The following is a 70,533-nucleotide window of genomic DNA, read 5'->3' as shown; positions in this document are numbered from 1 at the left end:
TCCAGACAAACTAATTTGGGCTTTGAGTATAGCCTTTTTACCTTCATTTATCTTCCTGCTGGTTTCTTCGTTTATGAGCCTTTCTATAGAGGGAGCTCGGCTTTTCGCTCGGCCTTTATACTTCGAGCGTTAGGGTACAGGAATATCCGAACTGGGGGCTCGGCCTTTTCTTCTTACCCAGGCTTTAAGTATTAGCAGTCATTTCGAGGTCGGCGTTTTTTAGCTGTTATGCCCCGAACCTCTTTAGGAGGTCAGAACCTCTTCGGGAGGTCGGAATCTGATTTTTCCTTGATAGCCTTGAGCCCTTTTTTGTGAGGTTGGAACAGTATTTTTGTAAGTTGTCCCTGCATATGATATGAGAAATTTTCACTTCGGGAGGTTTTTGGGACCTTCACCGACCGTGCTTGTTTTGTTTTTCCGGGAGTGCTTAGGGGGTCCTGGCCTTGTTTGGTTACCCGGGAGTTCTCAGGGGATCCCGGTCTTCATGCTCCGGGAGGTCCTTTAAGGTCCTCACCGGCAATTTTTGTTCCGGGGTGACCTCGGGGCCCCGCCGGCTGCTTTTTGCTTCAGGAGATCTTACGGGATCCTGGTCGTTTTTGTTCCGGGGTGACCTCAGGGCCCCGCTGGCTGCTTTTTGCTTCAGGAGATCTTACGGGATCCTGGTCGTTTTTGTTCCGGGGTGACCTCGGGGCCCCGCCGGCTGCTTTTTGCTTCAGGAGATCTTACGGGATCCTGGTCGTTTTTGTTCCGGGGTGACCTCGGGGCCCCGTCGGCTGCTTTTTGCTTCAGGAGATCTTACGGGATCCTGGTCTTTTTTGTTCTGGGGTGACCTCGGGGCCCCGCCGGCTGCTTTTTGCTTCAGGAGATCTTACGGGATCCTGGTCGTTTTTGTTCCGGGGTGACCTCGGGGCCCCGCCGGCTGCTTTTTGCTTCAGGAGATCTTACGGGATCCTGGTCGTTTTTGTTCCGGGATGACCTCGGGGCCCCACCGGCTGCTTTTTGCTTCAGGAGATCTTACGGGATCCTGGTCGTTTTTGTACCTCCTTGAGGTTTTGCACAATATTCAGGCACATGGGCCTTACTGTCGCTTCGTCATCTCAGCTGGTTTTGTGTCTAACTGAGGTCTTGTTTTTCAAGGGGCCTCTCTGAGCCCTGTTCGTTCTTTTTCACGGAGGAGTATTATTCACAAAGATAATCACATTGTATAAACAATTTTATTCACTCATGTGTGTCAGAATACAATGTTTTTCTTTACAAATATATATTAAGGGAAATACCTCTTTAAGTGCTGGATGTTCCAAGCGTGGGGTTCAGGGTTTCCTTGCATATCTTCGATCCGGTATACCCCTGGCTTGACCACTTTTGTCACCCTGAATGGACCCTCCCAGGTCAGTGCTAACTTGCCCGCGGCCGCTCTTTTCCCTGTAGCTTCTAGGTTTCTTAAGGTCAGGTCTCCCACTTTCAAGCTTCTCTCTCTGACCTTTTGGTTGTAATATCGTGCTGCCCGTTGTTGATAAGCAGCAGTTCGGATTTGGGCTTCTTCCCTAACTTCTTCAAGAGCATCTAGGTTGCTTCTTAACTTGTCCCCATTAGTGTTCTCACAAATGAATTGGACTCGGTGAGTGGGAATCTGCAACTCAACTGGGACCACGGCCTCTGTGCCATAAGCAAGTGCAAAGGGTGTTTCTTTAGTGGGTGCTCTGGGAGTGGTTCGGAGTGCCCACAGGATACTGTTGAGTTCTTCAGCCCAATTCTCCTTTGCGCCATCTAGCCGTTTCTTTAATCCTTGGAGGATAGCTCTGTTAGTGACTTCTGTTTGGCCATTAGTTTGAGGATGGGCCACAGAGGAGAATTTGTGCCATATGCCCATGTTCGTCGTGAAGGCTCTGAAGGTACTGCAGTCAAATTGTCTGCCATTGTCTGAGATAAGCACTCTAGGTATGCCGAATCTACAGATGATATGCCCCCACACGAAATCTATCATCTTGCGAGCTGTGATTGTGGCTATTGCTTCTGCCTCTGGCCATTTTGAAAAGTATTCTACAGCCATCACTACGAATTTCCTTTGCCCCGTAGTCTTGGAGAACGGTCCCAGGATATCAATTCCCCATTGTGAGAAAGGCCATGGACTGGATATGCTTGCCTGAGGAGTGGCAGGGGTTCTGATGGCATTAGCAAATCTCTGACATACGTCGCAATTCCAGACAAACTCTTCTGCTTCTTTTTTAACAGTGGGCCAATAGTATCCTTGCCTGAATACTTTGTTGGCTAATGTTCCTGCTCCCTCGTGGGCTCCACATAGGCCTCTATGTATCTCTTCCATTACCTTTGTAGCCTCTTCCGGGCTCACACATCGGAGCCATGGACTGGATTTTCCTTTTCTGTATAAGGTCCCCCTTATTGCTTGGTAGTTGGCAGCACGAGCTGCTATCTTTCTGGCTTCATCTTTATCTTCGGGGAGCTCGCCCTTTTCCAAGTATCTCAGGTATGGGGTCATCCAAGTTGGGTTTTTTTCTACCTGCAGTATCGTGTTAGTTTTATTAAAAGCAGGTGTATGGACCTGTTGTATGTACACTTCATCGGGAAGCTGTTCCAGTTCTTCTTTGGATAATCGGCTGAGCAGATCTGCTTCCTCATTTTCCTCTCGGGGTATTCTTTGAAACCTGATGGTTACTCCTCGACTTGTGAGCTCGGCTTCTAAGGTTTTTACTTTGGCCAGGTAACTTTGCATAAGGGGATCTCTAGCCTGATACATCCCTGTTACTTGGTTGATCACCAGCTGAGAGTCGCTGTTTATCTCGAGATCGGTTACTCCCATTTCCAGTGCCACTAACATCCCATTTATCAGGGCTTCATATTCTGCCACATTATTCGAGGATTTGAACTCTAGACGTAGGGCGTAACACACCTTAAAATCCTCTGGCCCCTTAAGCATTATTCCGGCACCATTGCCCTCAGTGCTTGATGCTCCGTCTACATACAGCTTCCAGTTAAATTCTGGATGAGACTCCCCCTCACATTGCTGTCTTGCTATCCCTGAGGATGATCCTCCCCACTCCTCGTTGAATGAGCATTCTGCTATGAAGTCAGCCAAAGCTTGAGATTTTATAGCTGTCCTGGGTCGATATTCGAGACAGTAAGGGCTGATCTCTATGGACCACGCCAACATCCGACCTGAAGTTTCCGGCCTGCGTAGAATCTTCTTTAAGGGTTGGTCTGTCATCACAACTCCTTGGTGGCCCTCCAAGTAAACTTTGAATTTCCGAACTGCTAGCAATAGGGCGTAAGCCATTTTTTCAATGTTCGAGTATCTGACCTCGGTATCTCTGAGTACCTTGCTGACGTAAAAGACGGGTTTCTGCTCCCCCTCTTCCACCCTTACTAACACTGCGCTGACTGCTTGTTCTGAGGCCGCCAAGTATATCAGAAGTTCCTCTCCTTTTACAGGGCTGCTGAGTACATGGGGCGAGCTAAGATATTTCTTAAGCTCTGTGAAGGCTTTTTTGCAGTCTTCCGTCCATTCAAAGTTCGGTACCTTCCTCAACTTTTTGAAGAATGGCAAGCACTTTTCTGCCGATCTTGACATGAATCGGTTGAGCGCCACTACTCTCCCAGTTAGTCTCTGGACGTCCCTTACACAGGTCGGCTCTGGCATATTCAATATGGCTTCCACCTTCTCCGGATTAGGCTCGATGCCTTTTCCGCTCACCATAAATCCCAAGAATTTTCCTCCTCGAATAAAGAAAGCACACTTTGCTGGGTTCAACTTCATTCTGTACTGGTTTAATACCCCGAATACTTCTCTCAAGTCTGCTATGTGTTGCTGGAAGTTTGGGCTTTTGACCACCATATCATCTACATAAACCTCTACATTCCTGCCAATCTGGTTTTTGAAGATTTTATTCATCAGTCTTTGGTACGTTGCCCCGGCATTCCTCAATCTGAATGGCATAGCTCTATAGCAATAAGTCCCATCTTCAGTTATAAACGAGGTCTTTTCCTCATCCGACCTTTCCATTGGGATTTGATGATAACCAGACATAGCATCCAAAGAAGACATATAATCAAAACCGGCCGTAGAGTCGACCATTTTATTAATATCAGGCAGTGGATAACAATCTTTAGGGCATGCCTTGTTTAGGTCAGTAAAATATATGCACATCCTATATTTGCCATTGGCTTTTTTGACTAATACATGATTTGCTAACCACTGTGGGTACATAACTTCCCTAATAAAGCCTGCCTCCTCAAGTTTCTGCACCTCTTCCCTGGTGGCCTGCTGCTTCTCTCTTCCTACTACTCTCTTCTTCTGTTTTACTGGCTTGGCTTCGGGGAGTACATTCAGCTTGTGTGTCATTACCGTGGGGTCAATTCCAGGCATGTCGGAGGGCTTCCAGGCAAAACTAGACGCATGACCTCGGATCAGGGCCATGACTTCAGCTTTTTGTTCTTTAGTGAGGCCGGCATTGAGACTGAACACTTTTTCTGCCTCTGCTTCCGATAAAGGGAATATCTCTAGCTCCCCCACCGGTTCTGTCCTGGCTTCTGTTTTCTCATCCCGAACCTCTAGAACTTCCGAGTCAAGAGCTTCTCCAGTGGAGCTCGGTTCTGCTACTGTGGCCAAGTATACTGCTTTTGCCTCTTCCTGGCTGCCCCGGACTATTCCCACTCCTTCTTCTGTTGGAAATTTAAGCGCCAAATACCTGATACTGGTGACAGCTTCGAAATTGAACAGCGCAGGCCTCCCCAGGATCACATTATAGCTTAACGGAAGTTTGACCACTAAGAATACCTCGTGGTGAGTGCGAGTCCTGGGTGCTTCACCTAAGGTGAGAGCCAGCTTCACCTTCCCTTCCACGAGCACCGGTACTCCTCCGATCCCCTTGATTGGTGCTTGGTCTCGGACCAACTGTTCTTCCGGAATTCCCATCTGCTGAAAAACCCGGTATGGTAGCAAGTTGACTTTGCTCTCATCATCCACTAAGACCTTCTTTACCCGATAATTGTGAATGACGGCTTCAATGACGAGCGCGTCATCATGGGGCATCTGAATACCCTAAGCATCTTCTGAAGAGAAGGTGATTGTCATGGGAGAGTGGTCAACGATCTGCATGACCTCGGTGCTGCTGGTCTCTCCCTCCCGATTTCTCTTCTTCCCTCGGCGGCCCATCCGTCCTCCCGTTCCTCCTACAATCATGTTGATGGTCCCACTGGATCCATCGTTCACTGGTCCCGCTCCTGTTCTCCTCGGCGCCTGAACCGTCGGGCTGGATTGAGGCCTTTGTCCCTCTGATTTCTTTACAAAATTCTTTAGGTGCCCCCTCTTTATCAACCTCTCGATCTCTGCTATCAACTGGAAGCAGTTGTTGGTATCGTGGTCATGCGTCCGATGATATTGACAGTATTTGTCAGGATTCCGATGATCTGCTTCCGACTTCATAGGTTTGGGCCATTGGAGAAAATCCTTATCCTGGACAGCCATGAGCACCTTGGCTCTGGACGCATTTAATGGAGTCGGCTTTTCAGGGACCCAAGGGGGAGGCAACCTTGGCTCAAGGGTCCGTGGAGGGGGAGGCCTTTGATCCCTTCGCTCCCAGGCCTGCTTGTACGGCTCGGGCCTCTTGCCGTGTTTCCTTTCATGTTTCTCCGGCCTCCTTTCTTCTGGGGCCTTTTCTTTTCCTGCCATCCTTTTGGCAAATCGGCTTGTTACTAGGGCGTCATCCTGCCTTATATACTTCTTCGCTCTCTGCATTAGCTCGGCCAGGGAGGTCGGAGGCTTCCTGCTTAAGGAACCGAAGAATTCAGCAGAGGTCGTTCCCTTTTGCATTGCCTCTACCGCCCTTCCTTCATCAAGATCGGGAATCTGCAGGGCCTCCGTATTGAAACGAGCGACATACTCTCTGAGTGATTCACCCTCTCTCTGCCTTACTGTCTCTAAGTAGCTCGTCTTCCTCTCCGCTGGCACCCCGGCTATGAATCGACTGATGAAGCGAATGGCTAGGTCTCCGAAACTCCTGATACTTCCGGCCTCAAGGCTGTTGAACCACGCCCGCGCTGGTCCCGAGAGCATCGTTGGGAATACTTTACACATTAAGGCATCAGATAGAGTTTGTAACTCCATGAAGGTCTTATAGTTCATGACGTGCTCCCTCGGGTTACCAGTTCCATCATAAGCCGCCATTGATGGTATCATAAACTTCTTAGGGACAGTCTCTTGCTGCACCCACTTTGAGAAAGGGGAAGAAGTAGGCAAAGAGGTTTGGCTTTGGTCTTTCTTACCTAGCTCGGCGAGGAGCTGTTCTCTCAGTTTCTTCAACTTTTGGTCCACCTTCTCGTCTTCTGGGCTGAGTTTTTTCTCCAGGTGGTACTCCTCCTCCTCTGCTTCAGTTCCCGTCCACCCGGTTATTTCGGCAGAATAGTTATCCACCTCCTCATTTTCTATCATCTCCCTCGCCCTCCTCCCATGGATTCGGGCCTCCGGTCCTTCCTCTTCGCCGGCTCTTCTTCCTCTTTCTTCAGTATCGCGGCTGCTGGTTTGAAGACGGTCAGGTGCAGGTCGGGGGTCATTGGTCTGAGGTTCTTCTACAACCGGGAGTGTATTTGCTGGGGTGTTGAGGCCTCTCTGTTGCATTATCTGCCCCAACCAGTGGGCTGTATTCTGTAACTGGAAAGCCATGTTTTGAAGATCTTGGTTAGACAAGGTGACAGCGGGAGTGTTCCCTGCCAAACTTGGCGAGGGATTAAGAGGAACAGGTGTTTGGTTGTTTAATGCCGTAGGACTAGAAAAGGAGAATTGTTGCCCCTCTTGGGCAGAGCTTAGGTCATTTGGGACATTAAGGTTACTTTCTTGGTGATTAGCCATCGTGGATCTTAGTGGGTTTCTTTAAGAGTGAAAACTCCGGTGATGAAAAGATCTTCGTCGTTTCCCACAGACGGCGCCAATTGATGATCTGAGATCCAATAGAATAGGGTTTTACAAGGGTTTTGGTATTGAATAATAAAGCTTAAACTTTCTGAGGAGGGGACTCCCCTTTTATCCATTTCATCTTGCTTGCTGGGGACGTGTAAAGGCCTCTCCAGGATTGGGCCACGCGTCTCTGCCATACAGATTCGGGCGTACGAGGGTATCAGGCGCCTGCCCCCATGCGTAACGGCCTCTGATTCTCCTTGTGCGTACGTTTGAGCGGATCTGCCAAGCTGTCTGGTGAGTATCATTCTGGATCCTGGGTTGGGCCGAGAGTTGGGCCAGAGAGGAAAGGGCCTGCGATCGCGGACTAGGTCGATCTAAGTGAGGAAGCTTGGTCGAGCCCGGCCTTGAAGGTTGGATGAGCCGGGCCTGCTTTGAGTACCAAGTAGGTGGGCCTTTACTTTGTGGGCTTTAGGTTGTGGCCGAGGCCCTGGACCGGGGTGAAAAAATCCAGCGGTCATCAATTATTATTATTATTATTATTATTAGATTGGAAAGTCATTTTTTTTAAAAAAATAATAAAAAGAGTTATATATTAATAATAGTAATAATAAGATGGGAAAAAATAGATAAATTAAAATTAATAGAAAGTTAAATGATGTAGTATTGATACTTATTCGATTCGGTTTGGTCGAGTCGAAAATTTTTTATTTAAAATTAAATTTAACTGAAATCACTGATTTTTTATAAATTTAAAACTAAACTTAATAAAAAATAAAATCGACTAAATTTTTAAAATTAATTGATTTGGTTGATTATTTCGATTTAAAGCGAATACTACTCGGTCATACATGCATATAGAATATAAATTTGAAATACATATTTAAACACTAAAATTGCATTTCGTTATGAGATCAAGTTTAGTTTTGCCTTATTTATGGGCAATTTTCATAGTATACCTCTTCTATTTGATGGCTAATTTTATTATATAAACATCATATGTATAATTATTAAATATCAACCATTAATAAAATTTATAAAAAACATAATCAACGATTATAATAAAACTGTTTTCTATACGATGATTATCTGTAATAATTTTCTCGATTATAGGCTAGAAACCTACTAAGTCTTTGTTTGTTTTTTTGGATGGAAGAGGTTCAAGTCTTTGTTGCTAATTTTCATGGAGCAGTTCATTGTGTAGAAGTCTCATTCCCACCATACAAAAAGCTAGAAAATTCAGTAACTAGCTTTAAGATGGTGTGACAATTAGGTAGTTTATAGCGTGTACGCTCACAAGTATTATTTCCATAAGCAAATGGCTGAAATCATTTCGAGTAGTTGAGCACTTTGGAAAGACGACAAGCTTTGTTTCAAATCAATGCATTTTTGAAATAAACGGTTTCAAAATTTCTTTTTTCCTACAAGAAAAAAAACCTCTGCTTTAGTTTTTAATATATTTTTTAAAATTAAAAAAATAATTAATAAATTTTTTATATAGTCATATCACAAATGATTCAAAAAATTGAAGGCAATTTTAACATGAATCTGTTTGAGAATTAATTTAAAGTTTATCTTAAAAAAATAAGTTAAAATGAACCAATCCGCAATTTAAAAATGATTAAATTGACATGCATCTGGAAATTTGACAAAATATAAATATTCACGTTTGAAAAATTCAAATGTGAGTTTCATTTAAAGCTTTTACCACTTTCATTGGCTTAAAAACATTATTTTCAAATTTAGCGTCCATTTGAAAATAATTTGTATTTATTGTTTTTTTAAAATACTTTCTTTAAAAAATATTTTTTAATAAAATCACTTACTTTTTATTTTTTAATTTTAATTTAAAAAATAAAATATATTAATAAATTTATATATAGAGATCGTAATATAATTTTCAAAGTGTAGAAATTAATTTTTTTTTAAAAATAATTTAATGTTTTCATTAATTAAAAAAATATTTTTTATTGATTAATTTTTTTCAACGTACTAAAAATTAGAAAATATAAAAAGTATTTTTTAAATTTAGTTGAGAGAAATTATTTTTAAAAGAATTTTATATTTTTTTAATGTTTAAAATATTTTAAAAATTAATCAATAAAAACTATTTTCTTACTTAAAGGAATTTTTTATTATTTTTAAGAAAAATATATTTTTTAAATATTTTTTAGATTTTAAAATTATTATTATTATTATTATTTTATATAAATCTGTTAATCTTGTTAACTTTTAACATTATAATTAATACTTAAAGTAAATTATTTATTTTTTATAAAAAATATTGTTTCAAAATAAAAATTATTTTTAATAAAAAACGAAAAATTTAAGTTTAAAGCCAAAAAAAAAAAAAGAATATCGCTACATACGTTAAAAAAAAGCCAAAATATTCAATTTTCCTTTAAAAGTCATACCTCCATTTGGAATTGTATTTTCTTATAGAAATAATTCCAGCTAAATTCCTGTAATTTTATTCTAAATTCAATGTAATTTTTGAATAACTAAATTTCTGTATTTTTATTAAAAATTAAATAAATTTTGATATAGTATAATATTATTTTTTAATGATAAATATTTTTTTATTATTTAAAATATTAAAAATTTAATATTTTAATTAACACAAAAATTAAAATAATACATAGAAATATTAAATTATTTTTAAAATTATAAAAATAAAAGTTTTATTATATAAAAATATTTTTATTATTAAAATATAATAGTTTATTGTTAAGAAAGAATATTATATTATGTGAGATTTATTTAGTCATTGAGTGAAGACAGAGAAGTATAATTTGTTAAATTAAATTAAATTAATTTAATTTTTAATAAAATAACAGAAATTTAATTGAATTTATATATTTTTTTATTATTCAGATTTTTTACAGAGACAATTAAATAAAAATTCTTTCCAAAGAGTTTGATTTTTCTTTTTTAAACTATGCAAAGAGTTCGATTCAAGCAAGCCAATGGAACACAAAACCAACTTCCACTGTCCAACATGTGGTCCAGACTACACGTGGCCCCTGAAGCTCTTCCAATCTTCCGTTGAGAGGTCATTAAGAGTTTCCTCTTCCGCCTATGGGCCCAGCTTTCGCTCCAATCCCAGAGGAGATTCCTTCGAATCTTCTCCACCTTCGTTCCCTCAATATCTCATTTCTTTACTTTTCTCTTCGCATTTCGCCCACTATAATCGAAGCTTCAAACCAGGAAACCCACGGCAACTTCCCAACAGTTGGGGCAGCAGATCCCGGCAAATCGTCCGTTCGTCCTTTGTTCCTGCTCTTCTTTTGCTTATAACGTAGAAAAAACAGAAGAAAAGGCTAATTTAGAATTATGAGTTCGCGTTTTCTTCTCATTGATTTACAGAATTCATGTTATTCGGCTCATCAAGTTCCACTCTCTACCTTCACTTATCTCTCCACTATCTCTTCGTCATTTCGTCGAACGCGTAGTGTGCACAGGAGGATTTCCTCGTCGAAATCCTCAACACCTTCTGTTATTCGGACCCCGGAAGTCCGGAGACCGTCTGATCGTTACAAATCACGAAATGGGTCGATGTCAGAATCAGTGAATTCTGTTTTGACTTCAACTCCTTCGACATCTTCATGCTCAGTTTCGAATTCTGAATTGGATTCGTTTCTTGAATTGTTGCCTTTGAGGATGAAGAGAGAGTTGTGCAAGCATTCAGAGATGGATGAATTGATTGAAGTGGTATTGGACCTGGGCAGGAAACCTCTAGCGAGGTTTCCATCTGGGGACTGGATTATTTCGGAGCAGCCTGTGAAGCATGAGGATTTAAAGCATGCCATATCAAAGGTGATAAAATGGAAATAATGGTTAGTTTGATTACATTAATTTTTGTCAATAGTGAGCTTTTTTTATATAATTGTAATTGTATGTGCTTGAAAATAGTTCTGTTTCTGAAAAAAAAAAAAGTATAAATTACTTTATTTTTTTTATTGGGGAAAGTAATATTATATGCAGGAGATGGATGTTAAAAATAATTGAATCATTATGATATGGAAAGTGATCTAATAATATGAGTGTGATATGGAAGACTTACCTGTCCAATTTATAGTTGATAAGTCACTTAAATTTGTCATGGATCCTACTAAAAGATGCCGTAAGTGTAAAATCACGAATAGTTGATTTTTCTTTTGTTGGATGCATATACATTTATCTGTAGGTAAGAATTTCTCCTGTGTGATCTGATTGAAAATTTTCTTCAGAGACTGAGGTTTTGTTTTCAAAAAATTCTTCTTTACGGCAAAGGCATTACACTAACTCAATCTGTAAATGCCAAGCATTGCTAAATAATTAAGGTATATGATACTCAATCATTGGCTTAGATTAACATATTCAAACACGGATCCATTAATTTGCTATAATGCTAGTAGCATAGGAAATTATTATTTGTTTATTTTCTTTAACAACCCGTTTGATTAGGATATCTTAAGAGCTATATTTGTGTTAATGTATGCAACTGGTTGTTTTTAGACCCGTCTGAGTTACTAAGTGGCATGTGCTAGAAATTGATATAGATATCTTTTATTCTAGTAAATCTGAAATTAGATCAACTTGTGTAGAATAGAAGTGATTTTCTGCAGTAAGTGTGAGGTGGAGAGGATGTTTAGTTACTATCTTCTCTGAAAGTACTTGCTGCTTATGCTTAGGTCGGCGATTTTTCTGATGACAACCGATCAGGTATTGATAGTTCATTGCATCGTATAAGTGCCATTCGGAACCGTAAATTGCAAATTATTGGGCTCACCTGTCGGGTGGGTCGAGCTATGTCTGGAAGTGCTGAAATTATCCGTGACTTGGTTGAGGAGGGAGGTTCAATCTTGGTCATAGGCCCTCCAGGAGTTGGTAAAACAACCTTAATCAGGTACTCACATCTTCTTGTATGTAAAACAAGCAACTGAGTCAAAGTTCATTTGGCAACTTCTTTTCGGATTTTTTTGCATGCTCGCACGTGCCTATGGGTATAAATGTTTCTCTGTATGCGTGCTTTTGCATGTGAGTGTGTGCTTTTAGTCTATGTACCATACATTCTGTGGTTAAAGTTTTTACACATGATATTTGTAGAGTTCCTTTATCCTTTTGAACTATGAGCATTGATGGTAAGTGTGATTCAGTTTTATAAAAAGACTGTCCAGTTCCACTTTTCAATTTAGTTCTGTCCTGGAAATTGTTTGATCAGCTGTCATGGTGAATTCTTATATAGTCTGTTAACGTTTTGGAATCAGAAGACTGCAAAACAGACAATGAATGGAGATAGTTTACTAATTCAAGTTTATTCATACCTCATACGGTAACTTAATTAGTTTAATCCTGCTAATTCTTTCAATGCAGCATTGAGATTTTGAATGTTCTCACAGTACAATATGTTAATATATGATCTCTCTCTTTTGTGTGTGCATGTGCAGAGAAATAGCCAGAATGCTTGCAGATGACCAGGGAAAACGTGTCATCATAGTAGATACATCAAATGAGATTGGGGGTGATGGAGATGTTCCTCATGCAGGCATAGGTCATGCAAGAAGGATGCAAGTTCCAAATGTTAATATGCAACATAATGTGAGTCAATTTGATTCTGCAGTATTGCTATTGATGTGTATAATACTAGTTATTCACTTGTTTTACATTTCTCTTTATGACCTTTCGCCCAGGTTATGATTGAAGCAGTCGAAAATCATATGCCACAGGCCATCATAATTGATGAGATTGGAACAGAGCTTGAAGCCTTAGCTGCCAGCACTATTGCTCAGCGTGGAGTTCAGCTAGTTGGAACAGCCCATGGAATGACCATAGACAACATAATAAAAAATCCTTCTTTACAGATTCTTGTTGGTGGCATAGAGGTGCAAAGACACATCGTTTTCATTTACCTGAACTCATACAAATGTGGATGTACTCCAATCAGGCTTATGCATGGTTCCAAAACAGGAATTTTGGATATATACATGCATACATTATATATATATATATATCAATCACCCAAAGCATCTATGTTTAAGGAACTTATTTATTAATCCAAACTAGTTCATTCATTTGAAAACAGAGTGTAACACTTGGTGATGAGGAAGCAAGGAAAAGGAAAGTGCAGAAGACAATTCTTGAGAGGAAAGGGCCTCCAACATTTACATGTGCTGTTGAGATGATATCTAGGACAGAATGTCGTGTTCATCACAGATTAGATGCTACCGTAGATGCTATACTGGCAGGTGTATCTTTGAAATATCCTTTTTATTTGATCTTTAAAAAGTTTTACAAAATCAAATCTCATCACAATCTTTTCTGGGTGACAGGAAAAACTCCTTTATTTGAAATCCGCCAAATGGATACTAGATCTGATGATTCTTTGAAGACCGCTCAGATACATGGAAATGAACTTGTAGAAGAATATGAGGCAAAGTCCATTGGTACAGGCAATGGTGATGAAGTAGAATCTGATGAAGAAAATGAAAATTATGCTCTAGACCATTTCGAAAAGCCGAAAACAGGTGGATATGTGAGGAGGAGTTCTCCTGTATGTGTTTACACTTATAAGGTGAACTGGCTAAATCTTCTCTCTGGTACTATTAATTCGTTGTCCATCTTATGCTCAAGGTTTACAGAGATTTGTAATCTTTCATTTGTAATCTGAAATACATACATACATATATATATATACTTTTATCAGAAGTTGAAGAATCTTTTTATGTTTAGAGTTTAGACAAGTTACCCTGATCTCTAAGTTGGAAAGGTGTTCTGATGATTTTTGTTGAATTTGTCCTGTTTTAGATCCTTGAAGCTGATCTATTACAAGTGGCCCAAGTGATGGGGCTGGAAGATAATATAGATGTGACTGATGATATTGAAACAGCAGATGCAATTCTGGCATCTAGTTCAGAAATGAAGCATAACCCATGGATTCGTGGTGTGGCTAAATTCCACCATTTGCCTGTATTTGTTATCAAGGTGTCCCTTTTCTCTTTTCTTTTATTTGTATCATTGTTTGGATTGTTTTGTATTACCATAGATGATATTTGAACAACTCTCGTGATTTACTTGGGAAAAGACAATCACCAAGTGTGATCTCTCTCTCTAATCCCTTGCATGACAACTGTTTATTGGGGCTATTGATGTGCAAGATTGATAAAAGAGCCAGTAGAGTAAGTTTGAAAAGGATTTTCTTGACAGCTATAAGATGTATAACTGTTGTGATCTTGTTCTGGTTTTGCAGTCAAATACCATGGCACAAATGGTCAAGGCAGTTCGAACAATTCTTGGATTTGAATCATTTGGTTCCACTTTGAAAAGGCCAACCAAAAGTTCCTTGGACATAGAAATTGAAGATGATGCACCAAAAAGGAAGCCGACTCTGGAAGAGATTGATGCTTTGGAGGTTTACCCCTTTCCTTCCCTTATTTTTATTTTTTTAAATTTGGCTTCTCTTTTCATATTTGTTGATAAAAATATTCAAAATTTTTTCTTCTATTGGGCAATAATCGGGTCTGTCACCATTCCCATTTTTAGAGAAGCATATGCATCAGCATCATTGATCTTTGCACATTGGAATAGCAGATCATTATTTAGAAATATTAGCTTGTGGAAAATCAACAAATTAAGGTGAATGGTCTAGATGTTGAGGCGTTTATTTTTTTCTTTTCTTATGTTGCTTGATAATTTTCCTGTAATGATGATGATCTTCCCAAAATGAGATTGAATTGTCACAAATGTTATTGTTTATTTATTTCTCTCTATTCTTGTGACAGGAGGTTCGACTTGCAATCGAGTACATTGTTATCCCCGGAGGAGAGCCGGTGGAGCTTCTGCCCAGATGCTCCGAAATAATTGCTCGGCAACTAGAACTTGTGGAAAGCTATCAATTAACTGCAGAAAATTCAGGTACAGAACTTAACCCCAGATTGCAAATTCTTCCCCTGAGAACAAACAAGAAGACTTCCCTTAAATCCTCCAAGTCTTGTTCAACCTTACAAAAGGAGACAAGCACAAAGCCATTAACAGGCAGCAGTGGAGGTACTAGTGTTTCTAGGCTGCCACTTCTGCCCCAATAATAAGCTCAATCATCAAATGGCAAAGATTTCAATCTTTGGTTGAATTGATGTAATTTATGTACATTTATTGTAAATTATGCAAGTATTCATATAATGTAATTATTTAACCTTATCAATTGTGGAAATCCCATTTATTGTCATTATTATTATTTTTTTTTGCAATTATATTATATGTTACAAAAATTATCAATTAAACCCAGAATAAACTTTACCAATTTTACTCTGTTTTACAAAAAAGGTCCTCATTGATAGAGATGCAAACAATTTTATATTAGCTCTAATCAACCTTTGATGTAATTGTCTAAATTTGTATTCCATAAATAATCTCTAAATCACTTTTGTAAAATGCAATGACGTTGTTTGGAGTTTCTAATTTTAAAAGAATTCAAAAGAAATGAATTATTTTTCTAAATTTTTGTATTTGATAAAATTAATAGTGTAAAATTTTAATTCTATGAGAATTGATTTTGAATCAAAAATAAATTTTACCAAAATTATTAGAATTTTGTAAGAAATGATTTCTTGAGACTATTTACATTAAAATTATTTAATTAGCTATTTGAAACCCTTTTTATTTTCTTTCTTCTATATATTTTATTTATCTGTTTGTTTTAATTTTATTTTTTTTATTTTTTAATTAATAATTACTCTTTACAAAATTTCTTTTAATTTAATATTGACTATTAATATTCAATACATTTATAATTAATATTAAAAAATTTATTATATTATTGGAATATCGTAGGTGCCAAAGTGTACAATGAGTTAAGCAGGTTTCAAGGGAAGGGAAAATGGAAAAGAGTTTAATGACACATTAATTACTCTTATTTCAAAAGTGCCCAACCCCATTAAAATTTCTTATTTTCATCCTATCTCCGCATATGGTGTTGTTTATAAAATTATTACGAAGGTAATTACTAATCGAATTAAAAAGTTCCTTTCCTATGTGATTGATCATAATCAAACTAGTTTTATCCCCGATAGATATATCATGGACTATAGTATAATCACTCGGGAGGTCATCCATTGCATGCGAACGAACAAGGATAAGAAGGGTTATCTTGCAACGAAGGTTGACTTGGAGAAAGCTTACGATCATGTTCATTGGGATTTTCTTTAGGACACGCTTAAATATACAAGTCTTCCTTCCAGCCTTATTGACATAACTATGCACTTCTTTCTTCTTCTATATAGGTAGGTTGGAATGACGACCTTATGAATTCCTTCGCACCTACAAGAGGGTTCAGGCAAGGAGATTCTCTTTCTCCTTACCTATTTGTTCTATGCATGAAAAGATTGGCTCATTGGATTAAGGAAGCAGTGGGGGGCAAAATGTGAAAACTTATTTTTCTGAATAAAAGGAGTTCCCCCACTTTCTCATCTCTTTTTTACTGATGATTTAATTATGTTGACAGAAGCCTCGGGTAATCAGAGGAAGTTATTAATGAGGTTCCTGAAGCATTCTAAGAGAGTTTGGGCCAGAGAGTCAACAAAACTAAAACTAAGATTTTCTTTTTAAAAAATGCGAACACCCAAGCAAAGAAGAATGTTAGTGATCTTCTGGGTGTAAGCACTACTGTAGACTTGGGAAAGTATCTTAGGTCATTCTTCTGCATTCTAGGGTGACTAGGAAGACCTACTAATATATTATAGATAAGATTAAATGGAAGGTCATTCTTCTGCATTCTAGGGTGACTAGGAAGACCTACTAATATATTATAGATAAGATTAAATGGAAGCTGGCCTCCTTGGAGAATGCTAAGCTCTCTCTTGCAGGGAAAGTTACTCTGGCACAGTTCGTTTTGTCCACCATCCCTATCCATGCGATGCAAACTTTGTATCTCCCAAATGCCATTTTTGAGGAGATTGATAAAATTTGTAGGATGAGAATGTATAGACCAATTCAGCATCAATGATCTTGAATTCAAGCACATCTAATGCTCCATTCACTCAAGAACAAATTCAACAGTTATTAGCCTTGATTTAGCCTTCAAGTCTAGCAGCTTCATCTATTTCTAATCAAATGAGTACTAGTAATGCTTCAATCTCTCTTCCTAAAGATAATTAAGTGTCATTGTCTTGTTTCTCTAAATCTCATCTTTGGATCCTGGATTTTGGTGCAACAGATCACATCTTTTTTTCCTTGTCACTTTTTTCTTCTCATCAAAAGATTAGCCCTGTCCATGTAAGATTACCAAATGGTGAACAAGTTATAACAACTATTTCAGGGATAGTTACCCTCAATAACAACCTGTACCTTACAAATGTCCTTTACATGCTCTTCTTTACATTGAATCTTATCTCAGTCATTAAACTCACTACTACTCTAGACTGTTGCTTAATATTTTGCAACAATTACTACTTCATTCAAGCAATGAAGTCCTGGAAGAAGATTGGTTCAGTTGAAGCAAAAGAAGGCCTATATGTACTGCAACAATAGAAGAATCTCAATTAAGTTGATATAGTTGGTAGTTCCACTTCTACTCACTTCAGTTTCTTGCATTACAGGTTTGGCCACCCATCTAAAACTAGACTTGCAACCCTACATTCTAAGTGCCCCTCTATCCTTGTGGATCTTAATGCAAATTCCTGTGAAATTTGTCCTTTGGCAAAACATAAGAAATTACTTTTTCCTGTTAGTCAGTCTCAGTGATAGTGCATGTAGATATTTGGGGGCTTTTTTCCACTATTTTTATAAATGGAGATAAGTACTTTCTTACATTGGTTGATGATTATAGCAAATATACATGGGTTTATCTAATGCATAGCAAATCAAAAGCTAGAAAGTTTTGCAGAATTTCATAGAAATGGTAGAAGTACAATTTCAAGCAAAATTAAAGAAAATAAGGAGTGACAATGGACTAGAGTTTCTCAAGCCAAATTTTTACCATAAGAAAGGAATTCTACACCAAACCACTTACGTAGAAACCCTCCAACAGAATGCTATAGTAGAAAAAAAACACTAGCACATATTCATTGTCCCAAGAGCCTTATTATTTCAATCCCATTTACCAAAGTGCTTTTGGTCCTATTCCATCATCCATTCAGTCTTCCTCATTAATAGAATACCAACCCCTATTCTTCAAGATAATTCTCCTTTTGAAACCTTGTTCTTGAAACCTCTAGATTATCTCAAGTTAAAGGTTTTTTGCTCTCTTTGCTATGCAATCCATTCTCACTGCATGAAGAACAAAACTTGATCTAAGAGCAAAGAAATATGTGTTTCTTGGATACTAAGGGATTTATTCTCATGGATTTACAAAGTAGACGAGTGTTTCTATCCAGAAATGTTACTTTTCAGGAACATATCTTTCCTTACTCACAAACACATGAAATTGAACCTATTCATCAACACCAACATCTTATTGTGGACTATTCTAATTTTCTTCAACCTTTTGGTTTTGTTGATAATTCTGCACAATCCTTTTCTACTCCTGAGTCTCAGTTTGTCCTTGAGTCTCCTTGTGAGTTTTCTCTTCCTCCTGCTAGACTGTCTCAAAGAATAAAGAAACCTCCTTTTCCTTGTAAGACTATCACTGCCATTTGGCTTCTTCAAGTTCTTCTCTATCTCACTCTCCTAGCATATTATATCCTTTATCTTGTGTCCTCTCATACAACTCCTTGTCACCATCACACTTGCACTTTACTCTAAGCATTTCTAGTATTATGGAACCAAAAACTTATAAAGAAGCTGTCAAATTTGAAGTTTGGAGAAAAGCTATGGCTACTGAGATTTCAGTATTAGAGCAAAACCACACACAGATACAAGTGGATCTTCCTATAGGAAAAAGTCCCATTAGTTGCAAATGGGTATACAAGATTAAACATAGAGCAGATGGGAATATTGAAAGGTATAAGGCTAAATAAGTAGCCAAAGGATATACACAAACTGATGGTATTAATTACTAAGATACATTCAGTCCAGTTGATAAAATAACTGCAATAAGAACTCTTTTGGCCTTGGCTTCTGTTAATCATTAGCATTTGCAAAAATTAGATATAAATAATGTATTCTTGCATGGAGATCTTCCTGAAGAGGTATTCATGGACTTGCCTCTTGGTTCACTACTGCTGGCTCTCATAAAGTTTGCAAATTACAAAAATCTATGTATAGATTTAAACAGGTGAGTAGACAATGGTTTTCAAAGTTATCATAGGCTCTCTTTGCTTATGGATACATTCAGTCTAAGGCTGATAACCCCTTGTTTGTTAAATCTCATTCTAGTTCCTTTACAACTGTTCTTGTTCTTGTTTAATTATGTAGATGATTTATTTTAGCTGACAGTAACTTGGATGAGATTAATTCTATGAAGGCATTTTAGATTCTAACTTTAAGTGGGAGAGCTTAAATTTTTCCTAGGCCTTGAGATTGCTAGAACTAATGTTGGCATTTCTCTATGTTAAAGGGAATATGCTTTAGATTTGCTGTAAGAGACTGATTATTTTGCTTGTAAACCTACCAAAACCCCTATGGATCCAGCTCTGAAACTCTCCAAGTATCAGGGCACTCTATTAACAGAGATTAATTCTCATCGAATACTTGTTAGTAAGTTAATTTACTTGACTACCATACGACCAGATCTCTGCTATACCACTCATCAATTAAGTCAATACCTTTCTTCTCCAACTACTCTCCATTAACAGGCACTCCATAGGGTGCTAAGATATATTAAGTCTTCTCCTAGGCAGGGACTATTTTTCCCTTCTAACTCTAAATTGAAGTTCACAGCTTTTAGTGATTTAGACTGGAGAGGTTGTGGGGACACCAGGGGATCCATCACAGGCTATAATGTATTAGTTGGCAAATCTTTAATAAGTTGGAAGTCCAAAAGGCAAAATATTATTTCCAGGTCATCTTCTGAAGGTGAATACAGAGCTCTGGCTGCCACCACTTGTGAGCTTCATTGGATCATTTACTTGTTACAAGATCTTCAAGTCTCTCTTTGCCAACCAGTTATGATTTACTATAACAACCAGTCTGCTCTTCATATTGCAGCTAACCCTACATTCCATAAACACACGAAACACATCAAAATGGATTGTCATGTTGTGCTAGATAAAGTTCAACAAGGTCTTCTTAAACTTTTACCTATCCTTTCTTCAGCTCAACTTGCTGATCTCCATATGAAAGCTTTAAGTGTTGCTCCTTTCCACGACCTATTATCCAAGCTAGGACTGAAAAATATTCACTCTCTAGCTTGCAGGGGTGATACAACAAAAAGAAGTTTCAGTTAGTTAGTTTAAACTGCAAAGACACGTGTATTTATTCTACTGGTTAGTATAGGTTAAGTAGTTGAGGTATTTGAGACTCTTTTCCTTTCTTTTTCGCCAGTGTACAATGAGCTGGAAATCTCCTATATATAAACGCACATTTAGCAATGAGAAATGCAAGTCATTCTTCTCTCTACTAAAGTATTTTGTGTTAGTTATCCTTCATGACATGGCAACCAGTCCTATTAGGATGAGGTTTGATTCACAAATGGCTAGAGATTTTGTTAAAGATGATGATAGTGGATTGGTCTCGCTTTAATAGTTGTCAACCTGCTTCTACAATCCTTGATAGCCTCCTTACCTCCACCTAGTGATGATAAAGGTCCAGATAAATTACTTTGAAAACTGTAAAGCTTAAGTATATTCTCTATTAAGTCTACTTATCTTAGTTTATCTAATGTAGATATTTTTGCTAGGGACAGCTCATAGAACTTGACATGGAAATGGTCAAGACCAAAACGTGTTCATACATTTCTCTAGTTTTTTTTTTATAAATATATTTATTTTATTTATAACCAGGAGAAACTTAGTACGATATATCCATGCTAACCCCAATCAACAGATCAACCCAAAACACCTAATCTAAAATGTGACATGCCAAGTGAAAAAATCTGGAAAGAGATAAAAACATTTGTTTCATTATTTCTTTAGGAACATTTGTCTTGGACTTGTTGCTTGTTTTCTTTTACAATGTACCATACGTTCCTCTAGTTAACTCTACATATCAAACTCCTCACCAATGAAGAGCGTATTTACAAACATCTTGGTGATCAGCTTATTGTGATATTTGCAATAATTCCTTTTAACCCACACTTCATGTTCTTCGCAGTTGTGTGGAGGCAAGAGTAGCCTAAACGTTATTATGCTCCATCATCTGGACGAGAAGTTTTTGTTCATGAACTCTAACCATAAGGAATGGTTTCATAGTAATTTACATGAAAAAAATATTCATAATCATGGGATACAATGGAACTTTATTTTTAGCATAACAATGTGCTTAATTAGGAAAAAAAAAAATTCTTCTTCAATTGTATCTCAGAGAGTCATGAGTCTGTTATAAGGCTACTCGACAAGTCAAATAAGTGCTTAATGTATGGACAAAGCTCAATCTACAAGACATTAATGTAAACTCTTATAAGCGACAACGATAGGCTGGTGCAAACTTGATCATAGTTATATAAAGCTGAATGTGGATGGTGCAAAAGACATCAGAAGAGATCTTATGAAGAAGGGCTTTTCCATGACAACAATGGACTCTTGATCAAAGGTTTCCTTGTTTCTTTTAGTAACATCCCAATTCTAGAAGCGAAGCTGAAAGCCATCTACACTGATCATAAACGTGGCAGCACACACGAACATAAAGAAGCTTGTGGTTGAAAGTGACTATAAAGAAGCAATAGACTTGGTAAATAGGAGGAAAGTTTGTCCTCCCAATTACAAGGAACTTGTGTCTCTCTTTCAATGCCTATTGGCTACTCATCTTGCCCCCTGCTTACATCCTACCCATTCTAATTAGCAATGATGTGGATAATAGTTTGAGTTTGACAAATTAGTGTAGCTTCTAGATTTTCCTTTTCTTTCACTTAAAAAAAATGTAAACGTAAATAAATAGGTAATAAAACAGAAATTTGATTAAAATGAAAATTTCCAACTGCCAAAAATGGGAAATCTCCTCTACTTGATATTCTCTGTCAATTTCTTCTGCCATGATTTATTACGAATAAACCATGTTGAATAAACCCTTCTCTTCTAAATTATAAACATGTTTCATATTCAGTATTCATATTGAAATATCTAGTTAAAAAAAATATTTATATTTTTTTATAAAAAAATTAATTTAAAATTATATTTAATGATAAAAAAATTAATAACAAAATACCTTTTTAAACTGTTTTTTTAAGCATCAAATCGCTTTTATTATAGCTCAAAGTGTAAAGTTTTGAAACTTTTTGTTTATATATACACTAATAAGTATGTGTCCTCATGGCAATAGTTCTCCTTCATAAAAGAAACTCCAATTTGTAATAATTTTTCACCCACATAGCCACTCCTCCCAAAACCATAGACCAAAATGGCGGTTGCTGCCGCCTCTGCTACTTCTCTTGGTACAGCTGGTTTCCCTAGTATGAAGAGCTTCACCATCCAAGTCATCACCGGCCGGTGGTTCATGGTTTTCGCTTCATTACTAATCATGGCTGCATCCGGTGCAACTTACATGTTCGGCCTCTACTCCGGTGATATTAAAACCGCTCTTGGATATGACCAAACCACCCTCAACCTACTCAGTTTCTTCAAAGACCTCGGTGCAAATATCGGTGTTCTTTCCGGCCTGATCAACGAGGTCACACCTCCATGGGTGGTTCTCTCAATGGGAGCAGTCTTGAACTTTTTTGGGTACTTCATGTTATGGTTAGCCGTTACTGGAAAAATCACCGGCGTCCATGTCTGGCACATGTGCTTGTATATGTGGATAGGTGCAAATTCTCAGTCATTTGCTAATACTGGTTCTCTAGTCACCTGCGTCAAAAACTTCCCAGAAAGCCGAGGTGTTGTTCTTGGAATCTTGAAAGGTTACGTTGGCCTTAGCGGCGCAATTATCACCCAATTATACCATGCCTTTCATGGTGATGATTCTAAGGCTTTGATTTTGTTCATAGGTTGGCTTCCCACTGCCATCTCTATTGTCTTCTTAAGAACCATTCGAATCATGAAGGTAATTCGCCAACCTGATGAGCTCAAAGTCTTTTACCATTTTCTCTACGTTTCTCTTGGGCTTGCTGGGTTTCTGATGATAATAATCATAGTAGAGAAAAGCGTGAAATTCACTCAGAGTGAGTATGGTCTTAGTGCAGCCATGGTTATTTTCTTTCTCGCTTTGCCTCTAGCTATTGTTTCTATAGAGGAAAACAAGATCTGGAAGAGCAAGAAACTAGCCACGGATGATCGTTCACCTTTGAAAATTATAATCGCAGAGAAGCCAAGTCAAGACACCATCTCATCAACAGCATCTAATACACAAAGTGGTGACAAACTTTTGGCCAATTCTGATGATAAGAGCAACGTTTCATGCTGGAGAACTGCTTTTCGGCCGCCGAATAGAGGAGAAGACTACACTATACTACAAGCTCTTTGTAGCATTGACATGTTAATCCTCTTGTCAGCTACAATCTGTGGCCTTGGAGGTACTCTAACAGCCATAGACAACTTGGGTCAGATTGGGTCTTCTTTAGGGTACCCTAAAAAAAGTATAAGCACTTTTGTTTCACTAGTCAGCATATGGAACTATCTTGGCAGAGTTGCAGCAGGTTTCATCTCTGAACATTTCTTAACCAAGTATAAATTTCCTCGCCCATTAATGCTCACTTTAATCCTTCTTGTTTCATGCGTGGGTTATCTTCTAATTGCCTTCAATGTCCCAAATGGGCTTTACATATCATCCATCATCATTGGGTTCTGCTTTGGTGCTCAGTGGCCATTGATTTACGCTATAATCTCTGAAATATTTGGGCTAAAATACTACTCTACTTTGTATAATTTTGGGGCTATGGCAAGCCCTATTGGATCATATTTGCTCAATGTGAGAGTTTCTGGGTACTTGTATGATAGAGAGGCAGTGAAGCAATTGGCAGCTCGGGGGCTTGTGAGGCAGCCTGGTCAGGACCTGAATTGTGTTGGGATTGAATGCTTCAAGCTATCCTTTATTATAATTACTGCTGCAACATTATTTGGTACGTTTGTATCTTTTGTTTTGGTGCTTAGGACAAGAAAATTTTATAAGAGTGACATCTATAAGAAGTTCCGGGAGGCAGCACAGGCAGCCGAGACAGAAATGGCTCCAGCCGGAAATGGCTTTGGTAACGAAAAATGAAGGTCATTAGGTTGTTGGCTTCAATACAAGGAAAAGTTTGTATCAGTAACAAAGAAAGAAAATAAAGTAATTTTAATTAAATTGTGACTTATTCGATTGTGTGTAGCTTAATTAATAGATTGATAAGGGAAAAAAATTACTAAAAATTTCAATGAATGTAAATCCATTAATAATATTATTAAAAGTAAAAATATTATGGAATAATAATATTTTTATTTTAAATTTATTTGTTATTATAACATTATAAAATTAATTTTACACAATTTTAATTTGTAAAATAAATATTCGTTATTAAAAATTATTAATAACGAAAATTTCTCTTCTAAATTTTTAAAAATATTCTCGAATTCAAACTCCACGGATCTTTATAAATAAAAAATTTCTTTTTTATCTCTTGAATTTGTTCATATATTCAATGTACCAAACGTCATGGCGTTTAGTTTAAATGATTAGCAATCTCACTAAGGGCTTGCTTAACCATCATATTTCTAATAATTGATTACAGATTGAATTAATCCTTCTTTGCTTATATTCTTTGAAGTCATTGGCTACCACTAATTAATTTATTTTGTGAAAAATATTTTTATACTTTTAAAATATTTAAAAAATCAATGAAAAATAGTTCTTAATCAAAATAAAAAATTGAAGTTGGTTTTTTAAGGAAAATAAATTTCTATTATTAAAAATAAAATTATTTTCTACTATTTAAAAATAGTATTAACACCGCTTAACTTTATATATAAAAATTTTATTGACACCCTTGTATTTGTTAGCATTATAGTTAAATAATAGAAAATCATTTATTTTTTTAAAATGGATATAAAATTATTTACGTTGTTTCTATCTAGTAAAAGGGATCTAAATTTTTCATTTAGTTCATATTACATTTTTTAAATTAAAAATGTTAACAACATTTTTAGTCTTTTTGATTTAATAAAATGTCGAGTTTAGTTTCTATTCAAAAACTTATAATTTAGTTTTTCACATTTAAAAGTCTCTCCATTAAAATTAAAGTTAATTTTTCGTTAATTTTTATTAAAAACACCAAAATATCCTTAATTTTCGGTGTTACAATAAGAAGAACACCAAAATATCTTTAATTTTCGGTGTTAGAATAAGAAGAAACCAGAGGAACTAAACTACTAAATATTAAATTTATTAAATATTGCAGAGTTAGATTCACGATGAACAGTGAACATTATCATCGTGACTCAGCTAACGACTAAGTTCGACTAAATTCGACAGTGGGCCACGTTAACGCACTCTGTTACTGCACAACGGTTGATATATTCTTCTGGGTTTGCTTCAAATTGCATTCTCCATCATTCATAACCTGTATCCCGCCTCATTTTGGATGTTGTTTGTGTTTTTATAATTTTTAGCCTGAAGGTGTGCTTTAGAATCAGTAATATCATCATCCAGAATCTCAATTGCTTCTGCAAGTATGGTTTCTTTGACTGGTTCAATGTTCTTTCCTGCTACTGCAACACTCCCAATACGTTTCTTTACAAAAGCACGACAAAAACGTGGTCCTTTTCTATATTTGTTTTTTCTTTTCCCTTTATTTCTAATATCATCGGTCTGCCTTCTTGGTTCTTGGCCGGCTTTTTGCAAGTGTTTCTAGGACATTTCATCTGGAATTTCGATCGCAAAGTTTGATTTACCTTTAAGTTTCTCACTTTAATGGTGAAATTCGATTACTTTGTGAAATCTTGCCCATAAATTCTTCTGGATTTGCTTCAAATTGCATTCTCCATCATTCATAACCTGTATTCCACCTCATTTTGGATGTTGTTTGTGTTTTTGTAATTTTTGGCCTGAAGATCGATCTGGGTGTGCTTCAGAATCAATAATATCATCATCCAGAATCTCAATTGCTTCTGCAAGTATGGTTTCTTTGATTGGTTCAGTGTTCTTTCCTACTAATGCACCGCATGGCTCTACTGGGTCTGTTAGATTCTCTATTTGGAGTACGGACACAACCTCTTCGTTCTGCTATAATCAGAGAAAGGTTCTCTGCGCTTGTACGGCACCTCCGTGAAACATAGGCAGAGATGAATATCGAGCAACCAAATTCAATGTAATTCCCTTATGCTAAGTGTATTTGTCTAGTTTTTGTAGTTTATATTGTTTTTAGTTTTTGCAGCCTTTTGCTCTATCGTTAACTTAATTTGCATCAGTTTCTTACTCTGTTTTTCTTTTCTTTTTGGTGTGACCAGGATTCTTATAAATCAAAGCAATTAGGGACAGTATTGGAACCAGAGGATGATTATGATGTTCTAATTGAATGTAAAAATGTCTACAAGTCATTTGGGGATAATGATATACTGAGAGGTGTCAGCTTCAAGGTGACTTTTGTTAGAAATTGATGTGTGTTCTCTTTCTACCTAATGGTTCTTTCTATTATTAGCATATATTCTTACAACTGTTATGCACAGCATATTAACTCTTGATCAACGTTCTTGTGGTAAATGTCGTTCTACCTTATAAGTTAAGGTATAAAGGAGAATGAACAATTATAAGCAAATGTATATACCTTATAAGTTAAGGTGATGATACAACTCTAGTATAGGTTTTTGTAAGTTGGCTAAGAATGTTGTTTTACATTCAACATGTGTTAGAAGATAAAGATGATAGTCTAAAGTTGTGATCGCGATAATCTATTCAATGCTACAAATGTGTGTTGTAAGCTACAGATTACATTATGGACATTGGAGTATAGAGTGAAAATTGTGTGCATCACTTTTAAGAATCTGCTAGGATATAGTAGATGCTTTATATCTGAAGCAGTTGTACCATGACAAGTTTCTAATCGCTATGAATTGACTTCTAATAAAAGTTCTTATCCTTTTAGAATGAAATAGTAGATATATTAGCAATAAGGTATAGAAAAATTCTATAAGAGCGACAATGTACTCGAAAAACATAGTTGTTTTTGTGTTATTTATCATTAAAAAGAGAAATTTTATAGATATTATGATATAAGAGAAATGAAAAAAAGGAGAGCCATGAGTAGGTGAAATAGGATAGAACATGTTAATGATCAATCTTCTTGTTCTCTTTTTAATTGTTTGATATCGAAACATAATTTTAACTTTCGAGAGAAATAAATTTGAATTATCATAATAACAGATTCAAGGGTTTTAAAGAAAATTTAATTATCTAATCATTAATCGGTACAAGTAATTATTATTGATGGGTTATATTGATATCTGTTTATATATAAATGTGTGGATATTATATATTTGTTTAAATAAATAAATGTTCTAATATAATTAATTAACAATTATGTACTTATTTTAATAGTAAAAAATAATTATATGAATTTACCTGATTTTATGTATCAACAAACAATAATTATATAAAATTTTAGCAAATACTTATTTCTTTTTTTTAAATAAAGGTAAAATTTAATCTTAGAATTAAAAATTTAGAAATTGATATTTGGGCTTTTTAATTTTGTTATAATGAGCTATTAGTAATAGTTATGGGCTTTTTAATTTTTTCTCTGTTTGATATTTGGGCCTTTAATATTTGTAGAACTCTTGGGCTGCCTTTTATTTATTCGATGATCTCTCTGTTGGAAAAACACAACAACCGAAGCCATCGGCCTATACAAAGTCCACATATTTAAATCCCGGCTGCCACGTCATGTCACCAGTCACGAGAATCAGCCCCACTCGAAGGAGAAATTTCTCCAGTCGAACCGTCCGCTCTGCTACTCACTCTACACCTATATGTGTATCGCACTGAAAACTTTCACGTTGTCGCTTCGAAATGGCATCCAAGGGCAAGGAGGTCGCCACCGGAACATCCTCCTCCCGCGGAAAGCGGAAGCTTGGTGGTGCTGATGAAGACAATTCCGGCGGTGGTCGGAAGAGAAGAAACCGCGAGGTTCTTCAATTCTTCGAGGATACAGCTGAGGATGATGACGACGAGAGCAACGAGAGTGATTTTGATGACGATGGTATAGTAGAAACCTGTTTTGGCTGTGCATTTTTATTTTTGTCTCGGATTTTAGGGTTTGAGGTCGGGGAAAGCTGGAGGTGTTTGGGTACTTAGAGTGTTCCTTTTTTTTCCTTTTTTATTTTTATTTTTATTTGGATTTTGAGGGAAATGCATATGATGATCGTCATTGGTTGCTTAGAAGGGGGTGTTGTACGGCATTATTCTTTTAAACTGTTCATATTTTGATTCTGCATGTTGGTTTTTCGCAAGTGTTCGTAGGTTGTAAGGTCTGTTTTGGCGCTTCGTTTGGTTGAACTGGCAATGACAAGGTTTTCTTGCCTTCAGTGTCTTAACAATTTTGACGTCTTTTTTCCCCTTTTGCAGGAAATATATGTAATATTGTTATTTTAGGGTATTTGGGGGCAATGAGGTTTTGATGGTAGTTGGTGGTTCATGTGGTTTTCTGTGTGAAATTTCAGGGTGGTTTATTGATATTTAAAGATTTTTCAGCCAATTTTATGCCGTGCTTGGGATTTTTATTGTATTTTAGTTAAATCAGCCTTTTATGTTGGCAAACACTTTTCAGGCTTAAGCTTTTGTTTGGATTTTTTTCTTGATAAAATCTTTGTGATATTTGGAGTTGCTGAATCTTGCGAAGATGTTTGAATCTTGCTGTTATGTTTTTAGGGTAATAATGGTAAACACCCGGCATTGCAATATGTTCATCGTAATTGATGTATAGGAAGGGTTTCTTTGTGTTTTTCACTGTCTTATGATATTCATTTGTCTGTCATCTGAACTTGTTGTTTCTTGTTACATAATTATGGGATTCTCATCACATATCTTTTGTATAGCACTTATGGTTCCTCAATTTGGTTATATATCATGATGAACATTCTGATTGGAAAGTTAGAGTAGGGATTATTTTCCTTTCTGAACTGGGATAGATGTACTTGATTAGTGGCAACCAGGTCTTGATCAGAGATGCCTTTATCACTGTGTTTGGTTCAATTCTAATTCCTAAAATTTTGTGGAATTCAATTGAATTTCATATGTTATGTGTTTGGTTTGAAGAGAAATTAGAATTCAATTCTAGGAATTGAATTTCATGGAATTGGTTATAACTAAAACCAATTCCTTCAAGTTTTGATAGAATTTGAAATGAATTCCATAAAAATTACATAACAATATTTTGTGGACTAAAATGCCCATAACAAAACTTTCTCTCTCAATTATCATTTATTTTACTAGTTAATTAAATAAATAACTAAAAATTAATAAATAACTAAAAAATATTAATGATTACAAAATAAATGATTAAACATTAATTTAATAAATAGTTACACTTTTTAGTTTTATATTATTTTATAAATATTAAAAAAAGTAATAAATGTTACTAAACAACCAGCCACCTATCTTAAGCCTTCAGATTCTCTTGAAATGGAGTGGAAACTCTCTTACATAAGAGCACATGCTTATATCAACTCTCATATTAATTTATTTTGATTTTATCAATATATTGTTAGCATGGTTTAAAATTGCGGTTGTGGCCACGTTCACTTTCACAGTCGTGAGTAATGAAAACAGGCTTGTAACGGCTGTAAATTTGCAAAGTTCATAAATGAAATGATATTGATTAGATTTAATTCAGAACAATATATACAAATGCATATTAAACATAAATACATAAAATATAGATTATTTAACTTAAGTTAAATATCATATAGTTTAAAATAAAAAAAATCAACATAATCTTTATAGATCGAGTAAACTAATAGTTCAAAGTACAGTTTTAATTTAAAATTAACACTTTAATCCACAAAAACTTTTTTTAAAAAAAGGGAAAAAATAACAATTAAAAACTAAAATAGATAAAATTTTACTAACTTTTTAGAAGAAATAAGTTTGGAAATAGAGTAGTTTATGATGGATCTAAACTTATACGAGAAATATGAAGAGAAGATTGAAATTTGAAAGAGAAGAGAAAACTTAAAAAATAGTTTTTGAAGCTGCTGAAAAGTGTAGAAACTAATGAAAATGAGAATAGGGTGCAGAAGAGGAAGGATATAAAAGAATTTTAATTATTGGTAATTGCCGTTACGTGTTATTTAAAACCATGATTGTTAGTGAGTTTACATTTTTATTAATATTAATTATTATTGGTTAATTATTATAAATTTTTGTGAATTAGATTTTTTCTACAATAGAAAATTATATATATATATATATACACTTTATTCTTAAGGGTAATTTAGGAATTGAGAGCAAATTTATATCAATTATGAAATTAAACCAAAAAGAAATTATATGGAATTGAATTGAATTTTGGTAATTTAGGAATTGAGAGCAAATTTATATCAATTATGAAATTAAACCAAAAAGAAATTATATGGAATTGAATTGAATTTTGCATTTTAATTTATATCAAACCAAACGGTGAAATTCATTTGAAATGAATTCTATCTGGAATTCAATTAAATTCCGCAATTCTAGTGATAGAATTGAACCAAACACTATGTATAATTATTCATGATCCTTAAGCAGGGTTGTCTTCTCTTATACTTGCTGCCATCATATAAGATTCATGTTGCATTAGTGTGTTTATTTAATGAAACTTCCTTTTTGCTAATAATAACCTTGTAATCATGTAAAGAATTTGATATCGAGCTGAAAGTCAAGAAAGAACCAGTGAAAATGCAGAATGTCCCTTTTATACCTAAAGAAGAGGTGATGTATGAGGAAGAATTTGATAGGATGATGGAAGAACGTTACAAGGAAGGTTCTAGTTTTGTTACATATGCTGAAGATGCTTTTGAAATTAAATCAATGGAAAGAAATCCTCATTTTTCATCTGCTAGGGATCCAATTATTTGGAAGGTCAAATGCATGGTATGATATTCAAAATACATATGGTACCAACTTAATGATTTCTGCTACAGGATTTTGCATAACATTTGCTAACCTTTCTCTTTTGTTACCTATTTGTGTTTAAATTTCTTGTTTGTAGGTTGGACGTGAGAGGCATTCAGCTTTCTGCCTGATGCAGAAGTTTGCTGACCTGAAATCCCTGGGGACCAAACTTCAGATAATTTCTGCATTTGCTGTTGACCATGTAAAGGGCTTTGTTTTTATTGAAGCTGATAAGCAATGTGATATTAATGAGGTAACTTATGGTGTTTAATATCTGAAAGAGTTGAATATTCTTTTTATCAAGAGTAATTTGATCCTGCATGATAATGTTCTCTGGTATCTTTATCATTTATATCAATATATGAATGTGAGTAATTGAATTTTTCCTTTCTCGGAACATCTACAACTTCAGGCTTGTAAAGGGCTTTGTAGCATATATTCTACTAGAGTGGCTCCAGTTCCAAAAAATGAAGTTTCTCATATACTTTCTGTTCGAAGTAAATCTAATGTAGTTAGTGAGGGCATGTGGGCCCGTATCAAGAATGGGAAATATAAGGGGGACCTCGCACAGGTATATTCTCTGTGGTTGGCTGAGTTGCTGTTATAGTGGATTCTTAATTTTTCTATATGAGACAATAATTTTGTTTCTGTAGGTTGTTGCTGTGAATGATGCACGAAAAAGGGCAACTGTGAAGCTTATTCCAAGAATTGATCTACAAGCATTGGCACAAAAATTTGTAAGTTTTTTCTAAGTGATAAAAAATTTATGCTGTTAATTGTTTGAGAATTACTTGACTTTCTTGGTAAATGGATGTATAATTTTTTCCCCCATTTATGTCACGATAAATAATTGATGAGAGTGTAGGAATCTAGTATTTTTATTTTTAACATACTCTTCACATTTTATAATGCATTGAAGTTTGTCATGAATGCTACTGTTTTGACTGTGACGTTTTACGAAGCAATGCGGATGAGCCGACCTCTAGATATTGAAGAAATAGTTAACTACAAGGCTAAGAAAAAGCTGTTGAGTTGCATTTTCTTTCCTCTGTAATGCTAAGTTTGGAACAATTGGCAAAAAAGTTATCTTGGAAGTTGAAATATTTTGTAGCTTAGTTCATGATTGAGTGTATATTGGTTTTTCGTTTGATTTGTTTTATGTTTACTGTCCCAGAGTTAGGTTTCAGTTTCATTGCTTGAATAAACTGTTGTTGTTGTATGGTATGTAATCCATAAATACAATTAAAGGGAAAGGGAAAATCAGTTCTATAAAACAAGGCACATTGAATTGTTGATGGCTTGATCTTGCTACAACTGATTGGTAAGAAGATATATGAATTGCTGGTGGTCAATGGTGAGTTATCTGTAGTTCGTGGTTACAGCTAACGATACGGTTTTTGGTAATTCAACAGCTCAAGTTGTGTTAGATTATAAAATGAGTAATAAGGACATCTGTATTGTATTACTTAATGCATACCAGATTGTGGTATACAAATGAACTTTTTTCTTATATATAATGACACTTTTATCATTACACAAAATGCATTTTAATGAAAGTAACATATAATTTTTTTTATTTTTATAAATTTTTTTACTATACAAGTACTTGTATAATTAAACATGCATATGGATGTGTTCATGTAATTTTAATTATTGCTTTCATAGTTTTTATGAGGCTGTGTGTGAATTATAAAAGTTAAAAGTAGACAAGTAGAGTTTTTTTTTTTGGTACTTATTAGCAAGTGATCTCATAGATATTTTGAAATTCAAAGGTTTTCCTTTATAAAAGCCAGATTTTGGATTGAAAATCTAGGATTTCTAGCTTTTAAGTGATGCCCAGCTTTTAGTTAATTTTAACTTGGCAGTTGGGCACAACAGTTGGCAGCTGTAGTTCCTTGGAAAGTTTTGTGTTGGCAAGTCTTTATCACTTTCTTTATGGTCTAATTCTATGTGACAAACCTATCATTAAACTTCACAAAATTATGCTCTCTGGTATCATCTGTTTCATTTTTACAGGGTGGGGGAGTTTCAATGAAGAATGCTGCAACACCTGCTCCGAGATTACTCAGCTCAAGTGAACTAGAGTAATGTGCACATTTTCAAATCTTATTGTAGTGTGTTGTGCAAACCAGCATCTGATACAAACTGGCGTTCATCTTATAGGGAGTTCCGGCCCCTTATTCAATATAGACGTGACCGTGATACTGGCAAGATGTTTGAGGTTCTTGATGGTCTGATGCTCAAGGATGGGTATTTGTATAAACGGGTTTCTGTAGATTCGTTAAACTGCTGGGGTGTTATGCCATCGGAAGAGGAGCTTCTGAAGTTCCAGCCTTCTGAGAACAATGAGTCTGATAATTCAGAATGGCTTAAACAGATTTATGGTACACCAAAGAAAAAACGTATAACCAGAAATGGAAAAGGCGGTGAAAAAGGAGAGAGTTCATCAGGGTCTGGTGCTCAGGATGGTTTTGAACTGTATAATCTTGTGTGCTTTGGGTAAGTGCTGCACGAGCTGTCTATCATGTATGACCTTTTGTTACTGGTATAATAGTTGATAAAATGTGCCATTGCAGCCGCAAAGATTTTGGTCTTATCGTAGGCATGGAAAAAGATGATTGTTACAAGGTATGAAACTTATTTTACTCATGTTGTAGCTAGACTGCTGTCTGCTTCCTTGTTAGTTAATGTTTTAGATTAGAGATTGGTACTCTCTGAACATGCAATTGACCACTTCTGTCTTATTTTCAATGCTTTAGATTCTAAAAGATGGACCGGAAGCACCAGTAGTGGTGACTGTTCGACGGCATGAGTTGAAAACTGGACCCTCGGATATGAAATTTATTGCCTTAGATCATCGCATGAAAACAGTATCAATTAATGATACAGTCAGGGTCTTGGAAGGTCCATTAAAGGTTTGGCATTGGTTGTGCGTCTATTCTGTTTTAAATGGTTTATTTTAGTGAATATGCTGTGGAACGCACAAGTCTATCTAACAATGTTTGACTCCTTGCAGGATAGACAAGGAATTGCTAAGCAAATTTACAGAGGAGTCATTTTTATGTATGATCAGAATTATGAGACAGAAAATGGTGGATATTTCTGTTCTAAAGCTCAAATGTGCGAGAAAATCAAGCTTTCATTTGATGCTTGCAGTGAAAAGGTCATGAAGTTTGAATGGTCCGATGTGTCCTTTTGCTCTTATCCTCTATTGACTTTTAATTGGCTGAATGATGGTCGTCTTCTCCTTATTTCAGGGTGGTGAACCAGGTCCAGTAGGCTTTGAAGATTTTCCATCATCTCCTAAATCTCCTCTATCACCTAAAAAGCCATGGCAAACAATGGACAGTAGTCGGGAATGTATGTGTTGCATGTCTTAGGAATGTTTTCTGCTTGGGTTAGTATCTTCTAGCTCCGACCCTTTTTTTTTTTCAATTGCAGTCAACCGAGGGGATAAGGATGGAGTCTTCTCCATTGGTCAGACCTTGAGAATACGTGTAGGACCTTTGAAGGGGTACATTTGTCGTGTTTTGGCTATACGTTACTCTGATGTTACTGTGAAGCTTGATTCTAAGCAGAAAGTTCTTACAGGTTTGTTCATTAATATTAATCTTGTTTCCGTTGATCATGGAACTATTAAGTCTGTAATGCTTTTGTTTTTGTTTTGTTTAATTATTATTATAGTAAAATGTGAGCACCTCTCTGAGGTTCGTGGGAAGAGTTCTGCTATGCCTATGAGGTACATAACTTTAGTACTGCAATCAACTTATTTCGAGCATGTTTCACATGTACGATTTGCCTAGATTTTGTAGTTTTCTGACTATGGGTCTTCTCTTTCTCTAGCAGTGACGATCTGGGGTCCAGTTCTTTCAAACCATTTGATCTACTTGGGACTGGAGGGGGCTCTACAGGTGGGAATCCTGTTACTCTTAGTATGGAAAACTTGAGAAATTTTTATGGAAGTAAAGCTTATTTGTGTATGATGCAGAAATTCTGTACGGACTGGAATTTCACTTCTAATGACTGATGGGATGCCATTCTTTTCGTACTCCTAATTTATTTTTGGCTTTGCACATCTGAGATATTCTTTCTGTCTTGCTTGTTTTCCTCAAATTTTTATCATTTGTAAGGTTGGACGGATGGAGCAGGAACATCAGCTGATGGTGATGGGTGGAATACTGGAGGAGCCAATACTGAAAGGTAAAATAATTGTTTAATATATTGGCATGCACTTGTAATTTTGCCTTAACTTGGTTGTTGGCTGGTCATTGTTAAATCATGGCTCACCAAAGGTGTGAATGAGGGAAGGCTGAATGTGTAATTATCAAAAGATATTGATTAGGTTTTGTATCTCTGTTGCTTCACTTTTATTTTTTTGTTTTAGGTGGGGGGGGGTGAGGGGCTTAAGTTTGTGGCTTTGTTATGTATGGTTTGATGTGATATTCAGTAAGTAATGATGAGCTGCAGTTGTTTTGTTTAGGAAATACAATTCAGCTGGTAATTTCGTAGCTTCTATAGGAAGTTTCAGGAAAAATAAAGTACTGAGCTGAGGGCCATTACACAATACACAGTGATGGATAAAAGCTTGTGAAGGCTTCTGAGGATAATAACGCATAGTTTACTGTTATAAATAGAATGAAACCTAATTGTGTTGAAATTATGCTATGAAATTTTGTAATGTATTTTGGATTTGGTTGGTGTATGACTAATTAGCCGAGCAAGCATGAATCTGCATTTTATTGGTGTGGCTGTTCCATTGTCAATTACATCATTAGTTAAATCTTGTACGACTAGTTTTATATCTGTTTTCAGCTATAGTTCTGAAACTTGGACTGGAAAAACTGAATCTATTAGATGAAACAATGGTTTTCACTTGCCAGTTCATTGTAGATTCCCTTTGTCATGTTGTTATCATGGGACTTATAGCTCTATAACATTACTAGCTTTATAGATACATACATACATACTATTACTACTACTATAGCTTTTGTTTATCATTACTCTTATTCTTGACATGCAATTTTCTCTCATCTAATACTTCTAAGAATTTTCTTGCAGTAGTTCATGGCCCAGCTTCTCTTCCTCAGGCCTGAAGGTTGCCCTGATTTTTTTTTTTCAACATTTTTAGACACATGCACTTTCACCCCTTGCCATCATAGTAATTCCTGTCTTGTGATTATTGCAGCTTCAACCTGAAGCCAATTTTGCCAATTCATCAGGTTCTGCGGATAATAATGCTAAGGGAGGTATATAGTTAAATTCCTCTGTTGATGAATAAGCTTGCTTTTCTGGTGAAGATGTAACCATTCTCATCTAATGTAATATGTGGATGCTGTAGATGCTTCTTGGGAAAGAAATATAACTTCAAATCAGAGTTCGTCTTGGGGGGCAGCTGCATCTGATGACAAAGGTGATGCTAATAATGATCAAGTGCATGGTTGGGGAAAGACCGAGGATTGTTGGAACAAAGTTGCTGCTAATGTAGGGTCTAGTGGTGGTGCATCTGTTGGCTGGGGTAAGGCAACTTTACCCAGTGAAAATTCAGGAGCTTCAAGAGAATCTGGAGATGGCTGGGGCCAGTCAAAACTTAATGCTGGAAATTCTACAACTGATGCTGCAGCAGGTTGGGACAAGGGAAAGACTGCTATTGGAAATCCAACCTGTAGTTGGGGAGACATAGCTACTGGGAAGAATCAGCTGGAGTCTTGGGGCAGTGGTAAGGATGTGGTAGAATCAGGATCCTGGAAAAGTAAAAGCTCCAGTGCAGGCGACGACGACTGGAACAAGGCTGCTGGGTGGAATCAACAGAAATCTCAGAATAATGACACCTGGGGAAGTACTGCAGAAGCCCAAAAGAATGGTACTGTTCAAGAAGATTCTTGGGGTAAAAGATCCAATGCAGGTGAGGACCAGTGGAATAAGGGTGCTGGTTGGAATCAGCAGAATTCTCTGAACAAAGGGGACACTAGGGGAGGTACAGAAGGTGGTTGCTGGGGCCAACCTGATTCAGGAAATGCAGATGGAGCTAGTGGCTGGACAAAAGATTTTTCAAGTCAAACCGCAAACTGGGGAAACCAAAAAAATCACGCTGAAGATGCAACTGGTTGGAATAAAGGTGGATCTTGTGGACAGAACCAGGCTGATAATTGGAATAAATCAAAGACCTTTGGTGCTGATGGGGGATCTTCTTGTAATAAGCAAGATGGAGGATCTGCGTGGGGTAAAACTGATGGAGGGCCATCTTGGAAAAAGCAAGATGAATCCTCTTGGGGTAAAACGGAGGGAGTGTCTTCTTGGAAGCGAGATGGAGGTTCTTCTGATAACCAGGAAAGAAGTCGAGAATTTGGAAGCTGGAACAAGGGATTTGATGGAGGTCGTGGATCAGGTGGGAGAAGGGGAAGAGGGGGTGGTCGGGGAGGTAGAGATCAATTTGGCGGAGGAAGAAGATCATTTGGAGATCAGTCTTCAGGTTGGAATAAAGGAGGTGAAGGAAGCAATTGGACTGGTGGAGCATCTTCAAGGAATCCATCATGTTGGGGCAATGATCAAGTTGGTGGTTGGGGTAAAAACAATGCCTCTGAGGAAGGTGGAGAAGGTGGTCAGAAGAAAGCAAATTCTGCATGGGGGGATGATGGTTCAGGATGGAGCAAAAGCCTGGGAGCTGGTAAAGAGAGTGGTGAACATTCGGAGAAATTGAATTGTGCAAAGCCGTCGTTTGAGAAGAATTCTAGTTGGGGTAATGACAGAGGTGAATGTCAGGGTGATGACAAAAGTTCAGATGCTGATAAATCATTAGGAGGGCAAATTGAATCTTCAAAATGGAATGCATCAAAATCAGTTGATGGGAGCTGGACTACTGATTGGAACAAAGGGTCTACTGCAAATGAAGGGCCAAGTCAAAGTTGGGGTGGAGGCAGCAAAAGCAACGTGGAGAAAGATTCTGCTCGTGAAAATGCTACTGGTTGGACGAGTGGAACATGTGGGGTTGGTACAAAGCAGACAGACGGGGGTGCTTCTAAATCTTCCAATTCATCATGGGATAATAAAGCCGGTGATGTGGAGAATTGCCAGTCCTCTGGTTGGGGTAGCAAAAGTAGTTGGTGTGGTTCTAAATCTTCAGGACAGAAGTCTGATGACCTGGGAAAGGAGAGTGAACATAAAAATCAAGATGATTGGAATGGTGGAAAAGCTTTGGATGGAGGTTCAACAAAGGGATGGGGTCAAAGTGCTAGCTGGAGAAGTGGATCAAATGATACAGGTGGACTTAATGATACAGATATGTGATTGTAGTTGGTGCTAGAAATTATTTAATTATATATTTATAGCATCTATTGATTTTTGGTGTTCAGCTCTAAAATAATCATGTAAAACATTCATCAGCTACCACTCTAATTTCATTTGAATTTAGATAAAGGTCCTAAAATGACATTTGTGGTTTTGTTTATGCAGGTGAAAACCATGATTCTGATTGGAATAGAAAGGGTGGCAGGAACTCTGGATCGGGTGATTCCAGTGGAGCAGGCTCTTCCTGGAGCAAGAAAAGCAGTTGGAACTCTGGATCCGATGATGCAGATGGGAATCAGGATTCTGGTTGGGGCAAGAAAAACAATTTTAACTCTGAATCTAATGATGCTAACCAAAGCTCTGGTTGGGGCACGAAAAGTAGTTGGAACTCTGGATCTAATGATGCAGATGGGAATCAGGATTCTGGCTGGGGCAAGAAAAACAATTTTAACTCTGAATCCAGTGATGCTAACCAAAGTTCTGGTTGGAGCAAGAAAAGTAGCTGGAACTCTGGATCCGGTGATGCAAGCCGGGATTCTTCTGATTGGGGTAGGAAAAGCAATTGGAACCGAGGAGAGAATGATGTCAACCAGGATTCTTTTGTAGCCAGTGGTGATGACCAAACTGAGAATTCTGGTTATGGAGCAGGTCGTGGGAGTTGGAGAGGTGGTTTTAGAGGTAGAGGTGGTTCTTCTGACAGAGGAGGCTTTAGAGACAGAGGGGGGAGAGGAGATAGAGGAGGCTATGGGGGCAGAGGTAGATCATCTGACAGAGGAGGATTTGGAGGTAGAGGTGGTTCAGATAGAGGCGGTTTTGGTGGTAGAGGTAGATTTGACAGAGGAGGATATGGAGGCAGAGGCGGTGGAAGGAGGGATCGCAGTAATTGGAATGAAAACAACGATTCTAGTGAAAACAAGAACTTTGACTGGAAGAATGGGACAAACAATGATGGCGGAGGATGGAAAGCTAGTGGTGGAGGCAGTTGGAGCCAAGGAGGTGCTGATAAGAGCCAACCACAGAGTTGGAATTCCACAAATGATGGATCTAGCAATCAAGCTGGTGGTTGGGGAAAGGGCAGTAATGCGGTTGGGGAATCTAATTATTCACGCGAAAAATCATCAGCAGGCTCTTGGGGAAACAAGGGGGATGGCAGTGATGGGGGAGGGTGGAAAGGTAGTGGAGGCAGTTGCAGCCAAAGAGGTGATGATAAGAGCCAACAGCAGAGTGGGACTTCTGGGAATGAGGGATCTAGCAGCCAAGCTGGTGGTTGGGGCAAAGGCACAACTAATGCAGGTGGGGAAGGCACTGATTCATGGGGTAAAGCATCTGGAAGCTCTTGGGGAAACAGGGGGGACGATGGAAGCAGCAAAGGATGGTAAAGTTGGTCCACAAATTCTCCATCTGATTTGTTTATATTGGTTTCTTAGCCCCCTTATTTTTAATGCGCTATTAAGGTCTGAAAACAGTACTTACTTTATGGAACTATGTACAAGTCCATAATTTTCCCAGGCATTTTGGACCTTAGCTCTCCTGAGCGGAGCTCTTCTTCTGAACATGGATGACGAAGAACCTGCTTTATAATGGCCGAGTGCATGGTTAATTAAGAAGACTCTTCTATGTCATTTGTAAATAAGAAAAATGCTTGACCTTGGATAATTATGCATATTATGTTATTTTAGTTGTCGTTTATATTACTAGGGCACTAGCCAGTAGGTAATTTTTTATCTTTACCAGAGTATGCCTGTCATTTGAAATTAGCCATTTGTCACCGACCTTGATCACAGCAGTTCTCTGTTTGTGGCAGTACAGCAGTTGTGGCTTAAAGAGTCCATGGTTCTAAGAGGAGCGGTATCATAGTGAAATAACATCTTTGAAATATATTCCAATTGTAGGGTAAAGTACATGGATGATATTAAGGCAATTCATCAAGTGCATGCATTTTCTCACTGGAAATTAGATTGATCATGAGAGTTTGCCACTGAAGGGTTCCAAGGAGGGAAGAAACATTTGCTCGAGAACATTAACCCTCCTTTTTATACCGATTCTTTTAAATTAACTTTGGAAATTGAGATTTTATGAGAATTCATTTAAATTATTTTTTAACATAGAACTCTCCACTCATGCCAATTTAATTTTGCCTTGAAACTTGTCCATCATTACAAAAATGAAATGGACAGCCCCATAGCAGCATATGTTCACAACTGATCTATTTCACTCTTTAAACTTGAAATGAGGAGGACGGGCTGCTTTGATGTCAATTATTTGAAGTCTTGCATAGCCGATAATGGTGAAAAAGATTAGCTGTGGATTGAAAGGGGATCATTGGTTTGTGGGTGAAGGCAAAACTGGGGATAGAAAATTGGACAGAAAATTTAATTATAAAATATTATTTGTACTTAATTTTTTAAATTAAATGTCAAATAATCTCAAAATTATACAACCTTTGTTTTACAATATCTGTCGTTTTAAGGAGTTTTAAAGAAATTTTTTTAAAAAATTATTTGTCACTTTGAAAACGCGTCAAGTCTTTTAATACTAATATATGAAAAAAGTGTGACTATTTAAAAGATATTTAAATAAATTATTATATTTTTTTTTAAATTAAGGCTATTAATTAATTTTATTGTTTTATGATGTATAAATTTAAATTGATAAATATTATGAAACGAACGTAATGTAGTGTGTGTGTATATATATACAAAATTTAATATGGTGACATTAGTAAATTAAACTTAATAAACCAGCTAATAAAGGATTTCATGTTGGTTAAATTAAAGTACAAGTTTCTAATTTTATTTACTCATACATTGAAGTCGCCAGTCATTTTTATGATGAATACGTCATTCTTTATCTGTCCCGCTAGCATATATTGCGAGTTTGTTCCCAAGATTTTGTATGGTTCATTCAATAAATCAGGTTATATATCTCTAATAAGAGCTTTGTTATCTAATTTCCGTCCAAATGACCGAATATCTTCATAAATACAAGTCTTCACTTCTCCTCTCTCTCCCTCCCTCTGCTGCAAGAGCCAGTACAAAATCTCAACCGTGGAAAAGAAAGAGAGAGAGAACAAAGGGAGCCTAATGTCAATGACGGAAGGTCAGGCTTCAAGCCTTCAACTTCGGTGTCCTTTTCCGGAAATTAAGTATAGTTTTGGATTTTTAACATTTGGTCTAGAATTTCTCTCGAAGTCGTTTCAAGCAGCCTTCTTAGCTCAGCTGGTAGAGCGCATGGCTTTTAACCATGTGGTCGTGGGTTCGATTCCCACAGACGGCGTTTTTGGTTTTCAGGGTTTCTATTTCCTATTCTCCCCTCTCAGATGGCGTTTCTGGTTTTCAGGGTTTCTATTTCCTATTCTCCCCTCTTCTTTACTTAAATACTGACTAAAAAGAAAATCAGATAAATAAATCGACGTGATTTATTTAATAGGAATAATTTTTCTTTTTTGCAAAAAAAGCCATAGCTCATTAAAATTTTTTAAAAACATAACCAATTGAGTTGCAATAAATTTTATAAAAAGAAAAGAAAAATGATATAGAGAATAAATAAAGTTAAAATAACAAATATTCTAAAATTTGGGAAGATTTTTATTCTCTTTTTCCCTTAATTGTTGGTTTTAACTTAGCTAATTAGTTGAATAATTAATGCTTGCTCTTCAGGTCTTGGTTCTTAGATTTAATAATTTCCATTCTTTTTTTTACTTTTTGAATTTTATGGTGTGCATTTCTTGACCCATAAGATAGGACAAATTATAGCAGAATAGGATCATAAACTTAGGCAAAAAACCAAAAGAAAACACCTCAGCCCACAGTAATCCACAGAAAACATTAGGTTTTAACAATTTATGCTCAAATAATAATAATAAGGTTTTGACAATTTATGAAATGATGGGCAATAAGTTCAATTCCTTCGGATCAAATAAGTTCATTTTAACTTTTTTTATCAAATAAACTCACAATTTTACATATAATTAAGTACTATTATATTAAAATATTAATTTTTAATAAAATAAAAGTTTTATTTTAAATAGTATTTTTTAATTAAGATAATATTAAAAAAATATTATTTTGGCTTAAATTCTTTTATTATTATTATTATTAAGATAATATTAAAAAGATATTCTTCTGGCTTGAATTCTTTATTATTATTATTATTATTATTATTATTATTATTATTATTATTATTATTATTATTATTTCAATTAAAAATAATAACTAAAAATTATATTTTATTACTAAAGTTTAATTTTTTAATATGAGAGAACCTATTTTGTCTCGCTAATAAAATTAAAATTAATTTTATCCTTTAGTAAAACATATAAAGTGAATTTGAACTTACTTTTTAATTATTATTATTATTATTATTCACTGCAAAAATTTTCAGATTATATCCGTCTGTAATTATAGCAGATTTGCTTATGAATTTAAAATATGTTGATAATTTTTAATATAAATAATTTTATATAAAAATTTATGAACGAATTTAAAATTTATTAATAATTTATTGATATTATTAATTGATTTTAAAATTTATTAATAATTTATAAATTTATAAAATAATTGATGTTGAAATTTTCTGAAATACTTAAAATCTATTAGTATTAGTAAATTTGTTGATAATTTATTAATAAATTTTAATTTTAATAAATTTTAAAAGTTTAAATTATTAATAAATTTTAAATTTATTGGTAATTTATCTAAAATTTTACTGACTGATGTTACCTAACATTCACCCAAACTAAATTATGAGTTGTCACTATAAAATAAAAGTTACGTGGCAGGAATTTAACAAGTGAGAGACGTAGTCCCGCTACAAAAAGGGAAACTTAATACTTTAACACTCGGACTATTATCGTCAAAACTCGCCCTTTCTTGATAGGTCAAGACTTGACATATGGTTACCGTTACTAAGTACATTTCCGCTTCGCTTGCGATCATGGGATCACCTATCCATTAACTGGCAATATCCATTATCGAGCAGCCAGCCATATCATCGTCGGATTATCAGGAAATGTTATGTTTATCTCCATTTTCTTATAGTATAAAAGGGGAATGATCATAGAGACAAAGGTATGTTATTCTCTAACTCTAAAACTCTAAACAATTCGTTGCATTCTCTTCTTGTCACAATACTAACTTAAGTAGCGGAGTGACTATTATGGACACGCACCACCACCTCACATTTTCTTTCTTACAAGTTCTAACCAATCATAGCATAGTCTCATTCCAACCACGTTATCAATCTAATCTCAGTTACATTATTTGGTTTCGTTGTTGGAAACTCATTGAATTTTCTCTGTTCAATTGGGTTTACACTAGGGCCTTGTTCCTTTTTTCTCTTTAAAAAAGAAACTTTTTCTCCCTGTTCTTAGAAATGGCTGAAAGTGTACATGTCATCATTAGAGGACCTAACAAAGATAAAGGAAAAATAAGCAGATAGTAAAGAATGTCCCATCTATCCATCGAGGACCATAGACCAAGCAAGAGGTAAGGTTCGCCTCGCGATTCTTTCAAAATGACTTGGTGGTCGTTAAGCTTCTTGTAAACCGGTATGAGATAAGGAAGATACTAGTGGATACATGTAGTTCTAACCTTCTTATCTTAAATGTTTTCAATAAGTTAAGCTTGGATAAGAGCAGTCTTGTCAGAGTCTCTTACACGTTAATAGGGTTAGGAGATAAGACCGTGGTAGTACTATACACAATTAACCTTCCCCTGATACTCGGGGATGAAAAGTATAGGCAAGAATTGTATGCAAAATTTCTGGTGGTAGACATCCCATTTGCATACAAGGTGAAACTCGACCAACCGATCCTGAACTGCCACGGTATCACTATTAACATGGGTGCTATATGTCTTCAGCTTCTATCGCCTAAAGGAATAGCACTGATTCGAGGCAGTCCGAGATCAACCAAAGAAAAATACGAATACCCAGCAAAAAACCTCGAAAAAGCAACCATGTCCATCAATTTGCTGGAGAAGCCGAAATCTCACATAAAGTCGGAACCCGCAGATCTGATAGAGGAGGTCCAACTAGGAAGGAGCAAAAGGTGCGGTTTGACACTGCGCTAACCGGGAAAATGAAGGTTTGATTGATAGAGTTGCTAAACAATTGAGTAACCACTTTCGCTTGGTCTTCAAAAGATGTAACAGGTATAGACCCGACTATCATTCCCATAAGTTATCCATTGATAAGATTGTCAAACCAGTCCAACAAAAGAAAAAAGTTCACACTAGAAAGGCAACAGATGATTAAAGAAGAGATTGGCAAGCTTCTAAATGCAAGATTGATAAAAAAAAAAAAAAAAGAGTCTAGTATCCCATATGCCTAATCAATGCGGTCCTAGTAAAGAAGGCTAACGGAAATTGGAGGATGTATGTGGACTTCACTGACTTAAATAAAGTATGTCTGAAAGGTCACTACCTGTTACCGTCCATTGATAGATTAGTGGATTCGACCTCAGGGCATGTAGTGGTCTCTTTCCTTGATGTCATTTTAGAATACTACCAAATCATGATGGATACCGAGGATGCAGAAAAGACCGCGTTCATAATAGATGAAGGAGTTTACTGCTATAAAGTAATGTCTTTTGGATTGAAAAATGTAGGGACGACGTACCAAGGCGGGTGTAAGGAATCTTCAAAGAAATGGTGGGATCAATAGTGGAGGTGTATGTGGATGACATGGTGGTAAAGATTCGATCCTTGGAGGATCATCCAGAAGATATCCGAAAAGTTTTTGACGTTCTGGATAAGATGGGTATGAAGTTGAACCCTGAAAAATGTACATTCGGAGTAAAAGCTCGAAAGTTCCCTGGATATATAATCTCGGAAAGAGGTATAGATGCAAACTCTGAGAAGATCAATGCCATCCAAAACATGGAAGCACCCAAAACTATTAATGAGGTACAAAGGCTAAATGGGTAGGTCATTGTTCCTCAGGTGACCTGCCCATTCAGCCTTTGGCCCTCGGGGTGTCTACGGAAGCTTCCTATCTTCTACTGGATTCCATCTTAGACGCTTCTTCCCGGGCCTTGTACTGCCCGAGAGTAGCCTGTAACCTTTAGATATATTGGAGTATCTGCTCGTTGTTCAAATTACTAAGGCTTGCTTCGTTAACTATTGGAGGTGTGTTTTCGCGGAGGTCTGAGATAAAAAAAATGATGACTCCCTTATTAGTAGCAAAATTAGCTGCGATGGTAGGGCTACCGGCCATTTTGAGAGCGAGAGGAGAGAAAAGGAATAGAAAATCAGTCCTTATCTAAATGAATGAAAGGGATTCAATGGATATCCCCGCAACAAAACCAAATGATGTACTGGGATTAGATTGATGATGTGGTCAAAGTGGAATAAAGATGTGATTGGTTAGAACCTGTAAAGAAAAAAGTGTGAGGTGGTGGTAGGTGTCCAAAGCAGCCACTCCGACGCTCAAGTCAGTATCATGTCGAGGAGAGAATGCAATGAATTGTTTATAACTCTTATGCTAAAAAATAGCATAGTTTTACATCTGGAATCGTTCTCCTTTTATATCATGAGAGAATGAGGATAAATATGGTATTTTTTTAAAATTCGGCAGTAATGTGATCAACTGCTCGATAATGAATATCTTTAGCCAATTAAGTTGGTAATCTTGCAATCTTTGACGAAATGAGATTGTGCCTGATAACGATAACTTTATACCAAGACTCGACTTATCTAGGGGGCAAGTCTTGATGACATTTTAAGTGTCAAAATATCCGGATCTTCTTCTCCTATGGCAAGAGTATATTTTCCAGTCGTTAGATTCTTGCCACGTAACCCTTCTTTGAACGTATGTTATATAATATCACTTTTTTCTCCCATTCTCTTTTCTCTTGCATTATTTTATTAATTTTTTCCATAATTTTCTATATAATTTTCACTCATATTAATTTCTATCATATTTTTTATTATTATTTTCTTTCTATTTATATTTTTTATTATTTATTTATTTTTTTTTCCAATCATTTATTTTTTTGTCATTTCTCTAATTATATTTTTACTCTACCCTCATTCTTTCTTTTATAATTTTTATTTTTCTATTTTTTTAATTATTATTTTCTCTCATTTTATATTATTTATTTTTCTTTTATTTTCACTTTCTATGTACTTCTAATAAATATTGAATATAAATTAAAATTTAATAATAATAATAATAATATAATTAAAATTTTTTAAAACTAATTAAAAATTATTATTAATAATAAAATATATTATTTATAATTACTTTTTAAAATATTTAAAATTTTAAATAATTTATTAATGAATTGCAATTCATTCATATACTAATAAATTACGATTCGTTCATAATTCACAAACGAATTTACCAACAAATTTTACATCTATTAATAAATTATTTTTCTAATTTTAAATCTATTAGTACTGCTAACATATTTAAAAGCTATTGGTAAAAATTTATTAATGAACTCTTTATAAAACGAATCATAATTTATTGATAATTCATTTATTAATAGATTTTTATTGAATTATCGATCGATAATTCAGAAATTTTTTGATTTTAGTACTTTTTTTAATATTTTTCTCTCCTTATTTTCGCTTTTCTTATAACTTCATGAATTCATATTTTTATATATTTTAATTTACAAGTGATTAATTTATAATAAGTTTTATAATATATTGTAGGTTATTGGTCGATAAAGCAAAATCAATCTAAAATTGAAATGATTACACTGCAATTTAAAGTTATTCTGATTAGTTATTTTACTTACAAAAAATAAAATTTTCTATTAACTTATACATCAAAGTGTTTGACGAAAATATTAAATTTTATTGAAATAATCGAATCTTTATTAATAACATAGGATTTGAATTAAATATTAGAAAATAATTTGAATTTTTATTTTAAAAAATAAACAATTAATGGGATATTATATTAAAAATAAACAAATTAAATAAAATTATAATAGTTAATTTATATGTTAATTATAATATAAAAAATAATAAAAAATATTTTAAAATAATTAAAAATAAAAAAATTGGATAAAATTTATGAAACCAATAGAATATTATATATTTGTATTGTTCTTTTTTTTTTTTTTAAATTTTTCAGAAAAGGCCTTTATTTTTAGGTCTTGGGCCATCTCTGGGCTTGTGGACTTGTGCCTTTTGTTTTAGAGCTACACGGTTCATAGCCTATGCGCTTGTTAGTACTTAAGAAATTATTAATAAAATATATTTTTAAATTAAAAAATTAAATTATTTTTAAAGAAATAACTTCTTTTTTAAGAAAAATACATTTTTCTGCACTCTAAAATTTTTATTAATATTATTACATATAAATTTATTAATATTTTTATTTTTAAAAATTAATTAAATAATATATAATAAATTATTTTATTAGAAAATATTTTTCACAGAAAATATTTATTTTTATGAAAATAATTTATTTTTCAAAAAACAAATAAATACTTAACCCTATTATTTTATAAAAAAAATATTGTTGATATTTTTTAACCTTTAGCGTATTTAGAAAAATTGATAATAAAAAATATTTTCTATTTAAATGAAAAATCAGGTCAATTCTAAAAAAAAATTACTAATTGTTTTTAAAAGAGAAAATTATTTCTTAGATCTTAAAAATTTTATCATCATTACTATGTATAAATTTATTATTATCCTAATCTTTAAATTAAAATTAAATAATAAAATAAATAAATTATTTTATTACAAAATATTTTATATAAAAAATATTTGTTGAAAATATATCTTTTATATAAATAAATTTTCAACAATAAACTTTTATATTAAAATTATTTATTTTTAACCAACATAATAATCCTGTAATATTTATATTTGGATGAGGAAAATTAACTGTTCGCATTCTCAATGAATGGACTAATATAATAAATTATTCTAAACTCAAAATGAGTAAGAATGTGTATCTTGATTTTTATTTATAACTTTTATATTGTGAAAAGATAGAATCGATTATTGAAAATTCGGCAAACACTAATTAATACATAGAAAATCTCGCGAATATAAATATAATGAGATTTATTGGATTATATCCGTTAATAATAATTTTATAAAATTTTAACTTATTCCAAATAGATTGAGTTTTGATGAATAATTCAGTAATATAGTATTTTAATTTTTCTTACTGTGGGTAAAATTTTTTTACAGTGAGATTTATCTGACAGCATATCAATTATAGATTTATGCAATAATAATTTTATTACGTAACCAGTTATATAATGACAACACATTTATATTACGTGATTATTATGTTACGTTAATATATTTTTTATATAAATAATTTTTAAGAGTAAATGGAGCCTTCATAGTAAAATTATTTATTTTTAACTAATATAATAATCCAATAATATTTATATATGGATGAGGAAAATTACCATCGTATTGACATCCTAGATTCTCTCTCTTTCGCATAGAGATTCTTTGGGAAAAGCATATGTAAAAATGAAGGGGTCGGTTTGGCAATATCTCCGACAACCAAACATTGACATGTTAATTCATTATTATTATTATTATTATTTCATGAAATAACACATCATGGAATGCTTACAAATTTATAATAAAATAAAATAAATATAAGGACATAATAAATTCAAAATTCCACTCTGCCGCCCATACCCTATCCATAATCAATTTTTTATAATAAATTAAAAAAAATACCACTAAATTAGTGACTTAATAATTTCTTCTTTTCATTTATTTTGCTAGAAATTTTATCAAGGTTGATCTTATAAATTGTTTTAAATTTCTTATATATTAAATATCAGGGGCTAGAATTTGGAAAACAAAAATAAAGCACCTAAACTTGAGTGAATCATCTATTGAATTCAAAATTGAATGGTATTAAATAAATTAAAAATTAAAATTTTAATATTTATAAAATTTAAATCAAATCAATTTTGAATTATTGTAAGTGATGACCGCTGGATTTCTCCATCCGGTCTGGAGCCAAGTCCACAACACCAGCTTCTCTTTTGGGGCCTTCAAGTCTCATCACATGCATCAAGTCCGGCCCACTCAGCCTGAAGGACGGACTCCCATCAATCTCCTCAATCAGGCCGGCCTAACCCTTTGAGCCCGATGAATAAAATCCTCTCCGTGTTCAGCTCATATCATATCATTCGGTCCGATCCAGAATCAGGAAGAAAACCTATCCATCCTTCACTTGGGACCACCCGTACGTGCGATCTGATTTCCTCGTACGTCCATATCAAAATAACAGGGACATGTGGCCCAATGACACACATTCTGTTACACGTCACTAGCAGACAAAAGGAAACATATAAAAGGAGAAATACTCTCCTCTAGGTCTAAACTTTTTCCAGTTTTACAGAACCCTTGTAAAACCCTATTTTCTGGATCTCAGATCATCAATTGGCGCCGTCTGTAGGAAAAATATAACCCTGGTCCTCACGAGTACGGTGCGCTGAGCGAGCATGCTCAGGCCTGTATGGAGGGAAGGCCCCTTGTGCGGGTGGATCAAAAGGTATCTCACATCGGAAAGAGGTTGAAAGGAAGAAGGCCTTATAAGTCTCTATCCTTGAAACTCCAGTGAACGCGTTTTAAGCAAAACCGTGTGGTCTTAAACCAAAGCGGACAATATTCATTGGTGTGGATTTAGGATCCAGATGACTCAACGTCATCAGTAAGAAACATAAATGTTGAAAAAAACTATAAATATTTTAGATAAAAAATAAATAAAACTCTAAAAATTCATCTTGTATTAAATAGTCCATACATAATTACGTGATCAAACGAATCATACATATAAATTTACGAGCTAAAAATTACTAAAAATTGTAGTATTTCTCGCTAAATATTTAAGTATAAAAGTTAAACCACAGTTCCACGTATTATTCCATTGTATATTGATTGACAGACTCTTTTTTACATGATCATAACGTTCTAGAAAACAATACTGGAATAGCCCAAGAGAAACTATTTTTCTCACAAAAAATATAGTTCCAAATGGTTAAAACAATCAATATTTTCTAATCTTTTAATCTATGAGAATCTCTTTGATTTTGACAAAAAAAAAAATTCATTCAAGAGGAAAAAAATTGAGAGCTAAGAGACGAGAAAGAGCAGAGAACTTAGAGAGAGAAATTCCATATTTTGAGAAAAAGAACGTTCTAAGAGTTTTTGTGTTAGTAGGCATTTAACCTGCACCAACATTATCCTTGGTAGTTGCATAAGTTGCCATGCAACTGCCAAGTCAATTATTTAATTTTTTAATTAATTGTTTTAATCAAATAAATTAATGACTTCTTCTGTCTAGGTTTAGCGAAGGATCGTTGGTGGTTGCTCGCACAAAGGAGCGAGAGGGTCAGTAAAGAACATATCACCTTTACCTATGCTTATAACTTCTGATCTCTTGATCCAAAAAAAAAGTCAACAAAAAATTTGAATATAAATAAAAATAAATGTTTAAGTTGTTTGTGCATGCCTAAAAATTCCAATGAACCCCCACCACATGTCCCTACAAATTGAATAAGATATATATATATATATATTTTTCATGCTATACATTGGATAAGTAATGGAACCAAGCTCCTTTTGATATTTTTTTTTTCCACTTTTCCACCATTTACATCTTAATTTGATGCTTTAAATGTCAACTTGTATAATCAATAATGATCATGATAATATATTACCAACCATACAAGTGCACAAAATTAAAATACACAAAAAGATCGAGCTAGCACAAGTGGGTTGTGGAGCGCCGCTCCCAAAAATCATTCCAAAGTAGTCACTATCACCACCGGAGGACCCAACACTTCCGGTGTTGGTGGTGCCGGTGCTGCTCCCGTAGCCGCTGAATCCTGGACCGGAGAAGCTCTCATGCCTGTCCCAAATTTAAAAAAACCCCTCATTAATAAAAATAATAATAACTTGCTAGCTATTTTCATAAAAAAATAATAATAACTTACTAGCTGAAAGTTTTAGAAACACTAGTCATTTCTTTTCATTATCTGAACTTTTTTTTCCATTTTAAGTAAAATTAATAATAAATCAATCTATTAATGACTTTTTTTCATAAATCATGATTAATTTGCAACTAATTATCATAATTTTTTATAAGTTTAAGTGATTAGTAGATTATAGTTTAACACTTTATTGCAACTCCCAGTGGTCAACTAGATAATTTATGAATCCAAGTCCAAGTGAACACAAAGTCAAAAATGAAAGATGCAACCTAACAGTCACAAGCGGGAGAGAAAAAGCTCAATTTCCAAGACTGATGTAGCTAAGAGCATAGAAATGGGACCCATCAATTTGATAAAGAAAGAACGCATATTGGCTGGAAAGCAGCTAAGACGAATATTACTGAGAATCACCAACGGGAAACACCTCAACACTCATCACCAACTAGATGCCCTACGTGGGTCCCCTACAGCTTCGATTTGTACCTTCAAAAAAAGCCTACCTTTTAGAAACTAGCTCCCTATTTGTTTTTTTTTTTTATTTTTTATACACCAACTCAATTAATGATTGATTAAGGTGCAAAACGCTCTCACAATTTTAAAACGTTTTTTAAATTCTAAACTTCTAATTAAAAGAGAAAGAAAGAGTCGTGCTATTTTGTTGTTCTTCTTTTCTCCTCCATCCTGTTAACCCACATGCATATTTTTTTTCTAAATGGCAATAGGCTATGGTCCCCTTTTGACATGGACACGAGAATCCTACTCACCCAAACCCACTGCAGATGCAATGCAGCATGCAACACATCTATCACTTTTGACTAAAGGTTTTGGGTAAATTTTCAAAACAAACTCCTTTACGTCTCCCTTGTGATTCAAACTCAAACAGACAATTGTTGGCAGGAAAGTGAATTGACATTGCATTTATTCAGTATATAAATTGACATTCAGAAAGTAAATTTTCACTTAAAACTACAAAAAGCAACTATCTACATATAAAATTTAAGGGGTAATTTATATTATATTCTCTAAGATTTAATAAAATCTGCCACTTAGATCTTAGTCTCTACTTTTTCTAATAGTAAATAATTTTAATCTCTAAGCTAAAAGTAAAATTTGGATTACTAAATTGTAAAACTTTTGTTAATAGTATGAAATATTAACTAATTCAAGTTACACCCCAATCAAACTAGGGCTTAGAAAAGGATTTGTTAATCAAGTGAAAGTGCTACTAACTTGAGCAATTTCCAAAGCTAAAAGTGCATAACCACAGGGACCCCAGGGTGGTACCAACGGTAAAACAAATTAATGAAAAGCCAAGACTCCGACAGATGAACTGTTATAAAGCTGTTGCGTCTTTAGCAAGATTCCCAACGCACACGCATGATCACGTGCACCCATTGTAAAAGTGGAAGACAGTTGCATGTTGTCTTGCTGGTTGGCTGCTTCCTCACATTCAAGAAAAAACTACTATTTCCACTCCCCTTTTTTTATTGTTCCAAAAGTTCACACAAGGATATTTTAGAGAAAAGACATGTTTACCCTTAAATTGAAAAAAGTGAGGATGAAGACATGCAGTGGGGTCATACCTGGGCCCACCAAATACACCAGCGTTCATTGTGAGTTGGTTAATTATTCCAGCTGATTTGGGCTCCACGCTAGACGCTTTCGCATACTGGGCGCTCAACCCAGCTCCTGACGGTACGAAGAATGCTCCATTTACCATTATGTCCCCATCTGTCCTCCAATTCCAATCTGCCCAACCTTCGTTCGTGTCCACGCGCTTCGTCACCTGCCATTTTTAACTCATAATTAAAATTTGAACCAACATTGGAACTTGCAACCCACCCAAATTAGATTCTTGTACCATCATTAATTATCTGGGAGCCACCCCTCTCACGCGCACTTTGGTCTTAATTTTTATCCCCCAAATCATAAATGGCGGCGCGTCTTAACCACACGCCGCCATTGCAAGTGGCATAACATAACACCACTAAACAAACATCCCTTTCAATTATCAATTTTAAGTCAAAAAAGGTCCCCACAAATATAATTAATTAAAAAATAAATAAATAATAGGAATTCGGACTCACCTCTTTGGCATTTGGATCCGCCGGTGCAATATACCGATTACCCTGACTATTAATGGTGGGGTTACCGCTACCGCCGATTGCATACATCTCCCAGTACGTGAAATCATTGTTCACCACGTGTATATATCCGCGTCTACACCGAGGCATACGCTGCACCAGCGCCTCGCCGAATATATTAAAGGCTATGGTCACCTGCATTCCCGAGTCCAAAATGTACCCATCGTCGTGCCCCAGTAACATCACCTCATCATGGTGAGAAAAATAGTTGTTTGATATTGTGATCCCAGTGGACCCCATTATAGCATCGATCAAACCATCTGTACAAGATGCTAGAGTGCAATGATCAATCCATATTTTCTGGGACCCATAGATGGAGATTCCATCACCGTCCGATCTTCCCCTGTACCCGACGTGTGTTGGTGATGATGCTATGTTAGTGTTGCCCGAGGGTTTGCAATTGTAGACGTGGATGTTGTGGATAATAATGTGGGAGACGTACTGGAGTGTGATGCATCCATTGCCCGTAATGTGGACGGTAGCTCCACGACCGTCGATGGTTTTGTAGCTGTTGACGATAAGTTCGTGTTTGAGCTTGATAGTCATACTGGTGGAGAAGATGATCCAGAGGGGTTCGTCTTGGATGACGCCGTAACGGAGGGTTCCCGGAGTTGGGTTGGCGGGGTCACGGTCGGATGAGTCGGTGACTATGTAGATCTGGCCGCCTTTGCCGCCTAATGCACCCTGACCGAAGCCGATGACACAGTCGGCTAAGCGCTGGCGGTTGTTAGACCAGTTGGAGTCGCACCGCCAGCAGTCGTCGATTGGGTTTCCAGTTTTGCATTTGTCCTTTTCTTGGGTCGACAAAAGTTGTCTTACTGATATAGAATCATCCACTCTCCTACAAAGATTAAAGAAAGGATAAGAAAAGAAAAATACCCAAAAAAGTTAAAAGACCATAACCTGTTTGCATCGAAAGAACATGTAAAATCAAAATTGGAACAAAAAAGCAGAGTGGGAGGGTTAAAAAGGCAGGGGAAACAGAGAAAACAGAGTAAATGCTTAGTCTGTTTGGTTGATAGGAAAATGTAGTGAACGGACGAAAAAATGGCTGAAAACAACTAAAGAAGAAAATGACTACCGTATGCACAGGTAAAATAGAACAGCAAATCCCTGTTTGGTTGCTCAGAAAAATGCAACAAATAGCAGAAAACGGATCTAGATCAAAATCCTTGAAAATGATAAGGACCACCATGTTGAAATGGGGAAAATACAAGCTGGAATCTTCACTTGCGAGGAAGAAAAATCTAGCAAACTAAACAAACCCAAACAGCAAAAAACACAAAATGAAGTAAACCCAGAGTGGATTTGGCGAGATTTAAACAAAATGAAGTGATCCCAAAACTGGATTTAGCAAAATTGAAAGAGTGGGATTAAAGAAGCTCACCTTTGAACATCATACGCAACAGCTTCAGGATCAGGGTGTTGGTGGGGAAGGGAGAGATAGAAGGAAGTAGCTCCATTAAAGAGAAGGGAAAAAGTAGAGAGGCAAATTAAGAGAATGTAGAAGTTAGGAACCATTATTGAAGCAGTAAAGCAATAATAATGGGTTGGATATTTGTTGTTTCCGCTTTTCTTTCTTCTCTGTGAAAAAGAATCCTCTATAGGAGAAGGGTTGAAGAAGAATGATGTCTTTCTCTCTTGAAAGAACAACAAAAACAATAAACGATAAAAGAGCTGCAAAAATCTAGGAAAATGTGGTAGTACTGTTTATATAATAAAAATGAAGATTAGGATAATAATTTATACAGCAAATAATTTCAAAACTGGTGTTACCATCTGGTAGGGTTTATTGAAAGTTTTATTATTATTATTCTAATTTCAATAAGATGGAAGAGAGGAAGAAGAGAAAGTAGAGGAATGGTGGCTGTGATGGGACAATAATGAAAGATGATAGGAGAAGGAGAGAGCGAGAACGGAAATCTCCCTCCTCTTTCTCTTTCTTCTTCTTTCTCCTTAGCCAGCAGAGTTTTACACTGTGCTGTCAAATATATTCCTGCCTTAGCTAATTATTTTAGGTTTAAGGGATTAAAAAATCAATAAAAAGAGGTAAATTTTATTTTTCCATTAAAAAAGAAAAAGCTGAAAGTTTTCTTCTTTTTCCTACGTTGTGAGACAAGTTTTGATGGGTTGCTGTGGGACGGAGATTCGTGTTTGCCGGTGAGCATGTTCTCTACTTAGTATAAGACCCTACTGAGGTAGTATGAGACAAAACTGTTCTTCACTTTTTGGCTTAGTGAGGTAAAAAAGGCATTTACAATTTATCGAAAAGCTGCTACGTTTAAGTAATTTTACCTCCAATAATTTACAATATAATCTTTAAATTTTAACAAAACTTATAATTTAATTTATATTTATTTAATAATTTAATTTTTAAATTTTTATTTATTAATAAAATAATTTTTTATTAAATTTATTATTAATCAATTACTAATTAAAAAAACTAAACATATAAACCAGTAATATATAAAGTATTTTTAATTAATTAACCTTTATGTTAATTTAGTATTATATAATAAAAAATAAAATTTATTTAAATAACGAGTGCGGATGACGGTGCACGTTAGATAAGTACAACGCCAAATTCGCTTAAGCTGCATAACTCGCTCAAAACTACGTAGTTTCAGGTCGGAGAGTACTAATTAAACTACGTCGTTTACAGGTGGAAATTTGAATTTTGCAACTCCTCACTTCCCCGCCGGTCCGCTCATCTTCTTTCGTCACTTCTGCATCTCACCGTACTCTCTCGTTCTCCAAAAATCTCTCAGCCTACAGTCGTGACTGCATCTTCGCCGACGGTCCTCCTCCATGTCCTTTTCTTTGTCGTTGTCGCCCTTTTGACGTCCTACACACCCGTATACTTTTTTCCTTTCTTCCAATCTACAAGTTCTAGATTTGAATCGTCATCTCGACCTTGCTCATCCACGCCGCTCAATCTGTTCTTCTCATTGCTGCTTCGTCCTCCACAATCGTGAGAACAACAGATATAAAGCCTAGGTTTATATGTTCTTCTTCAATGTATGATGTTGTATTTGTTTATTTCTGTCCAGTTTCTTGTGCAATGTGATTAGGGTTTAGGTTTATTTTCTCAATGACTCGGGAAATTGATATTGGTCAGGTAACAAAGCAAAGGAGAGGACATGGAAGACGGATCTGAAGTTGAAAACATGCCAAGGAAAACGCTTGCTGATATTAGTAACTTGTCACAGCAAAACCAAGATAAGAGACTTGAATCCATTTCTTTTAATCCTAAAGATTACATTAACAAGCTCCATCAGGTATACATTTCTAAGCTTTCTAAATCATATTAACAATCTTCACTTTTTTGTTGTCATTCATCTTAGTGTGTTCTCTCTCTCTCTCTCTCCAGGAAAATTTATCACTGGTGAAGCTTCTTGCAGATAGAAAGTATCCTTTATAATTTGTAATTAATTTGGCTTAGTTTCCTTTTCCCCCCGCTTTGATTGTTGAGATTTCATTTGAGCAATCCTTGTGTGTTATTCCTTAGTTTGATCAACAGTAAAATCATTCAATCACATGTATTCCAGTTACAGAAACTGAGAACAGAATGTCAACAACTGCAGCAAAAGAATCTCCAGCTTGCCCAATCAAATAGTCAGATGCTGGCGGTAATGTTCATTACTCAGGAATCAATTTCTTGATAACATTTGGATAAATTAATAAAACCCCTTCAGGTTTGTCCTAATATGAATTTAGTCGTTAATGTATAAGATATGAGTTCTTTCATTACCATTTAGTCCCCAGCATTGTAATTTGTAAATTTGACTGTATTTTTGTCTTTGCAAGCTTAAAAAATTGATTTGATTTTAGCCCCTAAAATGGTTATGATATGAAACGCAGCAGTCCTTCAAAATCTTGCACTTTTTTTACTGTCATGATCTAGCACTATATTAACTGATTTTGATATGTTAGGGAAAACAAAGTGTATATTGGGATAAACCGTAGGTGGTTCTTAGTAATTTGTTTGAGAATGACCATACCTCTTGGCGACACTGATTTTTATCACATTAATATGCAGGAACTAAATACAAGTAAAGATAGGGTGAGCTTCTAAACATTTCAGGTGTCAGAATTTTGTTTCTTAATTTTTCATATTCTTCCCTTTCATAGTTAACAATATTGTTACGTTATCATTTAGCTTAAGGTGCTTCAACATGAACTGGGATGCAAAAATATCTTGCTTAAAGTAAGGGAATTGGAATCTGAGGTTAGCTTAGCCACTACACTTTTTGCCTTTTGTATGAATTACCATTAGGTTATCAAATATATTCATAACCAATGGTCTCTTTGCTTTCCCAGGACAAAGCAAATGTAGGGAGATGCCAAATTAATGGAGCTGGGGTAATTGTGCAACTGACCTCAATACCATCTCAAGTAATTTTGTGGAATTATCCCTCATTAGTACCTATTGTATTTACACCTTTTCTTTTCCTCCTACATTAGGTTGAAACCATGAAACATGACGAAGTTGGGGAATTCTGCCAACCAGACAAGAGTGACAATGAACCTTGTAATAAAAAGAGGAGGCGACAATCCAAATGTATCAGCAAGCCAGACATTTTCAAAATTTTTGGAACTCTTTTCTTACTTTTTGTTTGTTTTCTAAAAGAAGCTGATACTTTCCCTCTTGTTTCTGTGTAGCTCTGGACTCTGCTACAGTTAAACCAGTCCAACCTAAAGAGAGGATTAATAAGAAGAGGTTTGATATATTGCTACATGGAAATTGATTATTAAGTGGGTTTTAGCGTTGCTAAATTAATTTATTTGCGCTACATATTTTTCTTGCTGTGCTTTGTTTGAGAAGGCAATCTGCTACATATAGAGCCAAGGATCAAGAAACAACTGATGATGTGTTAGAGACATGTAATGCCCTGGATGCTCTTGGAGAACCAACTGAATCTGAGAAAAAGGTCAATAATAAGAGGTTTGTTTTCACTCTCTACTGCTATAAAAATTCTGTTCATAAAAGGAATTTTGAGACATGAAGAAATGCTTGTCTCTACAGGCTTTCTGCAAGAAGGCAATCCGCTAGGTTTAAAACTGGGAAACAAGAACCAACTGATGATATATTTGAGACAAATGATACTTTGGGCCCTACTACAGTTAAACCAGTCCAAAGTGAAATGAAGATTGATAACAAGAGGTATACTTGCACAGTCTACTGCTCTATAAATTGTGTGCTTAGGTGACTTTTAATTTTCTGCATTCTCAAAAGAATTTAGAAATATGAAGGAATGCTTTCAACAGGCATGGTTCAAGAAGGCAATCTGCTAGGTTTAAATGTCAAGAACAAGTACATGAAGCATCTGAAAACTTATTTCAGAAAGATGATGCTAAATTTTCTATTTCTCCCCTGCATGAATGTGGTCCAACATCATCAGTCTCATCACTGAAAGATGAAACTGAGGCAGCACTTAGTGCCCCTCGATCTGAAGCTCAAGCATTACAAACGTCATCTGTTCGACCCAAGCGTCAAGCTGTTGAGAAGGTTCAATCCTACAAAGAAATTCCAATTAATATCAAGATGCGCAGAACTAACTGAATGGAAATCCTTTCTCAAACTAACATTTTATTTTGTGGGGACCAAATGTTTTCATCTGAAAAGATCTCTTATGGAAGCATCCTGCTAATCACTGTAAAATTTGTGGTTGGTGATTAAGAAGTACACAAATATCAATCTAGTATTTACCATCGAATTCCCGTAGAGTGTGAAATATGTTATTTTGAATCATATGTTGTTCTTTCTCCCTCTCTCTCTCTCTCTCTCTCTCTCTCTCCGCCCTTTACTCATGTTTGTATCAGCGTGTATGTTGGGGATGTTTTGTTTTTAGTCTTGTTTTATCAATAGTAATAACAAATTATGTGGATGATAAAAATGATATTTATTGTTGAAGTACATGAGGTAATAAAGAGAATGCATGTGATACCATATGTCAACAATCTTATGCAACCAGTAGTGCACCAAGATCAGTTGAGGGAAGAAAGCCCAAGCTTCTATGTGCAGAATGCTGAGAGGTGATTCCTGAATTTACCAAAACCAATTCCAATGCCTTTTAGATTTTTATTCCAAGCATTTAATGACTAATCTGCTTTTGACCATAGTGCCTCTTATCAGTGAAAAGTCAGTGACCTCTTATAGATGACAAGGTTTATGGCTTAGGTGCGCAAGATCTTCCAAGTGCAAGGCCCTAAGGAAGGTGTACCTCAAATTTCAACTTCTACTAAGCATGTGGATTGGGTATAGTCTATATTGATTGTTTTGTTGCCTAGTGGTTAGATGGTTAACTTTGGATTGATGCTTTGAAATGTCAATTAGTTACACAGAGCTAATATTTGATATTGATATTGATTATGAATTTTTATTGTAAATTTTATACTTTTGCTTTTGGCCTCTCTAAGGTGCACCTAGGATATAGAATCCCTTTACACCTTTGTGCACCTTGCACCTTCACGACTTTTCCATAAACAACTTGTGCCTTTAACATCTACATGGGGCTATTTTTTTCTTTGGCAACTCAGTTTCTTATGCTCAGGTCTTCAACATTTCTTAAGGACTGCAAAACCTGCTTTGAATATTTGAATTAGTTGCAGAGACAACAAATTATGTCCCAACTGCTATCCAGTGAGTTTAATCTTGAATTGCAACTAAAACTTAATCCCAAATTAGTTGAAATTTAGCCATATAGATGGGTAAGTGGTAGAACAGATAGTATCAATACATGCATGTACAGTCAATAATATGTTGCATTGGACAGATAGTCCAAAAATGGAGAACCAATCTTGCAGCATAAGAGATCAGGAAGCCTTTTAAAATTTCTAAAGTTAGAAAAAGGAAAAAACCAAAAGTATAATTTTGCTGCCTGCCGTGGTAAATGGTTATATATTGATAGTATGGACATAATAATGTTATTGTTACTCGGCAAAAGTAAATTTTGCGCTGACTGGTCGCAAAGTTGTAAGCAGAGGAAACTGTTCTCATGTCTTCTATTTGGCCGAAAGTAATTTATTTCATTACAGTAGTGAAAATAATGTTAATAAGATTCTCAAAATTTAGAAATTGAAATTTTCAGAATGTCTCAAGCGTTACTAATCCTCCTTCCAACTTCAGCTGATGTATTATCTCGTTGCCAATCAATGAAATTCATGGTGCAAGTATTTCAAAATCTTTGAAATCATAGTGGGGTGCATGCAAGGTGTGAATTTAATTAGAGATTTGGATTAGTAAATAGGTATGGAATCTGGGTATCTGAATATGGTCAACATTTTATTATATATATATAAGAAATCTGATCAAGAGCTTTTTTTTTTTTTGAAAGTGATTCGAAGTTAATAATTTTTTTTTATTTTATAGGGAAAAAAAATTCATTCTTTTATTTATAGTATTGAGATATTTAGCAGGAAAAAAATGGAATCTAATATCTAAGAATTATCAAGTTTTAAGCATAGTTTACTAGTTAATAACGATCAAAAGAGGGAGAATCTGTAAATCAAATGCTATCCTCTAAGCACTTTATTGTTGTCCTAGAAAAATGTCCAAGAGTGGCCCAACTGGACTCTTTAAGAAAATAGTTTGGTACAACTCCAAAAATTTAAGAAATTGTCTTGTTTTCATATGTAAACTAGTTAAATGCCCGTCCATTTGCACGGTTGCTTTTAAAATTTTGTTTTTTTTTTATTTTTGAAATAAGAATCGGGGAGTAAAATCTAAAATTTCAGATTTATTTTTGATGCACTTATTAATCAAATTAAGTTCAGTAAGTGCTTAAAATTTATTTTTAAATACAATTTTATTTTGTAAGATCTATAATTTTTAATTTAATGAAATATTAAAAATTTTTGAAATTGGACAAAAAATAAAGCTTATAATTTAAAACAAATTCTTTGCATCAAATAAAATGATTTTATATTTTAAAAATTTTTTTTTTATGGCTAATATTTATGAACTACAGAGTTTTTTATAACGGCTTAGGATCATAATATTTTTACTAATGTAATAGTGGAATGGTGAATTAAAGAGGATAGAGAAAGGAAAACTTCATATTCAAGATAATTAAATAATTTTTTTTCCTAAAACTAGTAATATTGTATCAATTTAAAGAGAACTAAATAAGGTTTCAGTGGTAGTTCTAAAGACAGGTAACTCTAAGGATTTAACTTTGAAAAACTTCATATCAAAGATAATTAAATAATTTTTTTTTTACATTAATTTAAAGAGAACTGAATAAGATTTTACTTGGTAGTTCTAAAGAGTGGTAACTCTAAAGATCTAACTTTTTTTTTTTTTCAATATATATAGATTTAACATGAATAATAATTTTAAAATATTTAACTCGATGTGCTGTCTAACTCAATCAACGCATTCACACAGCTCATTCACTCGTAAACTCAAGCTAATCCCAAGCTGGACTCCTTTTAATTTTCGTTGATTTCCTAAGAACTCGTTCTCAATTTGTGCAATGTTAAATTGAAGACTCTCGACAAGGCAATTAGTTGTTTAAGCTGTTTTTAGTGTTAAAGAAAGCTTACGTAATCATCCTTTCTCATCTATGCTTGATTTATTTGTTGATGCCACCATAACTTGAGTATTTTAGGTAATATCAATGTACGTAAGTTAGGTATTGCTCCTCATAATAATAATAATAATAATAAATAAATAAATAAAACGAATAAAAATATAAATATATTATTCGAGATTCTATATTAATTATGAAATAATGTGTATAAGAGATTATATAAGATTAAGAACTTTATTAAAATTATTATAATTTTAAAAATAATTTAATTTTGTATCTAAAAGCAGCGTTGCTCATTCCTATATATATAAAAAAAAAAGTACAAATGATAGGTTAGGTGCAGCAGCCCAAAAAGGATAAAAGAGAAAGGAGGCATGAGGGACCTCTCCAATAAAGAGTTTAAGAAAAAAAAAAAAAAAGCAGGATGACAAAAAGCACCCCCCCGTTTTCACATCATTTCACTTTCCCCTCCCTCCCTCCCTTCCTTCAACTGCTCGAAACCGCGTTCTTGCACGAATTCTTTTTAATTTTAAATTGATAATTCTAAAACAAAATTCACACTGTCCTCTAATAAAATATTCATTTAAAACAAATTTTCAATTTTTTATTTTTTATTTATTTCATCTGATTTTAAGGATTCCAGCTGCTCATTCTAGAAAAAAGAATTACAAAGACAACCTACCTCATGCTTGCTTTTTTTATCTTCTAATAGATTAGTGATAGCGTCTAAATCAACAGAGTTAATCTAAGTTTTTTTAGCAGATTATGTTTGACTTATCATTTTTTTTTAATTTAATCTAACTCAAAATATCTATAAAATTAAATTTAATTCGTTTAGAAAATAATTACATTAAATTAATAATGTAACGTATAAATTCATATCTTCAAATTGATTGAAGACAACCCATGAAAATTTGGAATTTAATCAATAATATGGAAGTGGAATTTTATCTATTTTTCCAATACTAAGCTCAAGTCAGTAGTGGACATGTCATTATCCAAAAAAAATTAACGGCTAAATATTGAGTTCCATCATTCTATTTAATTATTGGGATAAAGTTTTTGATTGCTTGATTTAACCTAAAAATTAAGAAGTTTTTTTTTTTTTTGGGTTTTTTGCTAAACTAATCTTAAATTGAAATTTGTAGACTAGTTTAGAGAAAAAAATTGAAAAATAATTAAATAATTAAACAGTAAAATTTGGCATTAATCCGAAAATTAATACTAGCTTATATCCAACTTTGAAAACCATAGATTTGGTTTCCTTATTCCTATGGAACTAAGTTGGAGTGGATTTGAGCCTATTCCACTAAAATGAAGAAATAAAAATTTTCAAAATTTAACTTAGGTTTCAATCTTTTCAGAAACAATAATTAGAAATTTAAAAAAATATTTAAAAAAATAAAAATATATCTAATGTTCTGATATTCAAAAATAAGATTTAGCGTGGTTGTGTAAATTTAAATGATGAAGAAAATGTTCGCTCTTTTATCTATTTTTCTTTTATCCATAAGTGACGTTTAACCGCTTTTCTATTATAGTGTTATTTGTTTCAATTACTCAAATTTATACGTATGAATGTGTCAATCATTTTTTACGTTAAACGATTATTTAATTTTTCTCAACATCTATATAGACAGAGTAAGATAACTAAATTAACACTCTTATCTTTTATCACGTCATTGAATCGGACTTTATTTGTATGGATCCATCCGCATAGTCTGTTAAGCCTACTTTACATTATCAAACTTGAATCCACAATGTAAAAACAGTTGGCTTGAGTGGGACCTAATAAATTTTAGATCAGCATTTTTCTTATAGCTAACTGGGAGTATCTTAGGGTAAAAGAGAGTGCAAGACATTGACAAATTATGACGTGTCAAATTGCTATTGCACCACTCGAAATGGCCCCACATAGCACATAAATACCGTAAAGACAAAAAAAGTAAAAAACAAAAATGAAGTTGGAAGAAGAATTAATATGTGCATGTAACACCCAAAAAGCAAGAAAGACCATAGCTTGTTTAATTTCAAAATCTTAAACTAAATCTGTTTTTGTCTTATAAGTAGACTTAAATTTACATCAAAATTTAAATGGAGTATTATAATTTTATTTTTAAAATAAAGTCTCAATAATTATTATTTTGTCTTTAAATAGTTAAATCAATAATTTATTTTATTAATAATTTTTTTTATAATTTAATTAATAATTTTTTTTATTTTTCTCATAATAATTCTGGAGAGGAAATAAAACTTCATTCTCCGTTCACCTCCTTTTTCTAACTCATGCATCTTTGAATGTCTGAGCGTATAGGATAAATCACTCAGAGAAATTTATTAGCTGATTTTAAAATTTTAAAAAATATTAAAATATTTTTAATATTTTAAAAAATTTATTAATTAGTGATTCCGTTAATTTTAGCTGTAAGTCTAAAATATCTTTGATATGGAAGGAGACAAATTAATAAAATTTTTAAAAATTTAAGAGATTAATTAATAAATTTTTTAAAATTATAAAAACTAAATAATGAATGATAAAATTAACGGAAGAATTAAATAGTTAACTTTTAAAATGTCAGAATATCTTAATATATTTTTTAAAATTGATAAATTAACGAATAAATTTTTCATACTTTAAAGGTTAAATAATAATTTTTTTCATTCTTATTCGGACAAAGTTTGATTTTAGGGGTGAGTATGCACCCATATGCTTGAGGTTTGTCTCCATTTTTTTTTTTTTTGGTTAAAGCAAAAGCAATAATGTTTTAAATTCTATTTCAATATTATGCAAATGCATAATTAAAATCATTAATATCTTAAATTTTACTTACTTTTTCTCCTCACCGACTTTAATAAAAAAATTTTTTACTAAAAGACTATATTTTTATAACCAATTAGGATAAATAGATCTAAGATAATAATGGAAGATTATTATTTTATATATTTAAATTATAATATAAATTAACGATAATAATTTAAATATTGTTCAATCTACTTCTGTTACTATAATATAAAATAATAATTTATTTATTTTTTCATAATAAATAAAAAATATAATAAAATTATAAATTTTAATATATATAAATAAATTATTTATTAAAATATATTATTATATATAATAAAAAAATTAAATTTTTATAATAATTTTAGATTATATATAACAAATCATTTCTTCCGATTATTTTATTTGGACATCAAATAAAAAAAACTAGAAATAATATTTTTTAACTAGCTCAAAATATTTTCCACTACATTAGTAGAAAATAAAGAGAACTGAGTTTTATTTATATTAAATAATAAACACCTTTTTCTTTTAGAGAAAAAAGCTGTATTTCCTACTTTGTTAGGATATAATATTTATTTTATATCTATCTTATTATTATATTTATCTAAAAAATATAAAGGAAATGGATTTTTTTATTTAATTTCCTCTGCACAATTAAGATTGAAAAAAGGTTAAAGTTTACCAAATAATTTTTTATAGTTGGGTGATAACGGCTAGACTTTTTTTATTTGGGACGAAACGGGGCTCAAGAGATTCTATTTGGAGTGAGACTGGGCTCAAGAGAAAAATACTGTCCCAAAGTCCATCAAACCCTTTTTAAGCAAGCCGACCCAGCGTCTCGAGTTCTGACCCGAACAGGTGGGGCAAGTATGATCTATCGTAGATTCGAGTCCAACAGAAAGTAGTCCAGCTCGGTGATGTGACGTTAAAGAGAAAAACTGGTCCAATCACTTTGCATGCGGACAGGGGATTAAATAGTTGTCTGACATGGAGAAGGGGATGACACATCCTTACATACGGGTTTGAGTAACAGAAATATGTGGCACTGTAGTAGAGAGGCGGTTAGACGTCATTAGCGGACAAAAGGAGTACGAACCTGAATAATAAAAATATGTGGCACTGTAGTAGAGAGACGATTAGACGTCATTAGCAGATAAAAGGAAAAGGAATAAAAGAGGAGAAATGTCTTTCTTTCTATTTAAACTTATACAATTATTGTAAATCTTATTTTCTGAAACTTAGAATATAATGTAAAAACAGAAAATGGTGTATATACTTCCTAAAGAAAAAAATTGAAAAAGAAGTAAAAGTTGATAAGGTAAGCTTAATCATTTATACTTTAGAAATACTTTTTCTTTATACTTTGTTTGGCATGAATGTTTTATTGGGGAAATATTTCTCTAGAAGGAGACAAATGAAACTCATCTTTAACATATCAAAATTTACTTCTAACATGTACACGTGCAAGCCAATATAAGGCATCTGAACCTCTTGCGCAGTAAAAGTAAAGCAAGAAGCTACCACTTGGGGGCTTGCAGGCTGCAGCTATAACTTAATTTTCACATTCCCACTCAAAAAAAAAACAGTATTGGCTCTTTATGCACATAAAATCCATTTGCAGTATCACTTGCCTTTTTTTCTTTTGGACTTTTGTGTATTTTGTCTAGCCCTTCAACCCGTGTCCCATGATAAAGCAAAGAGAGAATAAAAAGGGAAAGATAGATACCTCAATTCACTTGAGAATTTTCAATACCCACAAGGCCACAGATCTCTTTCAAGCCCTCCTTTCAAGTGATTCTAGTTAAAAAAAAAAAAAAGAAGAAAAAAGATGGAGGATCACTGCAGCCCTCTTAGCTGGGCTTGTTTCAACCAAGATGAGGTAAGTTTTATATTGTAATTGTGTTCTTGTTTTTGGAGATTTTGGGTATTTGTTGTATTTAGAGTAATGGGTTTTGTTCATTTTTTTTGAATTTTGATAGGAGATTGAAGAGTTGAGACATTGTCTGTTGTACATAACAGAGCTAGAGGCAACAATTTTTTCAGCTAAAGAAGAGATTGCAAGAAGAGAAGTTGAGATTGTTCATATCAAAGATCTTTTAAGCAGGAGTGTTGAAGAAAGAAATGAAGCCAAAGTAGAATGCCAAAAGCTAATGCTTGAAAAAATTTCTCTTCAACAATTACTGCTTAAAAAACAGCAGAAGCCTCAAAATCTGCAGAATCATCATCATCATCAGCAGCAGCAGCTATTGCTTCAGGAAGAAATCCAAAATCTCAAACAAGAAGCTCCTCCTCCACTCTCTGGATCTTCTAGCAGTGAAGATGGTGACTCTCATAATCACCTGACCTCTCTTGATCCTACCAAAATCACAGTTTCTTCACAGTTTAGTGATCCAATTTCTCAGCAGCCATTACCAGAAGTGATACTAAAATTAGCAGCAGATAGGCCATTGCCTGAGAAAGGGAAGCTTCTGCAGGCAGTGAAGGAAGCTGGACCACTGCTGCAGACTCTTCTACTGGCTGGACCTCTCCCTCAATGGCAGCACCCACCTCCACAACTAGACTCCATTGAGATCCCACCTGTGACCATTTCTTCCCCAACAGCTCCACTAATTCACCAAGACTCTTTCAACAATTGGAGTGCTTGTTTGAGCAAGAAGAGGAGCCTGGACCTCTGTGAATCAGGGCCTGATTCTTCATTTTCTCCTAAAACCAAGCATCAAATGCTTGTTCTCCATTGACTGCAACTTTTTTAATTAGTACTTAACATAATTTTCTAGTATATATTTATATATATATGCATTGATAAGGTAATCAAGATGGAATGGATAGCCAGATCATGTTCAAATCTGAAAATTTTTTACTCTAATTTTTTTGCTTAGAATGGAAAATTCTAACTTGTCTATCATGTCAGATGCAGACTTGATTATGTACAATGTGAAAATTTATTCTGAATTTCTTGTAATTGCTTTTGCTTTTTGTTATGGTAAAGTATAATAATAATTGTTAAGTATGGCCATGGCAAGCAATCATAAATCTTCACTTAGATTTTTTTTTCCTTTTTCTTTTTCTATTTATATGAAGCACTCCTACCATTCACTCTCATGGTGAGTGTCTGCCATTATTACTGCATCTAATTAATCCAACTATCATGGCTGATTCTTTGAGCTACACCAATCGCAATATTAAGGAGATACAAAAAAAATTAATATTGAAATGCAGTCTACTGCAATTGATCCCATGAGGGAAAAAAAAAGCAATAGGAATAAGTTAATTATTGGGCAAGAACCTTTCCTTTTTCCATGAAAACAATAGTTTTGTTCACATAGGAGAGAGGCAGAGGGAGAGAGACGAGGCATATTGTTTAGGTGTAGACCAAAAATACCATGGTCCCATAGTCTATAATTGAGCTCACCTCTAGCGAGATGAGACATTCGATCGATTTAGTTTAAAATCAAATCGAATCGAATAAATTGAGAATTAAAATTTCGATATTTATAAAAATCGAACTGAATTGATTTTGATCAGAAATCGAACTGAATTGATCTGATTCGATTCAATTTGATCAATTTAAATTTTTAATAAATTTTTTACTTTTTATATTTTATTTTTAATATTTTAAAATTTAATTAAAATATTTTAATTTTAATATGATCTAATCTTTCAATATTATTGAAAATAATATATTATTATCATTAATCGATTTGATTTGATTTTTTTATTTTTCAATAATATACTAATATCAGATTTGATTTGATTTTTTTATTAAAATTAAACTGAATTGAAATAACTGAAATTTTTAAAATTAAAAATTAAATTAAATTAAAATAAATAAAAAATTAAATTAAAATTTTAAATTAATTAAATTCGATTAAAATAAATAAAAAATTAAATTAAAATTTTAAATTAATTAAATTCGATTAAATTTTAAATTTGAACCGAATCGGATCATCCTGCACCTCTCCACGTCGTTGCCTTTATAAAGTTCTCAATTAGTATAAGCATAGTAAAAAAGACTAGAGACTAATAATGGCACAAGTCAATGGAAAATCTAAGAGCTACGCTACACTAAGGACATGAATGGTATTTAGACAGATATGCAAAGTATCATCATTCTGAGCACATGCTTGTGAGGTTTAGATTCGCCAACTTGGTCCCACACGCTTTGCAATATTAACTCCCTTAGCATTTTATTTTTTTTTAAAATTAATTTTGGTTGTTTACGATTAAGATGGACCCACTTGCTTTTAAAATATTCTTTTTAAAGTTTTAATTTTGTAAAAGAAAATTCCATTTTTTTACTTTAATGCTTTTCATATTTTATTTATTTAATCTTTATTGTTATTATTTTTCAAGTATTTAAGTTATTTTTTCTTCCACTTAAATACATTGGTTTAGGATTTAGGCAAATGTTATTTCAGCAACTATTATAAAATTATTCACTTAATATTATTAACGCAATCATTTACTCACAATTTAAAATTATTATAAAAAAATTTATTTTTCAATATATGTAATAATAAATTTTATTAATAAATTATTTTATGTCTAATAATATTATAATTTTAACAATACTTCTAATTCATTATAAAAGAAAGATAAATCTCTATTTTATGTTAGGATAACAAAAATAATGACAACAATTCTTAAATAATTACCGTAGATTTTTTAATACAATTTAAATATAAAAATAAATAATTTATAGCCGCCTTTTAAAATTTATTTTTATAGTAGCGGCTGTGGTATAAATGGGTAAAATGAGAAATTTATGAATAATAATATATATATTTTTTCCATTAACATTAATTTTCAAGAAGAAAATGTGTATAGATAATCATAAAAAAAATTGAGGAACACGATTAGGGATGTAATCGGGTAGGATATCCGCGAAATTGAGAGTATCCAAACTCGAACTCGATTATATATAAAATTTTCGAACTCGTCCCAAATCTGTTTAGTATTTTAATTTTATTACCCGTACCCGTTCTAAATCCGTTTAACAATACCCGCATAATACCCGAACTCGATTTTTTTTAATTCAATTCAATAATCAAATATCAATAATAAAAACCAAAAGTAGAATCCATCCAGTATCAAAGCAGTGAATTACAGAGAAGAGAAAGCAACGCATAACAGCACATCACCAATACATCAGATTAAATATCACCGACTACCAAGAGTCTTTAAAAAGTCTATTCATAACTGCAATTAAATTTTTTAACAGTATCCAAATAATCAAATTAATAGTCCATAAATTCTAAAAATCTTTAATAGCAACTTTTAGTCCATACACCAGATTAATAGCCATAAATTCTAAAAATCAACAGTGTTACAGTAATCAAATAGCAAACCTGAAGAGAATTCCAGTCAAAGGAGATGTAGCAAACCTGAAGAGAATTCCAGTCAAAGGAGATGTCGTAGATGTAATACCCGGCTAGACTCCGGTATCGGGATTCCTACCGTCCGGTGGAATCTTAGATGTTGGAGGCCTCTAGAAGGGTAAGAACCATGTTTTTATAAAATGCTTTAATGTGTTTTATGTTTTAAGCATGAAAGAAAATGAGTTTTTGCATGAAAATAGCATTGGAGGAAAACTCAGGTTCGGCCGCCGAACCCCTAGTTCGGCCGCCGAACATGCATGCACTTCGGGAGTGCTTTAGGCCCCCGAAGGCATAAGTGAGGGAAGTCCAGGTTCGGCCGCCGAATCTCAAGTTCGGCCGCCGAACATGGCATGCATGCGGGGGCACGTTCAGCTCCCGAATGTGGCCTGGCCAGCCACTATAAAGGGGTCCCTTAACCGAAATGGGCAAGCTTTTCTCCCCATTTTCGGCCAAGGTGAGCTCTCCGCCATCCCTCACCAATCTTTGATGTTCTTCCTCTAGATC

General features: G+C 34.4%; 6 protein-coding genes and 1 non-coding gene across 12 annotated transcripts; 6 read left to right on the top strand and 1 right to left on the bottom strand.

The window, feature by feature from the left end:
• The first annotated feature begins 9,988 nt into the window (after positions 1–9,988).
• On the top strand, positions 9,989–15,110 carry LOC110619474 (protein SEEDLING PLASTID DEVELOPMENT 1). Of its 2 annotated transcripts, none has more exons than XM_021762951.2 (9): positions 9,989–10,723; positions 11,581–11,795; positions 12,337–12,487; positions 12,580–12,771; positions 12,972–13,134; positions 13,219–13,460; positions 13,694–13,870; positions 14,136–14,297; positions 14,668–15,110. In XM_021762951.2, exons 1-9 carry the CDS (start codon positions 10,241–10,243, stop codon positions 14,968–14,970), a joined length of 2,088 nt encoding a protein of 695 aa, XP_021618643.1. In that variant the 5' UTR covers positions 9,989–10,240; the 3' UTR covers positions 14,971–15,110. The 2 variants fall into 2 exon arrangements, with proteins under 2 accessions (XP_021618643.1, XP_021618644.1); XM_021762952.2 differs by having other exon boundaries at positions 10,608–10,743.
• Positions 15,111–22,366: 7,256 nt separating this feature from the next.
• Positions 22,367–24,109, top strand: LOC110619040 (protein NUCLEAR FUSION DEFECTIVE 4). Its single transcript, XM_021762300.1, has one exon. The coding sequence runs from the start codon at positions 22,367–22,369 to the stop codon at positions 24,107–24,109; it is 1,743 nt and encodes a 580-aa protein (XP_021617992.1).
• Positions 24,110–27,754: 3,645 nt separating this feature from the next.
• On the top strand, positions 27,755–39,940 carry LOC110619412 (protein RNA-directed DNA methylation 3). Of its 3 annotated transcripts, none has more exons than XM_021762842.2 (19): positions 27,755–28,076; positions 30,711–30,946; positions 31,065–31,220; positions 31,380–31,538; positions 31,621–31,704; positions 32,984–33,051; positions 33,131–33,466; positions 33,544–33,595; positions 33,727–33,882; positions 33,984–34,130; positions 34,225–34,327; positions 34,409–34,558; positions 34,652–34,706; positions 34,811–34,878; positions 35,098–35,167; positions 36,029–36,062; positions 36,153–36,213; positions 36,306–38,225; positions 38,417–39,940. In XM_021762842.2, the coding sequence occupies exons 1-19, from the start codon at positions 27,887–27,889 to the stop codon at positions 39,628–39,630; spliced, it is 5,259 nt and encodes a 1,752-aa protein (XP_021618534.1). In that variant the 5' UTR covers positions 27,755–27,886; the 3' UTR covers positions 39,631–39,940. The 3 variants fall into 3 exon arrangements, with proteins under 3 accessions (XP_021618534.1, XP_021618532.1, XP_021618533.1); XM_021762840.2 differs by having other exon boundaries at positions 36,026–36,062; XM_021762841.2 differs by having other exon boundaries at positions 27,756–28,076; positions 34,814–34,878; positions 36,026–36,062.
• A 1,514-nt stretch (positions 39,941–41,454) lies between these two features.
• TRNAK-UUU lies at positions 41,455–41,527 on the top strand. Its single transcript has one exon. It is a non-coding gene; the product is annotated as a tRNA-Lys (tRNA).
• A 9,267-nt stretch (positions 41,528–50,794) lies between these two features.
• On the bottom strand, positions 50,795–55,458 carry LOC110619381 (probable pectate lyase 13). 2 transcript variants are annotated; one of them, XM_043958600.1, is made up of 4 exons: positions 54,720–55,458; positions 53,276–54,173; positions 52,725–52,974; positions 50,795–51,106 (listed from the first exon to the last, which is right to left on the bottom strand). In XM_043958600.1, the coding sequence occupies exons 1-4, from the start codon at positions 54,851–54,853 to the stop codon at positions 50,997–50,999; spliced, it is 1,392 nt and encodes a 463-aa protein (XP_043814535.1). In that variant the 5' UTR covers positions 54,854–55,458; the 3' UTR covers positions 50,795–50,996. The 2 variants fall into 2 exon arrangements, with proteins under 2 accessions (XP_043814535.1, XP_021618483.1); XM_021762791.2 differs by having other exon boundaries at positions 52,772–52,974; positions 54,720–55,454.
• A 485-nt stretch (positions 55,459–55,943) lies between these two features.
• LOC110619382 (SHUGOSHIN 2) lies at positions 55,944–59,107 on the top strand. 2 transcript variants are annotated; one of them, XM_021762793.2, is made up of 12 exons: positions 55,944–56,350; positions 56,451–56,610; positions 56,703–56,740; positions 56,853–56,961; positions 57,372–57,395; positions 57,492–57,560; positions 57,653–57,694; positions 57,797–57,893; positions 57,995–58,052; positions 58,158–58,277; positions 58,359–58,496; positions 58,601–59,107. In XM_021762793.2, exons 2-12 carry the CDS (start codon positions 56,473–56,475, stop codon positions 58,893–58,895), a joined length of 1,128 nt encoding a protein of 375 aa, XP_021618485.1. In that variant the 5' UTR covers positions 55,944–56,350; positions 56,451–56,472; the 3' UTR covers positions 58,896–59,107. The 2 variants fall into 2 exon arrangements, with proteins under 2 accessions (XP_021618485.1, XP_043814110.1); XM_043958175.1 differs by having other exon boundaries at positions 55,948–56,329.
• A 7,200-nt stretch (positions 59,108–66,307) lies between these two features.
• Positions 66,308–67,667, top strand: LOC110618731. Its single transcript, XM_021761965.2, has 2 exons — positions 66,308–66,530; positions 66,631–67,667. The coding sequence occupies exons 1-2, from the start codon at positions 66,480–66,482 to the stop codon at positions 67,387–67,389; spliced, it is 810 nt and encodes a 269-aa protein (XP_021617657.1). The 5' UTR covers positions 66,308–66,479; the 3' UTR covers positions 67,390–67,667.
• Positions 67,668–70,533: the final 2,866 nt, after the last annotated feature.

The sequence above is a fragment of the Manihot esculenta genome, chromosome 7 (genome assembly GCF_001659605.2).
Source record: "Manihot esculenta cultivar AM560-2 chromosome 7, M.esculenta_v8, whole genome shotgun sequence".
In the NCBI taxonomy this organism is placed as follows: domain Eukaryota; kingdom Viridiplantae; phylum Streptophyta; class Magnoliopsida; order Malpighiales; family Euphorbiaceae; genus Manihot; species Manihot esculenta.
The sequence above is the reverse complement of the archived record's forward strand: the minus strand, read 5'-3'. Positions and strand labels throughout refer to the sequence as shown.

Excerpts from the sequence above, each read along its gene's own strand:
- LOC110619381 (XM_021762791.2), bottom strand. The coding sequence starts at position 54,853 with ATGGTTCCTAACTTCTACATTCTCTTAATTTGCCTCTCTACTTTTTCC. Across the intron at positions 52,975-53,275 it reads CGGATCCAAATGCCAAAGAG|GTGACGAAGCGCGTGGACAC; the intron begins GTGAGTCCGAAT and ends TAAAAATGGCAG. Across the intron at positions 51,107-52,771 it reads GGTGTATTTGGTGGGCCCAG|GCATGAGAGCTTCTCCGGTC; the intron begins GTATGACCCCAC and ends AATTTGGGACAG.
- LOC110619382 (XM_021762793.2), top strand. The coding sequence starts at position 56,473 with ATGGAAGACGGATCTGAAGTTGAAAACATGCCAAGGAAAACGCTTGCT. Across the intron at positions 57,695-57,796 it reads GCCAAATTAATGGAGCTGGG|GTTGAAACCATGAAACATGA; the intron begins GTAATTGTGCAA and ends CTCCTACATTAG. Across the intron at positions 57,894-57,994 it reads GAGGAGGCGACAATCCAAAT|CTCTGGACTCTGCTACAGTT; the intron begins GTATCAGCAAGC and ends GTTTCTGTGTAG.
- LOC110618731 (XM_021761965.2), top strand. The coding sequence starts at position 66,480 with ATGGAGGATCACTGCAGCCCTCTTAGCTGGGCTTGTTTCAACCAAGAT. Across the intron at positions 66,531-66,630 it reads CTTGTTTCAACCAAGATGAG|GAGATTGAAGAGTTGAGACA; the intron begins GTAAGTTTTATA and ends GAATTTTGATAG.
- LOC110619412 (XM_021762840.2), top strand. The coding sequence starts at position 27,887 with ATGGCATCCAAGGGCAAGGAGGTCGCCACCGGAACATCCTCCTCCCGC. Across the intron at positions 33,596-33,726 it reads AAAAAGATGATTGTTACAAG|ATTCTAAAAGATGGACCGGA; the intron begins GTATGAAACTTA and ends TCAATGCTTTAG. Across the intron at positions 34,879-35,097 it reads GACTGGAGGGGGCTCTACAG|GTTGGACGGATGGAGCAGGA; the intron begins GTGGGAATCCTG and ends ATCATTTGTAAG.
- LOC110619040 (XM_021762300.1), top strand. The coding sequence starts at position 22,367 with ATGAAGAGCTTCACCATCCAAGTCATCACCGGCCGGTGGTTCATGGTT.
- LOC110619474 (XM_021762951.2), top strand. The coding sequence starts at position 10,241 with ATGAGTTCGCGTTTTCTTCTCATTGATTTACAGAATTCATGTTATTCG. Across the intron at positions 10,724-11,580 it reads TAAAGCATGCCATATCAAAG|GTCGGCGATTTTTCTGATGA; the intron begins GTGATAAAATGG and ends GCTTATGCTTAG. Across the intron at positions 13,461-13,693 it reads TATGTGTTTACACTTATAAG|ATCCTTGAAGCTGATCTATT; the intron begins GTGAACTGGCTA and ends GTCCTGTTTTAG.